Source organism: Gigantopelta aegis, chromosome 6 (assembly GCF_016097555.1).
Source record: "Gigantopelta aegis isolate Gae_Host chromosome 6, Gae_host_genome, whole genome shotgun sequence".
Taxonomy (NCBI): domain Eukaryota; kingdom Metazoa; phylum Mollusca; class Gastropoda; order Neomphalida; family Peltospiridae; genus Gigantopelta; species Gigantopelta aegis.
The window spans coordinates 55,458,270-55,530,358 of record NC_054704.1 but is presented as its reverse complement, the minus strand read 5'-3'; the positions used below and the strand labels follow the sequence as shown (position 1 = coordinate 55,530,358).

The 72,089-nt window shown below is 38.4% G+C and overlaps 1 protein-coding gene across 1 annotated transcript; it reads left to right on the top strand.

Moving 5' to 3' along the window:
- Positions 1-17,420: 17,420 nt before the first annotated feature.
- On the top strand, positions 17,421-47,334 carry LOC121374632 (glycine receptor subunit alphaZ1-like). Its single transcript, XM_041501739.1, has 7 exons — positions 17,421-17,568; positions 18,863-18,930; positions 23,953-24,179; positions 33,546-33,628; positions 34,066-34,200; positions 41,350-41,729; positions 47,188-47,334. The coding sequence occupies exons 1-7, from the start codon at positions 17,421-17,423 to the stop codon at positions 47,332-47,334; spliced, it is 1,188 nt and encodes a 395-aa protein (XP_041357673.1).
- Positions 47,335-72,089: the final 24,755 nt, after the last annotated feature.

Sequence of the window (72,089 nt, the reverse complement as noted above, 5' to 3'; positions counted from 1 at the left end):
CGGAATACGGACAAAAGGACTTTGTGCCTAACTCTGTAGTGGATGACGCTAAAAATAACATAAAAACATATTGAGTTTTAAACCAACATCAACTCGTATCCCATTTAAAACAAATATATTTCAATGTACATGTTTAAAACTTTTTCTTAGCATATTATACCATCAAGTTCTATAGATTAAAATCTGAGTTTAATACAGGGATGAACTCAACTGCTGGAACAGAAGTGTTCCTAGTAATCGATATGAAGAACACGGAGGTTAAACGCGAAATGATACATGAATTTGTTTTTGTTTTTTGGGAGGAGTGTTTGTTGTTTGGTGTGGGGTTTTTTTTTTTTTTGTGTTTTTTTTTGGGGGGGTGGGGGGGTTTGCTCTTTCAGCAGATGCTTTCATGCCTGCATTAAAAAGACTATTTAACCTATGAAACTTGATGGTAATTTGTGCTTTAAAAAATAAATAACTGACATTGTTTTGGGGTTTTTTTTATTGATTTTGTTATACGAGTTAGTGTAGATTTAAAAGAATAATATAAATTTAAATGTCTTTTAGCATTATTCATTATGTCAGTTCATAAGTTCCATTTCGTTTTTATAAATGTTGACTACACGGCTGAGAATACGTACTCGTCTCAGTCTGTGCCACACGAATCCCATCTGGCTGCATTTTTGGCAAACCGGCATCTACTGATAGCGGCCACCTGTTCCGCTGTGTACCCATGTGCCAAAAACCTAATGCACAATATGATAAAATGACCCCAAAAAATCGAGTCAGAGGACTTGGTATTTGACAATTAAATATTTTAATTTGTCCCCAATTACTATAAGTGAGCATGTGCATAGCAACACGTCTCACAGTTAGGAACTATTAAATAATGGAAATCAATAAATTCTGCAGCGAGACCTTAATTATAACTGACGCACATTGATTGCACGTTCTTTAAAGCCGTGCACATATCTCTGCTATTCCAGCTTACGATGTAATCGGATTAAAACAGCCGATATCGCAATTATGTGATTTACCTTACAATCTGATTCTTCAATTAAGTTATCGTAATTCGGGTGGTGGGGGGAGAGAGAGTTAAAGTTTGTTTTGTTTAACGACACCACTGGAGCGGATTGATTAATTAAATCATCTGGGGAAAGTCTGGCATGTTAGACTTTTTTTCTGAGAACTGTCACCCGTCGCACGATGAAATCGGCGTTGTGAAAATATGATACCAGGAACAACGTTTGTCTGGCCGACTTAATTTTTCTTTAATACAATTGTGCCGAGAACACCAGCATGTTAGGCGTCGGCGGGAAAACAGATTTTCGCGCAAATGTCGCAACGGTATGAGCGCTCTCGTCGAAAACGTGAAATGGCCTTGACCATGACGGCGTCTGACTTGGGGGGGGGGGGGGGGGGGGGGTCAGGTTGCGGCGAGACGTGGCCCAGTGGTAAAGCGCTCGCTTGATGCGCAGTCGGTTTGGGGTCGATCGCCGTCAATGGACGCATTGGGCTATTCTCGCTCCAGCCAGTGCACCACGACTGGTACATCAAATTCCATGGTATGTGCTATCCTGTCTTTGGGATGGTGCATATAAAAAATCCCTTGCTACTAGTGAAAAACAGTGTAGCGGGTTTCCTCTCTAAGACTATATGTCATAATTACAAAATGTTTGACACCAATAGCCAATAATTAATAAATTAATGTGCTCTAGTGGTGTCAGTTAAACAAAACAAACTTTTATATCAGCACACGGTATCCTTGTCGAATCGAATCATACAGTATCGTGTCGTATGCAACAAATACGCACCGTGTGGGGCCAGATTTAATGTTAGTTAAATAAAAGTCAGGATCCCAGTGAGTGGTGTTGGTAGAATAAATCGCATGTGATAATGATGTGAAGTTTACAGTCAGTTATATAGGCACTGGGTCTTCTTACAACAGACCGGCATCGGTGGCGTCGTGGTCAGGTCATCGGTCTACAGGCTGGTAGGTACTGGGTTCGGATCCCAGTCGAGGCATGGGATTTTTAATCCAGATACCGACTCCAAACCCTGAGTGAGTGCTCCGCAAGGCTCAATGGGTAGGTGTAAACCACTTGCACCGACCAGTGATCCATTACTGGTTCAATAAATGTCATGGTTTGTGCTATCCTGCCTGTGGGAAGCGCAAATCAAAGATCCCTTGCTGCTAATCGGAAAGAGTAGCCCATGTAGTGGCGACAGCGGGTTTCCTCTCAAAATCTGTGTGGTCCTTAACCATATGTCTGACGCCATATAACCGTAAATAAAATGTGTTGAGTGCGTCGTTAAATAAAATATTTCTTTCTTTCTTACAACAGTGTTCGGTACTTCTAATTTATCTAAGACTTTGTTCCTTGATTGCATAATAAACACAAATTTACATCCAGTCCTGTAGTACTTACTTCTGACAGTATAATCATTTGTAAAAAAAAACCAAAAGTTTTTTTTGTTTAACGACACCACTAGAGCACATTGGCTATTGGATGTCAAACATTTGGTAATTCTAACAGGTAGTCATCAGAGGAAATCCGCTATATGTTTCCTAATGTGGGTGTGTGGGTGTGAGTAATTTTTGGCATGCTTCCATCAGAGAACTGTTCAAGTACGCCTGTCGTGGGCACAACCTATGACTTCGCTAGAGAGTTCTGTGCATGACAGGTTTTTCCAAATACAAGGGATCTTTTATATGCACCATCACACAGATAGGATAGCACATACCACGGACTTTGACGACTCGATGGGTAGGTGTAAGAGCATGTATGGCATCAATATGGTACTACTATCTTAAAGGACTTAACATAATCTAACCTAAAGTGAAGTTAATCACTCCCTTCAGTCTGTGTTTGTTTTTGTTGGGGTTTCTTTAGGGAGGTCTGAAATGCCCTGGATTATCACACACAAGTTATTCAATGAGACGGGTTTTTACAAGGTACTTACAAAAATGCAGAATCATCAAAATTCTTCATTTCATTCATTTCAACTTATTTGTGTAAAGGTCTGAAGTGTTCTGGATTATCACACACCACAGTCATTCGATCAGACGGTTTTTTTTACAAGGTACTTACAAAAATGCCGAATCATTAACATTCTGGCGGACCCTAACCAGTTACAGTGCACTGAGTGTCTTTAGACAGTAGGACAATTAATAGCACACAGCTGGGCTCTAATTCACTAAACTCTCGCAACTGTGTGATCTCGCAGTGCAATACTAAAAGACTTTCAAAGAGGATGCTTTGCTGTCTAGCAAAGCCTAAGAGACCTTTGTGAATTAGGTTCCTGGACAGCAAGAAAGTGTAATCTTCAATCACAAGTAGCAGACGTTATGGTGTTAGTCCATTGTGTATTTATTTTTTACTAAAGACCAACAAGAGACCAGTCGTCCGATTGGTTACCTGACGTGATATACCACGCCAGTCTGGCTCTTATGCAGATTCATGTTATAATATGCGCTTCTTTGGACTGTCTCAAATAATCAGTTGTCTGTAAGACAGTAAACCAACTAAAGTTAGTTTGTTTTGTTTAACGACACCACTAGAGCACATTGATTTATTAATCATCGACCATAGGATGTCAAACATTTGGTAATTCTGACATAGTCTTAGAGAGGAAACTCGCTACATTTTCCCATTAGTTCCAAGGGATCTTTTATATGCGTCATCTTACAGATAGGATAGCACATACCACTGCCTTTGATATACCAGTCGTGGTGCACAGGTTGGAGCCACAAATAGCCAAATGGGCCCACTGACGGGAATCGATTGAACCAAATAAACTATACGGTGTGTTTGTTTGTTGTTGGTTTTTTGTTTGAATTTTTTTTTTTTTTTTTTTTTTTTTGAGGGGGGGTCAAACATTTGGTAATTATGACTCGTCATTAGAGGAAACCCGCTACATGTTTCCTAATACAGCAAGGGATCTTTTATATGCACTTTCAGACAGACAGAAAACCACATACCACGGCCTTTGACCAGTTGCAGTGCATTGGTTGGAATGAGAAAAAAGAATCAGCTGAATGGATCCGCCGAGGTGGTTTTGATCCTGCGACGCAAGCACCTCAATGGAACATTCAACCACTGAGCTAAATCCCGTCCCATAAAAGTCTAACTTTTAATAACAGTTAACACCAACCGTCCTGCTAATTGGTGATAAATGTGACAAGAGTTTATTGCATAAAATACAGGCTGGTAGGTACTGGGTTCGGATCTCAGTCGAGGCATGGGATTTTTAATCCAGATACCGACTCCAAACCCTGAGTGAGTGCTCCGCAAGGCTCAGTGGGTAGGTGTAAACCACTTGCACCGACCAGTGATCCATAACTGGTTCCACAAAGGCCATGGTTTGTGCTATCCTGCCTGTGGGAAGCGCAAATAAAAGATCCCTTGCTGCCTGTCGTAAAAGAGTAGCCTATGTGGCGACAGCGGGTTTCCTCTAAAAAAAAAACAGTGTCCGAATGACCATATGTTTGACGTCCAATAGCCGATGATAAGATAAAAAAATTAAGGAGCTCTAGTGGCGTCGTTAAATAAAACAAACTTTACTTTTTTATTGCATAAAAATGTTGTTTTATTTGGCCAATATATTCCCGTTAAATATACGTTGAACCAGTATCAACCATGTGTACTAGGCACCAATCTCATTAAAATTAGCTCCACTGATTAATAACTATTACCTGTGGATCTAACAGGATCCCGTTGAAGCTCATATCTAACTGACCTTTCATTCGACCAAATGAAAACCTTATTTGCAGAATCATGCCAGTGATTTGAAAAGAATTTGAAAACATTCGGAATTCAATCTGATTAAAATTAGACCAGTAAAACTAATTTGAATCAGATTGACTATGCACTATTATGGTTGAATTGTGGGGACTTACTCTAAGCATAGGATGATAATTCTGTGTTTAATTATGGTAATCAAAGACGCTTCCTGCTAAGTCTGAAACTACTACTGTCTGATTTACTATTACAGATGAGGTCTGCTACTATTTATATCTATGGGGTATAATTATATTGATTAAAACGCTGCCTGTTGTAGAATTGGCCACATATCTTACGATTATCGCCAATAGAATTTGATTTGGTGATATACACCATGTAGGCCATTACTCAATGAATGAAGGAATGAACGAAGGAATGAATGTTTAGCGACACCAAGCACAAACATTCACATCGGCTATTGGGTGTCAAACAAAGGTATATATATATATACTGAACAAAATAAGAATCTTCCGCTAACTTTGCTTGGACATAACTTGATAAAAACAAACCGGGCGAATAATTGTTATATATGCGTTTAAAGAGTGTTCCATGATGCATCGTCTGGTGTAAAAATCATGGCCATAGGTTAACAGAAACTGGGAGAAATTTTGACCAAATGTGGTAGGGGTTAAAAAAAAAAAAAATTAATAACGGGTGTGACCACCTCTTGAATTGACCACTGCAGTGCATCGCAGGCGCATAGAATTGACCAAAGTGTTGATTTCTGCCTGTGGAATATTGTTCCATTCCTGAATGAGCGCTTGACGAAGTTCGTTGACGTTAGCGGGTGGGTTGGGACGACGCCTCAATCGTCTGTCCAGACTATCCCAGACATGTTCGATGGGGTTGAGATCAGGACTTTTAGCGGGCCAGTCGTCAATGAAATCAATGTTATTTGTCCTAAGAAAACTTACAATGTCTCTAGCTGTATGAGAGGTGGCATTATCATGCTGAAAAATCGAGATGTTGGCGTTGTTATGGAACAGAGGAATGACGTGATGAGCGAGAATGTCATCGCGGTAACGTTGAGCATTTAAATTGCCATCAATGACGACTAATGGTGACGATAACCATGGGCAGTGGCTGCCTAGACCATGACACAACCCCCACCCCCGAAATGATCTCGTTCAAGAACACAACAGTCAGCATAGCGTTCATTTCTCCTATGGTAGACGCGCACCCTGCCATCACCACGTTGTAAAGAAAATCTGGATTCATCCGAAAAAAGAACGGTATTCCAGCGTCGCCGTATCCAACGAGTGTGTACACGTGCCCAATTAAGACGATTTAGACGATGACGTTGCGTTAAAACGAATCCGACGTAAGGACGTCGTGCATGTAAACCGTTCTCCCGCAGACGATTACAAACAGTTTGCCCACTGATTCGGTTATTATGAAGCCCAGGTGTGTTAGCAGCAGTAGCAGTGGCAGTTTGGAATCGATTGCGCAAATGCGTGTTCATGATATAGCGGTCTTGACCACGTGTTGTAACACGCGGACGTCCACGACGTGGAAAGTTGTTGGTGCTTCCTGTTGTTCGAAATCTTACGCGAAGATTTCGTATCGCTCGACTAGAACTTCCAACATGCCTTGCAACATCTTCTGTCGACATGCCAGCATGAAGCATGCCAATCGCCCGTTGGCGTAAATTATTGGGTATTCTTGGCATACTAAAAATGCTACAATGTAAAAAACGTTACTTTTTTTTACAATTTTTGAAGTAAAACAAATTGACCGAATACTACACGGGACATATCGAATCATGCATGCACATGCAAATTGAATTTCACGTTGTCGACGATTAACAGTGCAAAAATAATCGATAAAATTCATGAATCCTGATAATACAGCTCAAGGCTAATACTACCTATATAATTTCATTACACAATGAATTCTTTAACACAACAAATACTATATGTACAAATCGGAAGTTTCTTTTTTTGTTCAGTATATATATAATTATGGATAGGATTAAATTAAAAATCAAACTTACATATTAATTCTTTTAATTTCCTTTAAAGAGTCTTGGGTAAAAACACAATACAATACGAATATCAAGATAAGTATATTTTAAAACTTTCTATAAAAATCAAAATGAGTTAAAAAAACCCACTTAAGAATTAATTTTGGATGGAATGTAAAATATTATAATATATTTCTGTTACCAAATGTGTCTTTTCTCGTAATCTTTAGATGGTTACATTCCACCACAATGTGGCGCATTGTCGGAGTACACTGGCAATGTTCACATTATCGAGGGGCATCCTTCTTTAAAATCCCATTTGGCAATTTTTCGTTCCAGCCAGTGCACCACGACTGGTATATCAAAGGCCGTGGTATGTACTACCCTGTCTGTGGGATGGTGCACATCAAAGATCCCTTGCTGCTAATAGAAAAGAGTAGCCCATTAAGTGGCGACACCGGGTTTCCTCTCATTATCTGTTTGACGCCATATATCCGTAAATAAAATGTTTTGAGTGCGTGGTTAAATAAAACATTTCTTTCTTTCTTTCCATCTTTAAAATAAACGAATGTATTAAATGTGTATGGTGGATGCGAGCACCGCACAAGAGGACTTCATCCTTCCTGCACCGCCTGTACGAGGACTGCCACTGTCTCAGGGCTGGTTTGACAGAATGAAGCGTGTTCGGTTCACAAAGCTGATATGTATGCCCCGAATATAACCACGGGAATACAGTAAACAAGGAAGTAATGTGTTTTTTATTTAACGACGCACTCGACACACTTTCATTACGGTTATATGGCGTCGGACGTGTCGTTAATACGAACTACACCTAAAATGAGAGAGGAAACTCGCTTCCGCCACGCAATGAGCTACTATTTTTGATTAGCAACAAGGGGTCTTTTATATGCAACATCCCACATACAGAACAGTGCATACCACGGTCTTTGTTACACCATTTGTGGAGCGCTGGCTAGAACGAGAATTTGTTTTGTTTTGGGGTTTTTTAAAGATTTATTGCCCCCAGAACATAGACAGTGAACAGGTTGGGGAGCCGTGGTCACTGCCTTACAAAGTACATATTTAAACAATAGTATCTAAACAAAATATGCTATTTAAATATGTTAATGCTTCCTGTGGTATTTAAAAGACGGAAAGGGGGACAGAGAGAGAGAGAGAGAGAGAGAGAGAGAGAGAGAGAGAGAGAGAGAGAGAGAGAGAGAGAGAGAGAGAGAGAGAGGGGGGGTGCAACAGCAGTAGATAAATATAAAGAAGTTGTGGGGATATTGAGAGAGTATTAGAGAATGACATTTTAATTAGTACTCTATTTGCAAGTTAACTTTCAAAGCATTATTTTTAATTAAAACATTCTTTCAAAGACACCGTCGGGGGTCGATCACAGGCGAATGCTTTACTACAGAGATAAGTAAGCTCCTTTACAAAAAAAATGAAAAATTCTATTTAGATTAATCATCATAGTAACTTCTTTTTTCTAAGTTTAAGTCCATACTCCTTCCATTAACATTAGTGGTGTTACTTTTTTAAGTGAAAATGATACATTACTTGTTAAGCGAGATAAATGTAGAGATTAGATGACAAATCTAGAAAAACCAAGGACAATTTATGGAAGTAAACACAATCCAGCGATTGCCAGCATCGCCAATGGTAGACAAAGAAAGAAAGAAATGTTTTATTTAACGACGCACCCAATGGTAGACAGTGTTGCAGAGCAGTGTAGAGAAAGATGGTGAAAATAATCCCAATCGGCCTTCAGTAACCTCAATAGATGGCGGCCCATAATTCAGAAATGGAAAGAGGTCCCTACCACATGGGTCTGAACAAACGTTTCACAACAAATCTACAGGATGCTAGTCCACACACACACACACACACGCACGCACGCACGCATGCGCACGCACACACACACGAACAAAACAATTAAGGAGCTAATGAAGGAGCTAATGAAGGAGCTAATGAAGGAGACCTTGAAGATCCTTGGGATTAGAATGACAATTATATTGCGAACAGTCAAATAAACTCAACATTGTTTTATAAACTTTTATAACTTGCACAGAGATCGCATGCAAGTTAGTGCTTAATATATGACGCCATACTCTAGGGGCAAGTTTTCATTACCGACAATGGGGACATCTCCAACTGCTCTATTTTCTGTTTCCCAAAATCTGTTTTAGAGGTTAATGTTTCCGATATTAATAGTATAATAATGCTAGAGTTCCCCTCGAACGTTTCCCGAAAACACATTGCATTATGAGGATTATGTTTGTGAATTGGAAAACGTAATTAATCAAAACTGGGCCTAATCCCGCGGTAGCTCGTCTCTATAAATTCATTTGCCATCCAGGGAAGTACGGGGTACTATTATTAGCTTTGTTGGTGGTTTGCATGATTGTGACGACTCGTGGGATGAAAATCTCCATATCATAACGAACACTGGCCAAATCCCAATACACATTGCTTGTTGGAATTGAGCGTTGTTACATTTCTTTATTTGACCAGAAGAACAATTTACTGTCATTCCTTTTTTGTGGCGGCTAGGAATTGTGCCATTAGTGTTTGACCTATTTTCAATGGTTTTGTAAATACATACAATGACTCCTGGGTCACATCTGGACCTTAATTCTGTTTGTGAATATCATTTCATTTCTCGGTGGTCTTTTTTTAAATTATTATTTCTGTGCTTCTTGTGTGTTCTAATAATAATTTCTCCGCTTTTTTAATGGAGGACCGTTTTCTATTCCCACGGTCATCAAAGTGCAAAATGGGTTCTGTGTTTAATGCAGTACTTTGGTGGAGACTTTGACAGCATTAGGCTCAAATTCCATTTATCCGTTATCCGTATGCGCACACGCGTACGGAGACGCATGAATGAAATCTACTCTACCTATTGGTATTGAAAGTGATTGTTACGGATTATGTATTACGGGTAACGTAAACGTATACGCATATGCATAACTAATAATTCCTAGATACGCACACGTGTACGGAGACGCATGAATGGAATCTATTCAACCTATTGGTATAGACAGTGATTGTTACGGATTACGTATTGCGGATTACGTATACGCATACGGATTACAGAAGAGAACTTTATTTCTCTCAGATCACCAAACTGTGATACATTGAGGTGGTTTACAAACATAGATACTGACAGCTGCAGTGTACTATTAACAAATTATGTGATATGATAATTAATTATTGTATATACCAGTAGCAATAATACATAAATAGACGATTCGTCTCGAGTATGTTTTAATATGGAAAATATCAACCGAGACTATGTTAATCCGTATAATTTTGTTGAGGCTCGGCCTCGATAATTACCGATTAACTAGACGAGGTTGATATTTTACATATTAAAAAACACTTCTAAAATAACATTTTAATTCAGTTTTTAGTAAATCACAGTACAAAAGTCGCCGCCATCGATAATATAACGTCATCACGATTAGTACAAATTAGTTTGACATCACGCATTTTAACTCAATCTTTGAAAACGTTACGCTCATGTATACAGGTCTTTTTTGGCTTGTAAACAAATGACCCATCCACAACAACACATTACCCTGAGACCTTGCAAATTTACATACCATTATTAACCGGATTAATACACTAAATTATCACATGGGTTTAGGACATGGATATCATGGATAGGTTATAAGATTAATGGATATACTTATTATGTAAGAATAATTTAAAGACAGCAGTGTATTCTAAACGTAATACATATGATATAAAGTACACTGGATATAATTATAACATATACACGATTTCAAAAACGGTGCTTATAACATTGAGGAACATATATAGTTTTTGAGGAACATATACATTTTTGTAGTTGATAACTTCGTAGAATTAAATAGCTGATATAATTTGAAAGTGTTAGGTCTGTTGTAGTAGTATCTGTTTAGGTATGTTGATCTTTCATTTGTAAAATAAGGACACTGAAATAACTAATGATATTCGTCACCTAAAGCAGTGTTACAAAGAGGACATATTCTGTCTTGTTTTGCCATTGGCCAGTTTCAATTGGTAAAGAATGATTACTAGTCTGGAATCGATTGTAGACTGTTCATGGTTTCTTCGGTAAAGGAAAAAGAAAATTTTCGCATGAATTATGGACAAATGGGCTGTTTGCCATAGTATAATTTATGTTGTAGAAGGACCACAAGAGGATTCTTCTTTGTGCTCCTTTACCCGGGGTCGAAGGCGAAGGATAAACAAGCACACAGATGGTACATAAACATCCATTTCTTGCCGAAATATTAACGATATATTTACAGGCCTCGGTGGTCTCGCGGTTAAGCCATTGAACATAAGGCTCGTAGATACAGGGTTCGCAGTCCGGTATCGGCTCCTACCCATAACGACTCAATGGGTATGTGTAAGACCACTATACCCTCTTCTCTCTCACTAACAACAAATCCACTGTCCTGGATGTGTGCCAATGACAGCGTGCTTGAATCTTAATTGGACATAAGCATGAAAATAAGTTGTAATGAAAATGAAATGAACTATATAACTAATTAAATAAGAAAAAAATAACGCCAGATGGTAACCATTACTACTGACAGTGTGAAAAAAATGGTTCCATCACAAAAACAGTTATTAACTTCAAACAGCTTCAGAATGTCATTGAAATATATATATATATATATATATATATATGTATGTGTGTGTGTGTGTGTGTGTGTGTGTGTGTGTGTGTGTGTGTGTGTGTATCAATTAAAGCAAACAAAAGAGAAACTATCAGGAAGGAATGTAGAAAATAAAAGACACAATAAACAATTGTAACGACACGTAATCAACTGATCACTGGACTAGACGATTCATAATATTCTTTGAAAATTATTTTTACATTTTGGATGGTACAGTTTTTAAATATAGATGGATTTAAAGTTAAAATAGGATATTTAGCCGTATTTTATAGTTACAATAATTATGATATGTATACCTGATTGATTATGATTGTTGTTGTTATTAATCTATTTATTTCTCGACCATACTTGGGGTTACAGCAAACTTGAAACTTACATGTGGGGCATAAGAGAAAATTACAGGTGGATATAAGACATTCAATAATTCATTCAACTTATTTTCGTGCTTATATCCAGTTAAAGTTCAAGTACGCTTTCCTGGGCTGTCTGTCCAGGACAGTGTGTCAGTGGTTAGTGAAAGAGCAGAGGTGTTGTTGTTTTTCACCTGCCCATTTAGTCGTTAAAACTCGCTCTGGGTGGGAGCCGGTAGCGGGCTGCGAACCCTGTACCTACCGATGGCACGTTGAAACCTATGACCTGACATGACCTGACCTGACCTGACCTGGTATAAGAGAATTACAGGAGGGGTATAACTTGACAGCCTTCGAATGGGATTAAAGTACTTTACATGACGGCTAAATACTATTAGTCTACTACTGAATGTGTTGGTGTCTCCACAAACACCCTGTTTTCCAGAAATGTTGCTCTGAACATTTACTTGATGAACCCGCTTCGACATCTCATGAGTATACGAAATGATTGATTTCCCTTGCAGTCCACACAAACATGATCATTTTGCATATATATTGCTGTCGTGGTCAAACTGACCACAACAAGCACTCATTAGTTTGATGCGACCCGTATTTTGTCCATATCCAAACTTCTGACATTTTGAAACACCAAAAGTGGTTTGGAACAAAGGATTCAACTTTTGTTCATTTCAATTTATTTTCGTGCTTATAATAATCCAATTAAGGTTCAAGCACGCTGACCTTAGCACACACTTCAACTATCTGGGCTATCTATCTAGGGCAGTGGATTAGTGGTTAGTGAGAGAGAAGTCGGCGTAATGGTCTGGCCTCAGACTACAATTAATTACACTATGTTTTCTCATATAGCCCCAGTGGCTGTAGCACTTTTATTAATTTCACAAGAAACCTTACCTTCCTGGGGCCAATGAACACTCAAAAGGACGACCCCTGTTGTCCACCTCATTTTTACGTTATATCAATGTAAACAAACACACGTGGGCTAAGGGACCGAATCACACCCATTTCTGTTCATTTTATACAAATGTTGCATGACTTCAAGGTGCTGTGGGGGACTGTATGCAGTATCCAGTGTAAACCAAGTGGACATATTCACTAACTGCTTCCTCTTCCCTGTCAAACCTAGTGTAACAATTCAGCATACAAATCAGCTCCCCAGCCATTAATCACATAACAAGAAAACTATATTTTCTCGCATTCGTTTCCGTATTACACCGTCCCATTGAGCCGTTAAAACTGGTTCTGGGTGGGAGCCGGTAGGTACCGGGATGCGTGCCTAGAACTTGCCAGCCTCAAATCCGGTGGCATAACTACTACGCCACCGAGACCGGTAAGAGTGCAACATGATACCCGACAAGAAGTGACCAAGGGACGCCTGGGTTACTAAATATAAAGATTCAAATATCCATCCCTGCCAAATCATTGACCGGACGAAATGTTCTGGTTTACTGCAATGACGTCTTAAGAGGATACATTTTAGCAATACTTCTTTCTTTCTTGTTACTTATTTTTGTGCTTATATCCAATTAAGGTTCAGGCACGCTGTCCTGGGCTGTTTGTCCAGGTCAGTCGGTTACTTGTGAGTTGATTAGTGGTTAGTAAGAGAGAAGAGGATGTAGTGGTCTTACACCTACCCACTGAGTCTTTAAAACTTACTCTGGGTTGGAGCCGGTACCGGGCTGCGAACCCGGTATCCATAGCCGTACGTGTTCCCTTTTTTTCGGGGGGGGGGGAGGTGGGGTGCAGGCTGGCTTTTGTCAGAATTAAACGGAAATGCTCGAATTTTCATAACAATATTTATTCATATTAGCATGAATACCAAACAACTATATAGGTTGCAAATGAATCACTACGCATTTTTACATGGATTTTAAATAATTTTGAGGATAGAATGATGGAAATATATGGTAAAAAGGTCTCGGGTTAGCACATTTTGCCGGAATATCTGTATTATTTTTGCCCGAATTTGAGGTTTTGCTTCAGCACTAGGGGATAATGTATATGGATTAGGGTCAAATGGATTTTGCTCCTTTCAGCATATTGTTTGAATATTTTGGATATATAACTTTAACCAGATGTGAACTGTTTAACAAATTCAAATTCGCCATATGAGTTACATGGCGAATCTAAATCACCATACGAAAGAAAGAAAGAAAGAACATTTTATTTAACGACGCACTCAACACATTTTATTTACGGTTATATGGCGTCAAACATATGGTTAAGGACCACACAGATAATGAGAGAGGAAACTCACTGTCGCCACTTCATGGGCTACTCTTTTCGATTAGCAGCAAGGGATCTTTTATATGCACCATCCCACAGACAGGGTAATACATACCACGGCCTTTTATATACCAGTCGTGGTGCACTGACTGGAACGAGAAATAGCCCAATGGGCCCACCGATGGGGATCGATCCCAGACCGACCATACGAGTGCGGTTGTTGGGGGGTTGTGTTGTTGTTGGAGGGGTGGGGGGTGGGGGGTTACTCGCAATGGTTACGGCTTCTTTAAGGTACTATCATCGGTGGAACTGATGGATGGAAAACCCCAGGTAATTACTTTTAAAAATCACTTTTGATGCCTTCGCGTTTGTTATACATGTATTGTCTGCATGTTATAAAGGGTACTGCCGCTAGGGCATGGTGTGCTAATTGTTAACTGTTTGCCTGGTGTCTTCACTGTGTTGTTAGCTATTCGTGAGAGTCTGTGAGAGAGAAGTCGGTGAAATGGCCTTTCGCGTCCCCACGGAGTCGTTAACATCCATTCTAAGCGGGAGCTTAGTCCGAAGGCTTAACCACTATGCACCGATGTTGGTTAGACAGAGCAACTGAGTATTCAAAGCTGAAGTTTGTTTTCTTTAACAACAATCATCGGCTATTGGATGTCAAACATTTGGTAATTCTGAGACTGTCTTAGAGAGGAAACATGCTACATGTTTCCTCTTTTTTTAAGTAGCAAGGGAATTTTGTTATATGCACATCCCATAGACAGGATAGTACATACCACGACTTTGATATACCAGTCGTGGTGCTCTGGCCAGAACGAGAAATAGCCCAAAGAGGTCACTGACAGGGATCGATCACTTTACCACTGAGCTACGTCCCATGCCTGAATATTCAATGTCCCATGCCTGAATATTCAATGTCCCATTTAAAGTTTGGGCCACTTCGAACTGTAACCCATTGAGATGCAGTTTGGTACGGGGCTACCCGCAAAATAAAACCGTATATGTGATTATATCTTTAGAAATAAACAGAAACAATTCGGACAGAGAAAAAAAACTAGATGTTAACTGTAACTGATGCTAGGATTAGTAGGCCCATGAGAACTGTATGGGTTCGGGGGACACAGCCCCAACCCCTCAACGTTGAGGACTAAAAGGTATGTGTTTATTCTACTCTATAGAGACAGATTTAAGAAAAAAACAAAAACATTCTGGCTTGTGATTCCTCACTAGAGATTGCCACCCCTACCACGCCACCGCCACCCCACCCCCACTCCCCACCCCCACCACCACCCCATTCGTGCCTGATTAGACCACAAAGTCAAAATAAGGTCCCGAATTAGCACCTGTACACAGACATCATCCCATCTAAATAGGTTTACAATGTCTGGCTTTATCCTGATGATATTATCAATTCTGAGATGGCCATCGATCTAACAAATGCGATTATGGATGTCTCACAGCTATAACCCCACACACAATACGATTATCCGACAGCTTTATTAAGAAACTTGGAGCACGACTGTCAGCAGCTTGCTCTGAACGTGCACGTTAAACACCGACTTGACCTGACCTGACCTGACCTGACGACTGTCAAGTAGTTCTAGATCAAAAGGAAACTATTGTGACATCCCCATTCATCGCCTGAATATCATCTGTAGGCATTATTGACATTTTAACTGTAAACAAAATGTATGAACTATTGCGTGTGTTATGTTTGGGTTTTCAAAACAGATACTAGTATTCAGGTATCTATAATACAATACGCAATGCCGTTTTAACAGTTCCCCATCGTTCTGACCGCTTCTTCTCTTTTGATTTGTACTGCCGACTGCCCTTTTTTACACTTCACCGATGCCGCATGTCATAAGGATTGTTCTGCGTTCAGGGGTTCGGTAGATTGCCGTGCATGTATCGTTCTAAATATGGTGTACAAAGATGAATTCCATTAATACAGTTGCATTGAGGTCGCAATATTTATTACTTGACACAGAACTGGCTATATACACAGAGATCATAGTTTTGGGTGAACGCCCACTGTAATCCCACAACTCCCCATCTACATTGTCCCGTGAGTAACAAGAATTACTTCTTGTCAAAATATAATTCATATTAGGTCAACACATATAAAAACAAATTTATTTTAGGACGGGTTTTTTTAAAAGAGAAACGATATTAATCATTTTTGTAATTCCAAAGATGAACAGATTTTCTCGAGATTCTTTGGATTCAAACAGCTTCTTATCCGTTCTTATGGAAAGCTTAAGAAGCTTAAGAAGATGAAATTCCCTGGAGCTGTTCCACGAAGCATCACAATTTACGACGTACGAGTCTTCCAGAATTGTTATTACTGCACTGGCGTAGGAAGCGGGGTGTAGGGGTAGATGAAACTAAATTTGTTTACAACCAACACACTCACATTTATCACCAATCAAAGGACTTGTGGTGTTAACTTATCTATCAAAAGTTCGGTGCACCTCGAACTTTGACCCAGCCGGAAGTTATTTGGTTTATTAAGAGAAATGTAATCCAAAGCAAATTGAATGAAGTGTTTTTAACGGTGTGAGTAAAATTTGGCAAATAAAGCTGACACTATACACATCCTCTTGTGTCTGCTTAACAAGTTCGTACTTACCTTTATAATTGAACATCAAAACAGTAAATCCAGAAAGCGTTACCTTCTATTCATATCCGTATGAAAATGTTCATGATGTCATAATGCTGTCATTGTAAAAAGAAGAATGATAGAACAATAATTCAGATAATAATTCATGAAAAGAGAAAGTGCATAAACGACCCCTTGCAGCTAATGGAAAGTTATAGCGGCTTTCCTCTGTAGACTAGGTGTCACAATTACCGAACATTTGACAACCGTTAGCAGATGATTAATTAATTAATGTGCTCTAGTGGTGTAATTAAACACAAATTTAACCTTTTTCTTATGTTGTTGCTTTTGCTGCCGCTGCTATGCATGATAATTGCAATAAACGTTACTGAAGTTACTGCTGATGTTATTGCTTCAACAAAACAACTGTGACTAGGGAATAGGGCTTAATTTAAAAACAATATAGCAATTGCTGTTTTACAAAGTATACTAGATGTGAATATTTATTAATAACTACCTTATTTGCGTTACTAACCTTTATAAACCAAAAATAATTAAATACGAATCAAGGTCACGGTCATGGACACTAATATCGAGTATGAGCCCCATGAGCAGCAATGACGGCTTGGCACCTCCTACGCATGGAATCAAATAATGCTTGAATCACAGGTTGGGAAATTGTAGCCCATGTTTGTTGCAAAGCCTGGAGCAGCTGGGGTAGCGTTTGTGGCGCAGGGTTACGTTGCCGTAAACGTCGATCTAGTTCATCCCACAGGTGCTCGATGGGGTTAAGATCAGGTGATCTTGAAGGCCATGGCATCACTCCGACATTGTGTTGATTCAGGAAGTATGTTGTTATACGTGCGCTATGTGGTCGTGCATTGTCGTGCTGGAAGATGTGACGCTGGAGAATTTCGTTGCAGTAACGTTGGGCTGTTAGATGACCTGGGACATGTACAAGGTCTGTTCTGCCAGTGTAAGTGATGGCCGCTCATACCATAACACTCCCCCCTCCATATCTGTCCACCTGCCGCACACAATTATTGGCATAACGCTCGTTACGTTGTCGGTAAACTCTAGCTCTGCCGGTGGCGCGTTGAAGCAAAAAACGCGACTCGTCGCTGAAAGCCACTCTTCGCCACTGCTGTCGACGCCATATCAGACAACGTCTGCACCATGTAAGCCGTAGACGGCTATGTTGCGCGGTTAAAATTATTCGTCTAGCTGGTCTTCTAGCTCGGATATTGGCTTCACGTAAATGGTTTCTTACGGTCTGGTCCGAAATTCTTCGCATCCCAGGTATGGCAGAAGTTGATGATGAAGCAGTTAGGAATATGTCACGTAAATGTCGTAGACATATGTATGTCTTGCGCCGGTGTGGTAACTCTGGGACGACCGGATCTGGAGCGGTCACGTGACACTCCAGTTTGCTGATAATGGTGCCAAAGCCTAGATATTGTACTCTGAGATGTGTTGAAAAGACGTGCAACTGTTGATTGCGATTCCCCGGCTTCCATGCGGCCAATTGCGTTGTTACGTTGTGGTTCTGTCAGCCTGGGCATAATTTCAACGTTACGTAGTGACACTATCGATAATGCGTGTGTGAATGTAACTCAATTTTCTGTCAAGGGGTAGTGCACGTGCTGTACGTGCATGATTTGTACGTGATAAATGTGAGCTCTGCAACCATTATTATGGATATTGTTAAAAACATATTTGCACGTGCTGACGTCAAATCATGCGTTTTGTCAGCTTCAGAATTGCATGATATCATATCCACTAGCTATAGAATAAGATAATACTAAAACATTCGCTATTGTGTTATTTCAAAATTAATGTTATGAAAAACAGCGGATCCTGGAATATTTAACATTACTGGATTGGTAACAGCTAACAGAGTGGGGTGAAGACGGGGGGTGGGGGGGGGGGCATGCAGGCATGCGGGTCTTAGAAAGGGACTTCAGCATATACCTAAAGTAATGACATGGATAGTATTGTACTAAAAACGTATGGCCAGTGCCACACACACACAGACACACACACACACACACACACACACACACACACACACACGTGGGCTTTGCACTATCACTGTGTAAAAGAGTAGAGACTATAGTGTAAAATTGAAGTGGAATAACATGTTTATGTATCACCAATCATCTTAACGGGTCGTGTCTAATGTTAAATATTGTTTTTGTTTATATATGTCATGAGTAATCTTGCAAGCTCGTGTCTAACATTAAATCTTGTTTCAGGAACATCCACTGAAGTGGAGGTCTCGCTCTTCATCAACAACATCGACTCCGTCAGTGAACAGACGATGGTAGGTACTGTAGTTAGGTTACTATAGAGTGCAGATAGCTAAATCAAACAACATCGACTTCGTCAGTGAAAAGACGATGGTAGGTACTGTAGTTAGGTTACTATAGGGTGCAGATAGCTAAATCAAACACCATGGACGACAATCTAACATACATGGCCAAAGCTCTGTAGCACTCCTGCAGTGAGCATATCAACGTAGATATTAACACTGACTACCATACCTCAAAGAAATCGATTAAAAATGGGACCCTTTGAATTTTGAACTGAGGAAGGGGACATACACAATTAATATTATTATACTTGTATTATTTTTCATTACAATGATTAATATTAATAGAAAGAAGCAAACTGCTCTTAATTGCTGTCCGAGAGAGCTTTAATCTGATTAAAATCAGCTCAACTGGTTAAGGAGAATGCTTAAGTGGACCGTTCTATTATTTTAACCGAGAAGGGCGAAGAGGGTGGGCATGCTCCACCCAACCCCTAGACCAGAATCCGACGGATGGGGAGAAAACGTAGTCGTAATATGAATGTTTGACAACCAAGCTTGGCACATGCACACAAAGCTATAATGCCATGTTGATTAACGAGTTCTGCATTCAGAAGGCTAAGGCTTAAAAAATCTGTTTCGAAAGAATTAGGTGGGGTAGGTCGGTGGAATGCCCCCCATCCCCTCCCTTCCTGGAATGAGTGTTTTGTTTTTACTACATTCACGCTTATGAGTCAAGATAAATAGGCATGTATATATCACTCTTTCCATCTACATAATTATTTTTAAAACTCGAAAATAACAATACATCGAAACAAAAATGGCTTAATCATTCAGTCAGTGATCGGCACCTGGATATGGAAAACACCAAACCTGACTGTGTCAAAAACCTGACACGTACTTTCTAGTAGTAATCCACAGTCATTGAGCACTCGATTAAAACAGATTTAAGAGTATCCCCGAAACACTGCCTAAAAACTAACACATAATTTTGTTTTGGCATGATTTCCAAAGAACAGGACTCGGACTGTATATGACGTAGTGGTTGGTAGGTCTAAATACTTGTGAAGAATTTTCAGAAATTGAATTTTAACAAGGAATGGTAGTTAAAGGCTTCATGATCTGTATGGCCAGACCAGTTACCGTCCGGGGTTAACATGCTTCAGATAAGATGTACTCCTATTCCTACTGCATTCTCGTCTGTAACGTCGCTCCTTTCATTCCTCTCTGGCTGAACCAGCTACTTTAATTTCGTGTGGTATCCACATCGACATCTCAGTCCTTGACTCACCAATTACAGAGGCTTCTCTTTTTGCTGTATGCAAAAAATAACAGTTGTCTAACCACTTCGGAGAATGTTCAACACGTTGTTTTGTTGGGGGGTTTTTCTCTCTATTATTACGATGCACTTGCAACCATCCATCATGCGCCATCAGCGATAATTAGTGGTATGGTACACCGGATATTGATGGAAAAACTGTTGCTTGACACAGAAATATCCATAGCATCCACAAACAAGAATTGTTACTTTTTATTGAGCTCGTTATTTGGAACTGGAATTATTTTGTCTTATTTGTTTCTCATGTTCGTAATAATTGTTGGTGTGAAACATGACTGGAGATGACTGCTTCATCGCTTCTAACCATTTGCCGATTTCTTTTATAGAATTTGGTATTTTATTGTTCTCACGAACATGCTTAGCGTTATCTCCACAGCCGGTAATTCATCATGGCACATGCTTCGCATGTTGGTGTACATGACAGTGGTGTATGTTACAGTGCATGCATTCCATCCAGCTGTGAAGTCAGTTTGACGTCGTTTATTACACGTTTTGGCGTATGAATATCACATTAACTCTGTTTCAAGCACGTTAAAAACTGGTATAGGATTAAGGCGATGCTGCGTCCCTTTGGATTGATAATAAGAACAAACATCACCCTTTACAGCACATTAATAATTTGATTACTGTATTGCAGTCATCTTGGAAACTGACACAATTAAGACGTAAACATATTTGTAATACAGTCTCTGATCCTAGTTTACAGTATAAGTATATTTTTTGTTTTACATAAAATGCATATGACCGGCATCGGTGGCGTCGTGGTCAGGCCATCGGTCTACAGGCTGGTAGGTACTGGGTTCGGATCCCAGTCGAGGCATGGGATTTTTAATCCAGATACCGACTCCAAACCCTGAGTGAGTGCTCCGCAAGGCTCTGTGGGTAGGTGTAAACCACTTGTACCGACCAGTGATCCATAACTGGTTCAACAAAGGCCATGGTTTGTGCTATCCTGCCTGTGGGCAGCGCAAATAAAAGATCCCTTGCTGCCTATCGTAAAAGAGTAGCCTATGTGGCGACAGCGGGTTTCCTCTAAAAAAAACCAGTGTCAAAATGACCATATGTTTGACGTCCAATAGCCGATGATAAGATAAAACAAATCAATGTGCTCTAGTGGCGTCGTTAAATAAAACAAACTTTACTTTACTTTTTAAAATGCATATGGATAAACTACACACAACGGGAGACCAGAAAAATTGGATTTGCCAAATGATAATTTTAGCAAGAAGTTGAAACTAATGTTGTAATTTGTCAGTTAATTTTGTTATATATATATAATACTATTAATGGCCAAAACTAATTTATACTACAGTGCCATGCAATACATTTTTCATGAAATAAATGTGCTTAAAGGCACTGACATTAGCTATTACTAAGAGCAGTATCTTTAAGTACTTTTTTAAAGTACAGTATTGCAATCTACTACCCTTGCACATTGGTTTATTATCATCGGTTGTTGGATGTCAAACATTTTGCAATTCTGAGTCATAGTCATTAGAGAAAACCCGTTACATTTTCCCGTTAGCAGCAAGGAAAATATGCATTTTCCGTAAACAGGATAGCACATAATATGTCAGTCGTGGGGCAATGGTTGGAACGGGACAAAAACTGTTATTGATACTACGCAGTTTGAAAGGAGGGGAGAGGGATGCGATCACCTTCCACCGACTCGGGTTTTTTTTTTTCTCATTCGAACCAATGCCTAACGACTGGTACATCAAAGACCTTTCTAAAAGAAATTATCTTTCTGCGTTATCGGTAGAAATATCCTTTTTTTTTAAAATAACTCCTTAGCCAACACTAAGCTTGAGAATGTATTTGATAAAAACAAATTAGCCTTCAAACATGGATCTATGCAGGAAAACGATATGCGAACTCTGTTCGCCTCAGGAACCAGACCATGTAATGCTATATAAGGCCAGTATGGACCCACTAACTGTCACCGAGGCGTGTACAATATTTTATTGATGAGTCTTGATAATTTTGCTGCTAGGTTAGAAAAATAATAAATTGAAAAGAATAATCTCTCTCTCTCTCTCTCTCTCTCTCTCTCTCTCTCTCTCTCTCTCTCTCTCTCTCTCTCTCTCTCTCTCTCTCTCTCTCTCTCTCTCTCTCTCTCTCTCTCTCTCTCTCTCTCTCTCTCTCTCTCTCTCTCTCTCTCTCTCTCTCTCTCTTATTGTGGACAACGTGTCCAAATAACCATTTGTCAGACCGCTCTAGGCGTCTTTAAACAAATATCCATTTCCCTTCCTTTTTCCGAGACAAAATACTCAGTTCGGATTACAGAGGTGTTCGGTTTGGAACGATGACAACATGACAAATTATACGTGTACGTCAAAGGAAAATAATGAACAAAGAAACAAAAAACTTCACATTTTAGCCGTTTTGTTGCTCCAGTACCAGATGTTTTTTCCTTAGAAATATTGATCGTGTATTACTATTAAAAGCTAAATCGCCAAGGGAGCCGTTCTTTTGATATAACGTGAACTGACATTTATTTTCTACTCGAAATGTTTTCCGCCTTGCCATTCGCAGTCAATAAAAGTGTCATTATATTTATTTCTTATGTTATTATAGCTCGTTAGAGACTTCAGCTGAAGGCCTCCCCACTGAAATTTACAGGCTTCTAAGAACAGCTGCTTTGTAATTGTCCAGAATGCATCTAAGATCATTCCTAATTATGAACAAAATGTGGTACTTTTATCCAAGTCATCATAGAAAAATGTCGCGGGTTTCCTTTCTAAGACTATATGTCAAAATTACCAAATGTTAGACATTCAATAGCCGATGATTAATAAATCAATGTGTTCTAGTAATGTCGTTAAACAAAACAAACTTCATTCATTCACACACGCGCGGGTTTATTTTGAGTTGGTTTTGGGGAGGTTGTGTTGGGGTTGGGGGGGTTTGTTGTTGTTGTTATTGCTTTTTGTAAGGGGTTGGGGGTTGTTTTGTTGGTGGGGAGGTTGGGGGGGTTTTGTGACTTTTTTGTGGGGAGTTGGGTTTTTGGAGGTCGGGTTTGTTTGTTGTTGATTGGGGTTTTTGGGGAGGGGTTGGGGGAGGTTGGGGTTATAAAACCTTTGCCTCTTGCCAGAACATAAATAACGAATGGGCGTTTATGTTAGAATTTCATAATACCGTACATGTGGACAACTTTGTATTGTTCCAGTGATTACTTGGACCAATGGTGATGATCATGAGGAGGAGGAGATGGAACTAATACAAACTCCTTGGCCCTGTTACCCAGGCTCGTGTAATTCCGGGAATATCCTGTCATAAAATGAGCGGACGTAGCTCAGTGGCACAGCGCTCGCCTGATGCCCGATCGATATATGATTGAATCCCGTCGGTGGACCCATTGGGCTATTTCTCGTTCCAGCCAGTGCTCCACAACTGGTGAAGATGTCTCATTTGGGACATTTTGGGCTTCAACAACTATCCAACAAATATCAAAACTCGTGGTGTATGCTATCCTGTCTGTGGGATGGTGCATATAAAAGATCCCTTGCTGCTAATCGAAAAGAGTAGCTCATGAAGTGGCGACAGCGGGTTTCCTCTCTCAGTATCTGTGTGGTCCTTAACCATATGTCTGACGCCATATAACCGTCATTAAAATGCGTGGAGTGCGTCGTGAAATAAAACATTTCCTTCCTTCCTTTCATAAATGTATTTATCATTAAAACGTCTATTTTTAGGATTTTTCGGTAAACGCATTTGTGACGCAGAAATGGATGGATCGCCGTCTGCGATTTCTGGGCCTGATCGACGCCGAGTACCTGGAACTGGACACAAAGCTCATGGAGAACATATGGGTTCCGGATCTCTACTTCCTCAACGAGAAGAGCGCTTCCTTCCACACTGTGACCGTACCCAACAAAATGCTCCATATATACAACGACGGGGAAATCATTTATCGGCTCAGGTATTCAAGCACGTTGTTTTGTTGCATTGGAAAGCTAAAATGATAGATCCTCTGACAATTTTGTCTGAAATCGGATGTCGCTAATGGGACAAGTCAGAGTGGACATTAACCAACGATATTTTGTTTTGCAAGTGATCTTTCGTCATTTAGAATTCATGAGGCTGTTGGTAAATTTATATCAGCGGTGCTTTGATTTGTTGAATGAAAGGTCACCTGAACACAGATTAATGTAGGATTGGATTGGACTGGATAACATATTAACGTGCCTATACCCAATTAAGGTTCAAGCACGTCTCACACAATCTCTGATTTCGCCAGTGACTAGGTCCAGGACAGAAGAGGAGGTGGGAGGGGGATAGAGTTGGAAGAGGGCAGAATTTTGAAAATAGTAATTAGTGAAAAGGTCAATAGAATTTTTAAAATTAAATAAAAAGTCAAAACTGCTCGGCCGAATATTTATATAATTTTGAGCATTTTAGAAGGACAGTCCAAACATAAATAAGAGAAACAAGAGCGGATCTGACTATTTAATAATATTAAGTAATTTCGATGTAAATTTTGAACGAAGGTCTAAAAGTTTAAAGTCCGATCTAGTTGTCCACGTGTGTGGCCTTGTTAAGGCCGTTAAGGTGCACAGCTTGTAGGAACGAGATGGGTTGCACAGTCATTAGATGACAGTCATTAGATGTCGAAGGTGCAGTGCTGTGCTGAAATGCAGATCTTGAGAAGTCAGATCCGTCTGAACGAGAGTATCAGACTAGGGTATAGTCCAGTCGTCATGGCTGGCATAGTGGTGTGGACGGGCCCGGCTCCGGAGGATACGAGATGGTATCAATATAAAACAAAATAAAGTCTAGGAAAGAGTAGTAGGGGCCGACCCCGCTTTCTATTCCTTCTTAGAGTGGGGCGGTCAATCTTTCAGTGCTGGTAGGATAAGCTCCGACATGTAGAGACTAAACGCGAACAACCTTGGCGTTCTGTATAATGGTCGTTATACGAGTCACTGACAAATGTCGACAAAAGTCAGCCAGAAAAATTACGCTAAAAAGAATCCAACCTGGTGGTGCAGGCTGTCGAAACGAGAAGCGTCCCAGTGTTCAATCAGTCCCGATGGCCGCATACATCCCAGTAGAAAACTCCATTTCGTTGGCAAAAACAAAACAAAATGGTGGATTCCCAAAGTCGGGCACACGAAACACGTGCAGTTTGCACAGGTGAAACAAACACGTCTTACCGCGTCGAGAATCAGACTGGGAATGTGAATGTAGGTGCTTTCTGCAGGGTGTGCACGTTTCGGTCGCCCGATCGCCCATGGCGAGTCAAAATAGCGTCGGGCAAGTCAAAATCTTATCACGTGTCGCCCGCTTGGCGACCGAAAATTTCCGCATATTGTATTATGTATCAAAATGCAAATAACTAATGTTTGTAAGAAAGAAAATGTTATATTTAACGACGCACTCAACACATTTTATTTACGGTTATATGGCGTCGGACATAGAGTTAAGGACCACACAGATATTGAGGGAGTATCTCCGCTGTCGCCACTTCATGGGCTACTCTTTTCGATTAGCAGCAAGGGATCTTTTTTATGCACCATCCCATAGACAGGACAGCACATACTACAGCCTTTGATGTACCAGTCGTGGTGCACTGGCTGGAGCGAGAAATAGCCCAATGGGCCCACCGACGGGGATCGATCCCAAACCGACCGCGCATCAAGCGAGCGCTTTACTACTGGGCTACGTCTCGCCCCTGTTTGTAAGAGATCGGTAAGTTATTTTTCATTTATTGTTTTCAGCTGGTTTCCTGTTAATATCTGCGCAACCAAACCCATATAGGACATAATAGCGACCACTTCCCCATTATATCGAACAGTCTAAAATCATTTGGAATGCCTCGGCCGGTTTTGATTTTGTATTCAGAAAACCTCGGCCACGTAACACCTCGGCCATGTCCATCTTTACTTTTAGGCCGTCCGCTAAGCTCAGAATTGTGGCTAGAAATGAAGTTTCGTTCCACATATCGGGGGTCTAAAAAATCTTTGTGTTTTTGGCTAGATAAATGCATTATCTATCACAGAAAAAAAGTTTACCAAGATATTTCCTGCAGTTTTTTTTAAAATGATGTCAAAAGGAGACCCCCCTCTGACCAAATTTAGGATTTGTTTTTAGAGGGGTGGGTAACTAAAACGGATCTAACTCTGTAACTATAACACATAGAACAACATGTGACCACTCAAAACATTTGTATTAGAGTCCTCTATACAATGCAATAATATGCAAATATGTTATTTAATTGGATAACCAGAGGTCAAAATGTCATAAAAAAAAGTTTAAAATTTGACATTTTGGGTATGCCCTAATAAAATTAAATTTCAGAAAAGTTATTGCTCCTTATACAATTTAACTGCCTTAATTCTATAGAAACACAGTATTGAAATACATTTAAGTGTTAAAAATCAACTCAAATCAATGTGTTTCAACCCATAATATATCAAGTGAAAAGTTGTACTATTTTAAAATACACCAAAACTAAAACTATTTGTAATAATAAATTTAAAACATGAGCTATGGTAAATGCATTTTTAATGGAAGTAACCAGGTGTATTTCTAAAGAGTTAATAGTCTGTACTATTCAAAAAGTCAATCCAGGAGGGTAGTCAGTGGTCGACAAGGTCAAACATAGAGGTCAAAGGTCAATTAAGCGCAAAAAAGTTTTTTTTTCACTGAAATGCTTTTTTTGTGCAAACTTTCTTGATAGAAGTGGTCTGGATACTTCTCTTGTCCCTGCAATATATAATTTGACAATATATATTTGAAGTTATTGGAAATTATGAAGAATCTCGTAGATGAAAAGGCAAATAACTCGGGTTGACTTTTAAGAAATTGCAGTCCATCTTATATATCAGATTGTGATATTACTGATATGAAGATTTGAGATGTTTAATTATTTTAAATGGTCTAATCACTTTGAATAGGTACTAGTACCTATTAGTACCATAGTTCTAACTCCTTATAGGCCTGCATTTTTACTTTATTTTTAAAAAATTAGCTGTGAAATGCACTGTGCAGGCGTTTTTGGCTTATGTTTCTGCTTTCTCACAACTGTTCTGCACATATTTAAATTTGTATTACCTGTTAAAGGAAATACAGTCAAACAATGTATATTTATGTATTTGTATAGATTTTAGTCCATCTCATCACCACTATCATCATCATGTAATGGACCATCTTCTTGAAGGTGTATGTTGAAGCCACGCCAGCCTGGAATTTTTGGTTCATCGCTCTGTGTGTATTTCAGTATGACATAGAATAAATCCGTTTTTCTGGCATGGACAACCATTTCCTTGACGATGGCCATCTGCAGGTCATGGTCACTAACTGTAACATCTTCTGGGCCATGTCTCTTTTTTTGATGATAGACTTTTATCTGGCATGGTGGTGGATTCAGAGTACGTTGTCCTTTTTTGATGACTGCTGTCCTGTTCCCTTCATCTGATGTGGTTGGCTTACTCTGTATCATGATGCCATTCGTATGGTGGGTTGTACCAGCACCAGATTTGGTTTCCTGTCCAAAGTCTATATTGTCCCAAACCATTACAGTGGGTGTTTGCTTTTCAAAACCTTTGGGAATGTCTCCACCTGTCTCAAGTTGGAGTTGGGCCAGGCTTGTCTCATAACCAACAATTGCATCAGATGAAGCACAGTTGCCAACTCTATTCAGAATATCTAACAGCTGACAAGAACCAGTCAAATGTCGGACTGTGAGACCCAAGGCTAAAGATTTTGGAGTTTGTCTTCTTCCATTTGATGCCAAATAAACAACATCCTGACAAATAGACAACAGTTTTAAATGAATACTCTCGGGAACACTAACCCTCTCTGAAATAAAAAGCTCTTCTGAGACTCCAATGCTCCAAACAAGTAAGTTGTACAGTTCCACAGGAACAACTGATTCACATGATTCAATGTTCATAGTATCTGATGTTGGTGGCCATGGGGTTTCCATTCGAGGTTGTTCTTTAATAGCTCTTTGAAGAATGACACTTGTTTCATATAAGGTTTGCATGGAACTAAAAGCACTGCTTCTGGCTTGTAGACCTGATACAATAGACTTCATAGGACTGTTTGCCTCAGTGTCAGTGTCGCTTGGTGTTAAGTCTGATCCAAGCTCACTCTCTGATTGGAATCCTTCCAGGAGATCATCAGGTGACAAGGTCTCTGTGAAGACTAGCTCGCTAACATTCTTCCGGCATGGAGAATGAAAAGTAAGTTGTGGATAGTCATTCTGAATACGTCTTTTCAGTTGATCAGTTCTGAAATTGAAATAAAATAAGGTTCATAATCATGTAGTAAAATGGTAATACAATATGATCAAAATTAAATAATATTTATAGTCAAACATCAAAGCCAACCTGATGAAAACATGATTTCTTGCTGATACAATGTAAAAACAACAATTATAATATTTACTGCATTTCATTTCATATCTTTTGAAAATGGTCATATATGGAATGCTGCATATATGCATCACCTCAAAATTTCACCATCCATGGAATGTCTCTGTGACACAGGAAGACAAGATCCAGAGCACATACTACAAAAGTGCCCTACATACACCACCGTGAGAACACGATCTTGGCCAATACCGATGCATTTTAGAGACAAGCTATAGGGAAGCAAATGTGAACTGATCAACACCACACCATTCATCAGGAACATACAAATCCTCATCTAAACTGAGAGCCGTAACCAACAGTGTATGAACACAGATGAAGAAGGAATGCTGCATCAAATCAATTTTTATTAAACATAAAACTTTGGACATGCTATATATAATAAGGATGACTATATGCCCAAATAACACGTGTCCGCCTATGAAGCGGTCAGTCATCGGATTGATCCTTCTCAGTGGACCCATATGAAGTTTGGGCAATTTTCCTTTCCAACCAGTGGTCCACAACTGGTTCATCAAAGGACGTGGTATGTGCTGTTCTGTCTGTGGGAAAGTGCATATAAAAGACCCCTTGCTGCTTATCAGAAAGAGTAGCCTATGTGGTGGCAGCGGGTTTTCTCTGAAGAAATGTGTCAGAATGACCATGTGTTTGACATCTAATAGCCAATGATAAGATAAACATCAATGTGCTCTAGTGTCGTCATTAAATAAAAACAAACTTTAAAAAAAAATGTATGCCCAAATAACAATAACATTTAATATATTATTATTTGCTAGTGCATTAATATACATGGCATCTTCAACAAAAGTGTTTTCCAACTACACGTGTGCTGTTACGTGTAACTTGTGGCATCATTAATTTCATGTTTGGATACAAAGCGTCTAAACAGATGTAGCAGCAATGACATTCTCAAAATCTCGTGATTTTTCAGCAGGCGAGTTACCACCACAGTCTCACAAAACAAGGCATATGCAGTTGAATACTGTTGTATTGGAACAGGTTCACTGAAATAAACAAAGTCAATTGGGTTATTCATAGTAGTTAAGTCATGTAACAATATACAAGTTAGTTTCTATATTTTTATGTTTAATGCTGATGGTGCAGTACATGTACAATGGTATTTAGCATGATTATTAACCACATTTGTTGAAATACTCCTTGTAATTTCACTGTCTTCTACAGAAGTTAGATTACAATTGTAGTAATGGTTCAGTTCATCTGATTCTGTCTTGTGGGTTTCCTCATAAATATTTATATTTAAAATTTGATTAGTCCTTATTAAAACCTAAGTACTTACATATACAAGCACTGTGTGTGTGTGAATGTATGTATGTGCATGCATGTTGTGGATGTGTGTGCATGGCATATACACGTTTGTAAGTATACATGTGAATTTAAATTCACATCATAATATTATTAATTAAGATACCATGTTTACCACTGTAGCAATCAACCTTCACTTTGCTTATGTTATGGGGATAATAATAATTTTAAAAAGGGGGGGGTGAAAAAAACTTTTCTTCTTTCTCAGGAATCTTGTGTAATTTTTGTAGCATGAACGATGATATTTTACTTCAATAGCTACACAATCCTTGTCTCGGATGTGAAGTAGAATTGTTTCATCACACTTCTGAGTGGCTGCTTCTTTGCAACTGACCTGCAATGCAAGATTATTACATGAGTGAACTGAAAACATTTCTTCCAGCCTAAACCAGTTAAAGCTGTAATATACTAATAATGGTCAGTTACAATATAATAACATCAATTTGTTTGTTGCTTTTTTTATGTAGACCAGCAGGCTTAGCCAAATCCAGTCCCCGGATGCACAGGGCTACCCGATTTGTTAACTGGGTAACCATATTGTTAACTGCATAAACCACATTTTAGATACCTGGTAGTCCATGGTCTGCCATTAAAATGTAAAACTGTTCCAACCCTGCACACCACAATGTGACTGTCAAAATAAAAGTTATAAAAGGTATGCCTAATTAAAATAATTAAATATTTAAATCATATATTTCCCAATATAAATATTTGAAAATAAGAAGAAAATGTTTCTGGTAATAACAATTTGAACAAGGGTGGTGACCAGAAGCATATTTATTTGTGTGGCCTAAAATAAAATAAAAATGTTATAAACAATTACTTACCAGCTGACTCAGTTTCTGCTTGTATTAGCTTGTCTTTAACTCGTTTGTGTCCAACAGTGACACATAAGTCTTTCTTCTTGCATATGATGCATAATGCTGGTAAAACACTACAGCTGGTTTCACCGACTTTTGACACAACAGAACTGGACCGGAGTTTTTTTGGAGAGCTGACATCATTATCATCGTCATTTGAATTATTTTCTTCTGGCACTACCAATGCTGTTTTCTCACTAGCCTTTTGTGATTTCTCAATGTATATCTTGTTTGTAAACTTTTGATAACATGGTTTATGATAGCCAAAGTGTACACAAGCGTCTTTTGAAAACGGAATGTCAAGTACGCCACTTCTAAAAAGATTGTTCGAAATATCATTAAGTTCGCCCGTTAATTTTGACCATTTCGTAGCACACTCGACGCATTTATCCCATGTGGTAGCTGAAAAGGTTGTCAATTTACCTTCCACACCTTGACACGCATGTATAATGCAGCGAAGCTTGCCTAGATCTTTAGATGTAGAAACTTCGGAAAAATATCCGCCCGGTCCCCCCTTCCCCTAACCCTAACCCTAACCTTAACTCCAACCCTAACCCTAACCCTAACCCTAACCCTAACCCTCAACCCTAACTAAAAATAATAATGGAGGGGACCGGGCGGATATTATACCGAAACTTCTTTAATGTTCCATCTGCGCGCAGCCATGTTGTATTCCTGCCCGCACAGGTGATTCCCCACTTTTTGTTGACATTTATAGCCGTTATGAGTGCGATTTTTGCAATGCACGTTTGTATATAGTTCCCATTTTCAGTTTGAATTAAAAAAAAACTGCAGGAAAACAATTGGTAAACTTTTTTTCTGTTATAAATAAGATGTTTGTCTAGCCAAAAACATAAAAATTAGTTAGACCCCTGATAGGTGGAACGAAACTTCACGTTTTTCTGTTCAGCGGACGGCCTATTTCCATTTGGTTACAATTGGAACAACTCGTCACATTCCGCTACGGTATGTTTCGCAAACAGATTTGGTTTACGAGCCTGAGGTTTTCCGAAGTTACATTGTGTTGGAACGTTTTCGTTTCTTACGGAATATACCAAGTATACTATACCAAACACCCAATCGTCACTGCCAACAATTTCAATAACAGCTATCATTGCCTGTTCACGTACGAGTGTTAAATAGGAATGCTGGTCAACTCGCCCCAAAGCCAACTCGCCCCAAAGCCAACTCGCCCCAAAATTTACTGTCCATAAATTGTGACAAATTTTAAAAATCGACGTCTACAACTTATAATAATCTATTACAATGAACTGTCAAGCCTAATTTTACGACATTTGTGAGTTTGTCCCTTATGTCCATCAAGGTATGATCAGGTACGGCTTTTGGACTCCGACTGGTGTGCATATTCAACAATATTTAATGCTCATTAGCTTAAAATGTTGGTATATTAATTTTCAAAATGGTAACGATATGAGTTGACTAAACAGTGTGGGGCGAGTTGGTTTTGGGGCGAGTTGACCTGCTCCCGTTAAATAGTGATAATTATGCCTTTAACTTGTGTTGTATGTTTATTTCTGTAGTGGATGTGATTATTGTTTGTATAGATTGCTGTCAGCTTAGTAAAACAAATTCTAATTCCTCGTCATAAAAGCACCTTATTCATTCCAAGACCGGACTTTGGTAAAACATTCCAGATGTTTGACTGTGTGGGTCCCGTTACAAAATAATCATTAGAATTTAATTACAACAGTTTGTAATAAAACTAAAACAAGTTCTGTTTCCTTCTTTTGTGTTGTTATTATTGTTTGTATGATATGATAACATGTTTTTAAAGTGCAATTTAAGTAAGTTCTTTTTTAAAACGAAATTCGGTCGCGGGCCATTCAAAAGTTGTACGGGCGAGTCAAAGTATTGCTGTAAATGGCCCGACTGGCCAGGCAAAAAGTATCCCAAGTGCGTACCCTGTTTCTGGTGGTGTGATTTACATTTATAATGCCGGATCCAGAGGGATATGAGTCAGTACACCTGTTGTATAATATTCGTAAAGATATCTTACTAAAAATGGGCCATTCTACTAGCATCAATGTGGGGTAAGACTGAAATGTTTGAAAAAGTAAGGGTCGGTGATATTCAAATAATAACAATACAAAACAAACCCTGACATTTCTGCAGATGATTAATGTAGACGTCTGACATTCATATGTCTGAATACATTTGAGATGAATCTCATAGAGGTATGTCCATGCATAACATCTATAAATTACACTGGACGATGCAGGAGAGATGCATGTCTAGTAAAGGATCTCATCGGGAGTGGCTACCCTCTTATAGATGAGGTACTAGACAGAGATTCGTGGAATCAACCACTATTTTGCAAATGCCCATTAGACTCTGCAATGTGCAGAGATACGGTCTTCGTTGTGGATTTGTCGTTGATATTTAGTTATCATTTTCCGTGTTATGTAGGAAATTTTTAAAATAATTTTTTGTGATTAGAAATAAATATGAACAAATCTATGAAAACATTTATTTTTAACCAAACAGATTTTGTACATTTCCGGAGTGATCCTATCGAGATATGTTACTGAAACTGACATTTAGATAACAAGAGGCTGATAGTTAGGATATGTAGAGCAATGGATTTGGAGGAGGCATTAACACATTTACACTTACTTGTAGCTGAAATGATCTCAGAATTGTTTCAATTGGGGTTTTTTTACATATTATAAGGTGAAAATAATATGATATTATCATGTGTTTTCATAGGATTTCTCTGACCGCCTCGTGTCCCATGCTGCTCCACAAGTACCCAATGGATAGCCAAGTGTGCCATCTTTTCATTCAGAGTTGTAAGTTAAACTTCTCCGATCATGTGTGTTTGTTGGTGGTGTTGGATTCATAGATCATACATTACAAACTAACATAGTGCTTTAATATTCCGGGTAAACTATAAATAAACTTAGGTTATAATGCGAAATTTGTCATTGCATGTTTTATATAATACTTGTCAAAACAAATAAATAATATTGGACATAAAGGTTCATATTGCTTAACTCCATTTGAATAATTTCATGATCACTGATTATAAATTATTTATAAAAATTTGGCATTGTAGTAACTTCTGACCAATCAAACTACTAGAAGAGCTTTTCGAAATTATGATACAACACTTTTATATTAATTTTTACCAATATTTCATTTATTAAAGTATACACTTTTACAAATTCAACTGTGTTTAAAACTGGTAGCTAAGTTCCATTGTTCACTTTAATTTATTTTGCTGTAGTTGCTTTCACGAAGAAAAGCATCGTGTTCAAGTGGCGGTCAGAGGACGCCATCCAGACTTCCAGGAATCTACAGCTGCCGCAGTTTACATTGACTCGTACTGAATTCAGAAACTGCTCGGATTTCGAAGGGAGTGGTAAGTAGACTGGTGTTTAAAATTTAAGTTATATGACGAACGGACGGTTTCAGAAAACCTACCTTTGTAATATACTCTGTCAAAAAAGAAATTCATAGGCGAAATATTCATGGAATTATCTCTTTAATACAAAGTGGCATAATTTCGTTATTTATGATCGTATCACAGTCAAATGTGACATGAGTATGTGACAATGTTCGTGCTATCGACTGACGGCAGTGGTGGCGTTTTCGTCACCAAACAGCGTCGCATGAGGGCGCTTAAATCAGTACCTTGTGTGGCCACCAGCAGCAGCAATCACTGCGCGACATCTGCTTGGCATAGACTGAATGAGTCTCTGAATCCGGGCACGTGGAATGCTAGCCCATTCTTCCTGCAGTGCATGTGATAGTTGCGGAAGCGTCTGAGGCTCCGGATCACGCTGGCGTACACGTCTGTCCAGTTCGTCCCATAGATGTTCAGTGGGGTTGAGATCTGGCGATTTTGATGGCCATGGCAGCATATTAATCCAATGTCGCTGAACCATACTCGCCGCCAGTTTCCCAAGTTCCACCCCTGTACATTCGTGCACCAGTGAACACGTAAATGTCGATGTTGACGTCGCAGGACGGGGCCAACATACGGTCTCCTAGTCCGTAAACCAGCTTCTCGAAGTCGGTTCCGAATGGTTTGTGCAGACGCCCTTCTCAAACTAGGTATGCGTCCAGCAGTGTTCGTTGCTGTGGCAGTTCGGTGACGCAAGTGCAGAACCCGGATGTAGCGATCTTGTGCTGCAGTTGTTATGCGAGATCTTCCACTTCTAGGCCGGTCTTCAGCTGATTGAAACTGCTGGTACCTGGCCTCAGATTACAGTTATCTTCCCATTTGGTTGTCCAAAATCCGGAAGTTTCACCGCGCAAGTAGTCTGCTGTTTGACTGTGATTATTTCATGGCAGACAGCTATGAAGTGGCAACTGTTTGACTGAAGTGACAGGGGATAGCATGTAGTTTGTAAACATGTGTAACTTGCTGACATTGAAGACTTGTTTGTGGTAATTCCGGCCCATGCAAAAGTAGTGCTTTTTGTGTAAAATGGGTGTACTCCGGCCTGGTTTAGAGGGTGTGTCTGTTTAAACCAATATGCTGGGAGAAAGAGCTGGACAACAGGGGTTGTCCTTTTCAGGGTATGTGTCCCCCATGCAGGCAAAGGTACATACAAAACTTCACGGGCCTGCTAATGTTAATAAAAATGTTATAGCCACTAAGGCTATATAGAAACATATAGCGAAATTAATTGTGGTCTGAGGCCACCTGTCCCAGAGACGTGAAATGGTGCTCTGATGGACGTTCATGTGGCGTGCGACTGCTAACTGCGATTCACCTAACTGGAGGCAGCCTATTGCAATGTTTCGATTCGGCAGGTTTAGTCTTGGCATCTTGTAACTCGTCTACGTCGAAATGGAAATGAGGCATCATTGCGAGCATTGCAGCTTTAAATACCCATCACTACCCCAATCTTTTCCCCGAGTTTCACGTGCATTGGCCAAAATCTTACCATTTCACGCAGATTTCCTGCAATTGTCGCACAACGTGCCACAACGTGCAACAACGTTCGTTAAATTTATTTTAGGGTGCATTTGGGCATGCTATCCCATTCCAGGAACATTAACAAACATGGTAATTCAGCAACATTGTATATATATATATACAAAAAAACTATATTTTGTAAAATCAAACACTTTTCTTCTTTCAAACACTTTTCTTTTTTCCTTCGGACGCCATATAACCGTAAATAAAATGTGTTGAGTGCGTCGTTAAATAAACCATTTCCTTCCTTCCTTTTCTTCTTTCCCTATCACCTATGCGTTTCTTTTTTCATATAGTATATTTATAGGAAAGAGTTTACTCATGCCAAACAATAAAGTACATGTGACAACTGCAAGTTTTACTAAATTTGTATGTTTTTGCAATAAACTGTCTTCGCTATTTTTCGTAAATCTTACAACTTATAATCAGCTCTGCATGTTCTGAGATCTTCATAATGTCTAACAGTGTGTGACGTAAATTGGAGATAGATGTCAACAAAAATCATAGAATGATGTTTCAGGGGAAGAATTGTAAAGAAGGATCCTTCTCATTAGTGTAAGCACTGTCAGTTTATTCTGACGGTGTACCACATGTTGGTGGAGTTCAATCAACTTAAGCAGACGAAGAAATATATATTTGGTAGGAGAAATGTGATGGGATCATTTCGATTCCATCCTGAACTTGAGTTGAAATGTTTAAGAGATACTGAATTTTATCCCAAATTTTAAATTTACTTGCCTGCACAACTCTTTACACTTAACTCTTGAATTTGTATACTGATGTTGTTCATCACTTCATTTAAACATTCGTCATAGGTCTCACTATACAGATGTCATCTGCCACTGAAATCCATGTTAAATTGCCCAACTTTAAATGAAGATTGTCAATAGAACGGCTTCTCGTTGGCACTAACAACATACACCACTGTGAACATACATTATATAAGCATTTATTTTCACTCCAAAATTGAGAACATTTTCGTCTCAATTTGCTATATGACCGCATCTGGCTGTAGTACCGGTCCGAACAGGTGGTTCATTAACCGATTCACTCCGGCTGTCTCTTACGCTATACACCCATGTCCCAAAAGGTCAATGTACAATATTACAAAATAACATGGTCAAAATACAGCCAGAAGGCTTACCATTAAACATACATATTGGTTTAATTCTTCCCCAATTCCTATAAGTGAATATGTCAACCATAATGTGTCATAATTAGGAACTATAGTGGATGAATGAACTCTCACCCGGAAGTGAACTGTGTAGTGAGACCTTAGTTGATACCCAATAGCAGATGTGTCGTTATATATTCATTCATTCATTCACGGGAAGATATTTAAACTGGATGAGTTTTTCCTTTTGTTTAAATGTTTAAAACAAAGTTGGATATTGTAGCTATGTCTATCTAATATGTGTATGTTTACGGGATATATCTTCTAGGTTAATATGTTTATTATAAATGGTGGATTTAGTGTGGCCAGCCTGACACCAGCACCTGCCCTTCATACTTACAGTGTCGATCAGCACCCTACCAATGTCTCTTTAACGCTCATAGTTAACACTCTTGTCCCCTCCCCATTCACAAAATCATATTAACCCCTGATTTGTTTTTAAAGAAAACAATTCCAAGTGAAAATTCATATTTTGTTGTTGTTGTTGTGTTGAGGTTTTTGGTTTTGTTGTTGATGCGTTGTTGTTGTTTTTGTGGGTGTTTCTTACTTCTTCTTTTTTATTATTGGGGGTTGGGGTGTTCATATATGTTGTTGTTGGGGTCTTTTGTGGGCAGGTGTTCACATCAACAATGCCATCTAATTGCCGTCTGCGTCTCACATTTAACAACAGTGGTGTAATTATAACAGCAACACTGCCGCTGCAAATTGTCGTATAATTATAACAGCTACCACAATTTAGATTCACGTCCATAAAAATCAATTTGTCTATCACCTATTGGTACTGCATCTACTCCTTACTGGACTCTTCGAACCATACGCTGTGGTACGACAAGACCCAGGTCAGGACGGCTGTACGTTTCCTCGGTATACAGGCACGGCGGAAACAAGTAAACATTGGGGGTGACTTAGCCCGAGAGCGCAAAGTTAAGTTTCTAGAGGGTTCGTGGGTATGCTCCCCCATAACATTTTGAAAACTAGATGTCCTGAAATGCAGTTTTCTGCATTCTACAAGTAAAATTCATCTCTGCCTTAAGATTTAAAACCAATAATATTTTTATTCATAATTATTAGGTGGCTGGAATTCCCCCCCCCCCCCCCGCTGGATATATCAACCTAAAATGGAAAAGGGTTTTGAAAATATGATGTGTGATGTCACAGTTCTGATTCGATTGAAAGAGAGATAGATATTAAATATTTAACTTAATTAGAAGTTAAATTTAGTGAGATTTGTGTTCAGGTTTTGCTCAACAAATAATATTATTTAATGTTAAAAGATTTTTATTTTTTTAAATAAATAAAAACGTGGATGATAGAAATATCTATGGTATTGTAATTCACAGAAACATCAACTTGAAAACACTTGGGAGTGTATTAAATTTAGCGATTAAATCGACCAACATACACAATACAACATTTGCCAATCCATAACTAACAGCATGATATTGTGCCAAATGTCTGATTTCAATCAAACAAACCCACTTGGTAATAATTGCTCGTATCGTCCATTTTAGCAAGTAACTGTGCGCTATACCAAAGGTTACGGTTTCGAATCCCAGGCCAGACACCACCATCTTGGTTTTAAAAAAGAATTTGTATTCATGTAACACAAAATCAATTCTGATTGGAACCATTCCTTTGAACGTGAATGCTCTAATTGGGTGTTTGAAAACTGTCTAACTGTGTGTAATTTCCCCTGGGTAGTAGTAAAATATACAGCATTAACCAGACACGATAATTAGGAACGGTGTAGACGATTAGATGGGTGGGGAGAGCCGTGAGGTAACTGCTTGTCAACATCCACAAATCCAAAATTAAAATAATACGGAAATTAGTTGCATTTAAATAAAAAAATTCTGCTGATTTATCAGATAATTTTCTCTTTTTAATGTATTTTCCGGGGAGCACGGCCTGATATGATACGACCCCCTCCCTCCATGATTCGACCCCTTCCCTCTACTAAAAACTTCGTTCACCAGTTGAGATCCCCCAGCACAATTGTCCTGCAAAGAATGTTTACACTGGAACAGAAAGAAAGAAAGAAATGTTTTATTTAACGACGCACTCAACACATTTTATTTACGGTTATATGGCGTCAGACATATGGTTAATGACCACACAGATTTTTAAGAGGAAATCCGCTGTCGCCACTACATGGGCTACTCTTTCCGATTAGCAGCAAAGGATCTTTTATTTGCGTTTCCCACAGGCAGGATAGCACAAACCATGGCCTTTGTTGAACCAGTTATGGATCACTGGTCGGTGCAAGTCGTTTACACCTACCCATTGAGTCTTGCGGAGCACTCACTCAAGGTTTGGAGTCGGTATCTGGATTAACAATCCCATGCTTCGACAAGGCAACCCTTACTATTTACTGGAAAGAACAACCAGTTTGTCAGTAACAGTGTATCTAAGTTTAAAGCAAAAAAAACAAAAACAAAAACAAAACCAACAAAAAAACACATAAAAAACCAACAAACAAACAAACAAAAATGTTTTTGTACTAACGTTTTTCTTTACTTTTTGGTTTCATTTTTCTTTACAGTCAGTTTTTGTAGGTATCTTACCAGCCCCAAGTTCAGCCAGCAAATGTTTTTGGCTAACGTTCGCGAACTAATTGATTGGTTTACAACGTGGCCATTTGATTTACTGTCAAGCAATAAACCAGTCTAGCGGACGTTTTTCCGCTTGGTCTGGCTGAACGCAGCCCAGGTTACTTTTCGAAGATTACTTATTCGTAAACAGAGCATGGGATACTTTTGCCGATGTATTTTGCGCATTGGTTCAATGTTTGCATGGATATTACTGAAGTACATTTCCGCTACCGTCAAAAATATGTATTGATTAAAAAGAGCAAGTAATTCAAGGTTAGGAACATTAAATCAGCGAACTAAAATAGAAATGTTTGATGTATTACTATATTTGGCATACTACTGTCTAATGTTATTATGTACTTCAGTAATATCCATGCAAACATTGAACCAATGCGCAAAATACATCGGCAAAAGTATCCCATGCACTAGACCATATACAGTTAGCAGCATATGACACATAATTCTAAATACTAACACTGTTGATAAAGTTGTCTGAAAATGTTTAGAATCGGAGGATTCCCGTGGACTGCTTCTGTGGATTCTCGTGAAAAAAGCCGAATTTTTAGCCCTGAAATATCATCAATAACAAAATTACAGAGGAAAAGTACTTTGTTTTGAACATTGTATGTTTCTCACCTCTGGACATTGCCGTGTATTTTAGCAATGACGCTACGTAATGAAATCAATAATTAAGATCTTGAAATGGTTTCATGGATGTTATGTTTCGTCCACGCCTACCCCAAACTCGATATGCAGTAAACATATAACGTATTACATCATAAGTAATATTTATATACTATTGATGAAATATATTTACTCATTTTCGCAATGGTATTACATCTGTACTACTACCGATATTATGATTAGACTATTTTGGCTCCTGTAAACCATGTCATATGCTGTAGAATACGGCTTGAGTGTAATAAATTCGTGTCTTGTCTTGTCTTGTCTTGTCTTGTCTGATGGGTTTTTGACGGTGGCGTTTTTCGTGTTGTTGGATTTGTACATCCTCTGTTTAGTGGAAATTGATACCTCATTTATTATTCTATCCCAATCAGGTCAAGGGCTTCAGCATTCTTTTTGTTGGGTTTCTTGTTTTGTTGGGGGGGGGGGGGGGGGGAGTTTAGGTGTTATTTTTTATTTGTTCTTTGTTGTTGTGTTTTTAATATGACGAACAATGGCCATCTTGAATGTGAATATCAAGATGACCTCAAATTGCAAAACCAACCACATCAAAAGATTGTGCATCCTCCTTTTAGTACAAATAGAGTCAGACACAACCTATTTATGATTTAGTTCAAACATTTTAAGATCTACAACGGTTTTTAATTATCAGTATGGTGGGAAAACAACCATCTTGTATTTAAATGTCACGACGAACTGAAACTGAACCTATAAACCCCCAGAAGATTAAGCACCCTGTGTATAATGGAAACATATATCTTATTCATGATTCTAACTCATATTAAGTGATATATAGCGATTTTCTGATTTTCGGAATGACTGTCGGCGGCCATAATGGATTTGGCCCTCTGGTGGAGTTAGCCGGATTTCTTGCGATGTTCAAGTGGGGCCTAATGTTTGTTTTTCTATTAGTCCTAGTACTTTGACCGTAAGAGAGCAAGACAGACATTTGGTAATGAGGGCGTATAACTGTCCACATGTCCCTCTTGCTCTCTTACGGTCAGAGTACTCGGACTAGTGTTCTGTATGTCCGAAGACTTGAAATATGGTCAGGGGTCAGCCGAATATGACCCTACTATGTAAGGCCGACATCAACAAACATTTTACAATGTATTTTTCTTGCTTTTCTTGCAGAAAATTTCACCTGTATCGCTTCAGACTTCTACCTACAGAGAAGCATCGGTTTCTACATGATACAGATTTACATTCCCAGTGTCCTCATCGTCCTGCTGTCCTGGGTTTCGTTCTGGCTCAACGTGGACGCTGTTCCGGCCCGGATTTCACTTGGTATCCTCACTGTCCTTACCATGACAACACAGAAATCCATGGCGGTTTCGTCACTTCCGAGAGTATCCTACGTCAAGGCCATAGACGTTTGGATGGCCGCCTGTTTGTGTTTTGTATTTTCCTCCCTTTTGGAATTTGCTCTAGTGAATGTTATCGACCGCAGGCAGATAAAAAGGAAACATCTTCCAGCAGACCACACTATTGACGGAGCAAAAACTCTATTAAGGGTAATGTTTTGTCTCTATAATTAAAAAAATCGATAATAATAAATTAGAAAGTATCGTATTGTAATTAGGTAAATAATATACTCTTCAAAAAAAGAAACTGGTATATGATAGGATTGGATTGCAAATTTATAGCATCATATCTTTGCTCAATACCAGAGCAGTAAAATTGAAACTTGTTAAACATGATCAGATCATCACTTGGAATGAAATCGTCTATCAAATCAACAGGATTAGGCCACCGTATCAAGGTCACGGTCATGGACACTAATATCGAGTATGAGCCCCATGAGCAGCAATGACGGCTTGGCACCTCCTACGCATGGAATCAAATAATGCTTGAATCACAGGTTGGGAAATTGTAGCCCATGTTTGTTGCAAAGCCTGGAGCAGCTGGGGTAGCGTTTGTGGCGCAGGGTTACGTTGCCGTAAACGTCGATCTAGTTCATCCCACAGGTGCTCGATGGGGTTAAGATCAGGTGATCTTGACGGCCATGGCATCACTCCGACATTATGTTGATTCAGGAAGTCTGTTGTTATACGTGCGCTATGTGGTCGTGCATTGTCGTGCTGGAAGATGACATTTTCTGCGTCGATGAAAGGTATGGCGTGACGCTGGAGAATTTCGTTGCAGTAACGTTGGGCTGTTAGATGACCTGAGACATGTACAAGGTCTGTTCTGCCAGTGTAAGTGATGGCCGCCCATACCATAACACTCCCCCCTCCATATCTGTCCACCTGCCGCACACAATTATTGACATAACGCTCGTTACGTTGTCGGTAAACTCTAGCGCTTCCGTCGGCGCGTTGAAGCAAAAAACGCGACTCGTCGCTGAAAGCCACTCTTCGCCACTGCTGTCGACGCCATATCAGACAACGTCTGCACCATGTAAGCCGTAGACGCTTATGTTGCGCGGTTAAAATTATCCGTCTAGCTGGTCTTCTAGCTCGGATATTGGCTTCACGTAAACGGTTTCTTACGGTCTGGTCCGAAATTCTTCGCATCCCAGGTATGGCAGAAGTTGATGATGAAGCAGTTAGGAATCTGTCACGTAAATGTCGTAGACGTATGTATCTGTCTTGCGCCGGTGTGGTAATTCTGGGACGACCGGATCTGGGGCGGTCACGTGACACTCCAGTTTGCTGATAACGGTGCCAAAGCCTAGATATTGTACTCTGAGATGTGTTGAAAAGACGTGCAAGTGTTGATTGCGATTCCCCGGCTTCCATCCGGCCAATTGCGTTGTTACGTTGTGGTTCTGTCAGCCTGGGCATAATTTCAACGTTACGTAGCGACACTATCGATAATGCGTGTGTGAATGTAACTAAATTTTCTGTCACGGGGTAGTGCACGTGCTGTACGTGCATGATTTGTACGTGATAAATGTGAGCTCTGCAACCATTATTATGGATATTGTGAAAAACATATTTGCACGTGCTGACGTCAAATCATGCGTTTTGTCAGCTTCAGAATTGCATGATATCATATCCACTAGCTATAGAATAAGATAATACTAAAACATTCACTATTGTGTTATTTCAAAATTAATGTTATGAAAAATATGCTTTATGCGTTTCTTTTTTTGAAGAGTATATTTATCGACATTATCGATGTTATCCTTTTAAATTTGATTTTGTTTTATGATGGCGTATACCAGTAAATAATTTGTCATTCAAATAGATGTTATTTCATTCTATGGGTAATGGGTGTGTAACACATTTATCTTGTACAGTTATTTATAAGTTTTTTTGTTTGTTTTGGGGGGTTTTTTGGTGGACGGGGGTTGTGGGGGTGGTGTTGTTTGTCGGGGTTTTGTGGGTTCATTTATTGTTGTTGGGGGGTACTTGTTTTTACGGGTTGGGGTTAAGTTTTCTTTGGTGTTGGGGTGTCATAGAGAAAAGTGACATAAATATTTTTTTAGCTTGAGACGTCATTTTCACTGGTGTAAAATTTACATTACTTCAGTATCAATAATTTTAGTAAAAATACGTTTGAATCGTTTTAATTGTTAGTTTATTAGTTTACCAGTCCCCTACCGGAGGGGACTATAGGTTTCACATCCGTCCTTCTGTCTGACTATCCGTCCGTCTGTCTGTCTGTATATATGTCTGTCCGTCCGTCTGTCCCACATATAGTTTTCCGGATGTTTTTTTTTTAGAATGGCTTGAGATATTGATAGCTTTATTATGTACTATTACTGATTAAGTTTAACTTTCATGGTGATTTACCCACTTTTCACAAAGGTATGGCCCTCTATGGAAGATAATCAAAATTGTTGGGTTACGGTATGGAATATGTATTGCTTTAGCAGTACTCTCAGAATGCTTGTTTAAGTAACTGAAGGTAAATCTCCAGGCTGAATAATGCTTCCTTTAACACTTTCTGGTTGACATTATATTAATGTTACCTGTGTGACTGATGGGTCCATTGATTACCAAGGAAATCATCCGCTATTCGCGTCGGTAAGGCTCGAGATCGAAAAATAATTGACGTCTGATTGGCTAATAATGACCGATATAGTGACAGTTGATCGTTTATTTGTCGATCATAAGGCGCTAACCTCTCAAGAACAAAAAATCAACAATCTCGGTATTTTAACATATAATAATAAATAAAAATAAAAATAAAGAAAGAAACAAGTATTCTGAGAGTACTGCTAAAGCAGTACATGTCCCCTACCAGGTCCAACACATTTTCATATCTCCTAAATTCAAGAGCTATAACTCTGTGAATAATGGGTAAATTAGCATCAAAGTTAAACTTGATCTGTAGCAGAACATGATAAAGTTATACACAAAATTTCAGCTCAGTATCTTGAAAACAAATTTTCGTATCTCCTACGTTCATGGGCCATAACTCTGTCAAAAAGGCGTAAATCGTCATGAAAGTCAAACTTATATCTAACAGTACATGATAAAGCCATATACAAAATTTAATCTCAGTATATTCAGGCATTGCAAAAAACAAGAACCACTCCCGAAAACTATATGTGGGACAAACGGACGAACATATCTCCCACGTTCAATGGCCATAATTGTGACAAATGGGTAAATTGCTATGAAAGTCAAACTTGACCTGTAACAGAACATGATAAAGCATTACACAAAATTTCATCTCAATATTTTGAGGTATTGCAAAACAAAGTATAAAAACAAATGTTCGTATCTCCTAAGTTCAAGGGCCATAACTGTCAAAAATAGGTAAATCACCATGAAAGTCACATTCTATCTGTAAACGTACATAATATAGATATACACAAAATTTTAGCTCAATATCTCAAGGCATTGTGAAAAAAAATATCCGGAAAACTATGTGGGACATAAGGACGGACGGACAGACAGACAGACAGAATGACGGAGATGAAATCTATAGTTCCCTTCGGTTGGACCGGTAGGGGACTAATAATAATTAATTAATAAATAAATAAATAAATAAAACAAAACAAGAAACAGTAGGGAAAAGACAACATGTTTATTAATTTTGTTGATTTTTTTTTCTGATGTTGGCGTTTGGTTTGAAAAAAAAAACCGCCAGTCGTTTAATGGTCTTAATTGAAAATATTCTTTACAATGCTAGAAATTAATTTTGTGGAGTGAAAAACAGTATGTGTTTTTGACATTTTAACTTGGAAGCAAATGCTACAAAGTAAGCACCCGTTCTAGAAGTTAGTCTCACGGTTAGACTCCTAGTTAGACTTGTAGCGTACATTTTTAACGGCAATGTGAAAGACTCGAGACAACTGCTGATAAAGCATAACAATTTTATAGTATTACCCATATGATTAAAAATATTTTGGTACATATCAAAGTGATACGTCCCCACTAGAATGCCATAGTGGGACGTAACACTTCGACGACACACGTGACGTCATCGATCGGCGCACTCTACCCTTACAGGAACGTCAACCAAACGAGTCGAGTGATATAAATTGTGATCGATTATGGGGGTAAAAGGGGGGGGGGGGGAGTTTTAAAAAATATCGCTTATGGGTAATAAATAGGATATTAAACTTGCTACCATTTCGTATCATGTTTATGTCCCTCGTGAAATAATTTTCTAAACTAAAAATTATTTCACTCGGGGCAGAAACATGATACGAAATGGAAGCTAGTCCTATAATTATCACTCTTGAAAATTAAGAATTCTCGATGCATATGTAAAAAAACAAATGTGATGGAAAGCAAAAGCTGCTTGTGAGATCTATTATCAGAAAGCTTATTGTGCGTTTTAAGCAGTATCTGTCAGCTGTCTGTTTTAATGCTTGATTTGACATCAATGCACCAGACAGAATCAATATCTAGTGGATTCAATTATGCTGTGCAGCGTTTCATTATTGGTATTGATGGTAAAGTTGTCGAAGCTGCTAAATGTTCAGCTGGGGTTTTATCTCAGCGCCGGTTTCTACCAAGAGTAAGTGCATAACTCGGTCTTAGTTTTGGCCCAGTTTATTTTCATTTCAATCTATTTTCGTGCTGATATCCAAATACGGTCTGAAAACGCTTTCTACGGCTTCGTATAATCATCATAATCGCTTAATACAGGTATATGAAAACAATGATTTATGATTTAAGCTAAACATTATTGTCAGAACAGTTTAACAGAAAGAAGTGTTTTATTTAACGACGCACTCAACACATTTTATTTACGGTTATATGGCGTCAGACATATGGTTAAGGACCACACAGATTTTTTTAGAGGAAACCCGCTGTCGCCACATAGGCTACTCTTTTACTACAGGCAGCAAGGGATCTTTTATTTGCGCTTCCCACAGGCAGGATAGCACAAACCATGGCCTTTGTTGAACCAGTTATGGATCACTGGTCGGTGCAAGTGGTTTACACCTACCCACTGAGCCTTGCGGAGCACTCACTCAGGGTTTGGAGTCGGTATCTGGAATTAAAAATGCCATGCCTCGACTGGGATCCGAACCCAGTACCTACCAGCCTGTAGACCGATGGCCTGCCACGACGCCACCGAGGCCGGTGAACAGTTTAATAGAGTCAGGTTTGGGGCCTGATATCATTGCTTACAAAATTACAATACTTAGCAATATACATTTATCATTTATATTGACGAGGCGTAGCCCAGTGGTAAAGCGCTCGCTTGATGCGTGGTCGGTCTGTAATCGATCCCTGTCGGTGGGCTATTTCTCGTTCCAGCCAGTGCACCACGACTGATATATCAAAAGGCCGTGTTATGTGCTATCATGTCTGTGGGATGGTGCATATAAAAGATCCTTTGCTACTAATGGAAAAAAATGTCAGAATTACCAACTGTTTGACATTCAGTAGCCGATGATTAATAAATCAATGTGCTCTAGTTGTGTCGTTAAACAAAAACGTTTTATTATTTATTCTTTCATTTACCTTGTTTGTTTGTTATTGATGTTTGTTTGTTTGTTGTTGTTGTTGTTGTTGTTGTTGTTGTATTTTATTTATTTATTTGTGTTATATATTTCAGGTCCCGAACTGTGAAATACAGTCTAAATGGGTCGACGATCCAGCCGGCAAAGTGCGGGCCAGACAAGTTGATAATTTCTCTCGCGTCTTCTTTCCATCGGCTTTCGTCATTTTCTGCCTTGCTTATTGGCCCACCTACCTGGAATGAATTGCCAGTCACACGTTAACTTTGGTATTAACAAAACTGTGTTTGTCTCTTCTGAAATTCGTTTCACCGCTGGGTTAAAATATCCGGGTGTATGTGAAGATGTCTTTGTGAACGAAAGTCTGTGGAAATATTGAGGATCAATAGATCACGGGCGGATTATGCTTTAGATAAGGGGGGTTTCCGAAATGATATGTAAATGTTAATAATTTGAAATTATAAATTTAACGTGGACATCAATTTAGATCTACGTGGTGGGGTTGTTGGTTTTTTTAGCCGGGGGTGGAGGGGGTTCCGTGCAACTGGGACCCCCCCCCCCCCCCATAATCCGCCCCAGTAGATCCCAGTGATAAGAAAGGCATGTGGAAATATTGAGGAACTGGTATCCAGTTCTTTTACACATTAACCAGTTGCAGAAAACATTGTATGATATGTTGTTGTTTTTATTACATACCTATTCAATCTTACTGTAGTGATATTTTGTATCACACATATGTGCGATATGGACCGGAACTTTTAAATGGGGAATTCCCTTTTTCTTTTTACTGCAGTTAGCGCCTTTTAGTTACTTACGTCATATATGATTTACAAATAACGTCACATCGTATTTGAAACACTACACAAGGCTGCCGCAGAGTATGATTCTTAACGTTAAGTAAATCCATGAAAGGAGTTTTCATCATAGATTTAACAAAGTGTTGTTATGACGTTAATTTAAAAATATAAAAGAAGGTATGTAATAAATGCGAAAGAATATACGACTCGACCTCTACGTGGTCTCATAGTATATATTCTTACGCAAAATAAACTCGTACAATAAATAGAAAGCGAAAACAACGTATGTGAGGTTCTGTATGTTTAACACATAACGGCAACCCACGTTTCGGACATCTATTTAAAAGGCATCTGATTGGTTGCTCCAAGGCGATGACCCGAACACCGAACACCATTCAATGAAATAAACATTTCCGACATTGATTGTTCTTTGGCGTATACGTTATAATTGTGAAAGAGTAATGTGCTGTAAATACGTTGTTGTGAGAAAAGACATTTAAATTTCTTTTAAACTGGGGTATGTTTTGGGGTGGATGTTGGGGGTTTTCTCCATTTTGGGGGATGGGTATGTAAGAAATAGCTAAACTACTGCGCTCCTGTTCATAAATCCATTATCTTACGACTCGTTCCTTAAAAACATATCGTAAGATAAATGATATCTAACGACCGCTCGTGTAGTATTCTTTGTTAAAATCAGGCATGGTTTAGCTAACCATTTTTCAGATGTGGGAGAGCGGGTTGTATGTCGTCATTTTAAAAATCATGAATCACAATTAATATACAATTAAATCTTATCCCAAACCAGGCGCGGGACGTAAAACATTCGCCTGATGCGCTGTCAGTCTAGGATCAATTCCCGTCGGTGGGCCCATTGGGCTATTTCTCGTTCCAGCCAGTGCACCACGATTGGTATACAAAAACTCGTGTTATGTGCTATCTTGACTGTATGATGGTGCATATAAAAGATCCTTTGCTACTATTGGAAAAATATAGCAGGTTTCCTCTCTAAAACTTGTCGGAATTATTAAATGTTTGACATCCAATAGCCGATGATTAATAAATCTACTAGTGTCGTTAAACAAAAACATATATAAGTGTAAGAGTGTGTGTGTTTCTTTTGTATGCGTGGTTGTGCGTGCGTGTGTGTGTGCACTTTCCATTTCTTTTCTTTCCCATTAAACCCCGTTCTCACTTGAACGATTTTCTACGCGAATTCCGTGCGACTACCAAATCGTACAGGGCGTGCGGGAGTCGCACGGCAGTATGTTGATGATTCGCACACGTTGTCTGAGTGTCGTGTGTATTTCGGACATGTCGCATGCCGGTGCGACATTTTTCAAATGTTTAAAATTATCGTACGGCAGTCTCTAGGTTCGCACAGTTCGCATTGGTCGCATAGAGGTTGTAGATAAATCGTACGGCAGTCTGATAGGTCGCATAGGAGTCTGAAGGGAGCCGATCCGTGCGACTCCCAGCGGACCCCTTGCGACTCCGGTGCGACATCCATCAGACTGCCGTGCAACTGCCGTGCAACCTGTGCCAATCTCATGCGAGCCCGGTACAGAAAGGCAGTCGCACGGCAGTTTCACAAGTGAGACTGCGCGGGGGAAAAAACTAGGTAATTCGTACGGGAATCGCACGGCTGTACGATGTTTTAGTCGCACTGCAGTTGTACAAAAAATCGTTGAAGTGAGAAATGGGCTTTAGGTACTGCACCAATCTTAACTAACATGATGCCTTTTCAAAGCCGTCATTATATCGTATGTACTTTCCACGATTGGGGCTCTTCCAGAATTGATCATGTAAGAGACTAGGAGACAACTTAATTACTAATATTATTGTGTTTCTTATGGACTTGTCATATTTCTTCCTCTAAGCCAGTCCCTATGGCTTCACACGAGCGATTGCTCCCGCTCGCTTGGGTCAAAAACGACTTGTCTTGTCAGGCGCTGATATTGCTAATTTATTTACTAAAATTTTCTCTGAACTTGTTCACCGAAAGCAATTGCTTTACTATATACTTTTTCATCGTAAGCACTGTTAAGCATACGTGGTTTAAATAAAAATGTGCTTTGTGGATGGTGTGTATATAAAGAAACTTGACTCCCCACCTCCCCATATACGATAAATTCTTGGACAGCCCTTATTATTATTATTATTATGTACAAGCCGTTTTGCTAGTCGAAATATTGACTACATTGTGATCATACAAGTGATGAAGTATTCATGTTTAATCGTGGAAGAATACAAAACGATCCGTTTAATTCAGGCACGGCGGAAACAAGTAGACATTGGGGGTGGAGGGCCTGACTGAGATCGAGGCTGCAAAGCGCCTGGGTTACTAAAAGGGTTTACTACCAATAATAAGATTTACTACCAATAACATTTTGTATTCAGTACCTGCTCCGCCGTGCCTGTAATTAAGTCTGGGGCGTAGCCAGAGAGAGAAAAAACGTCGAGACAAATCAAGACTTGTAAAATAAATATCAGTCTTATGGGGAAAATAAAATAAATCTGGTGAAATTCCAGACGAGGCAAGCGTCTGCCTCATGCTGGCTACGCCATTGTAATTGTTTTGCAAATAGTGTTTCTGTCAGTATAGTGTATCTGTGAATCCAGTGTGTGTTTACTTCGAATCGTTTATTCCATAGTGTCATGGTACATAATCCAACAATACCAATCCGACACGGTTAAAGCCACAATGGCGCTTCTCCATTCAATACCTCAGTTTGCTGATCATGCAAAACACAATCATACGTCTTTTCGCTATCAACGAATATCGAAACTGCCTTGATGGAACATACGTTTCGTGGCCTTTTTAAATCCATTGTACAACTAAGAAGATCAGAGACGTCTCACTCTAAGAGCGTTGATATGGCCTCAGATTACAGTTGTCTTCAGAAATAGAAACATATAGCGAAATTAATTGTTGTCTGAGGTCATATGGCGAACACTGCATGTGTGCTAGAGAGACTAGAGAGAGGGCAGCCGACGGAATTCTAACATTTGTCTGTAATGGTTACAAAGTTAAACTGGATAATTTGTAAATAAATAAATAAATAATACGATGGAACTTGCTCTAGTGGCCACCTGAATTAAGTAGTCACCTGTGCTATGGGGCCACATCATCTGATATAGTATCAACGTACCTGTATAAGGAGTCACCCCTGCCTCGTACGCTTATGACCCCAGTAGTCGATATCAGGGATGTAGCATGGTCTGGATCTGGTTGTTTCGAATATGCACCTAGGTCTGGATCTGGTTGTTTCGAATATGAACCCATATATGAATCTGACTCTTTTGTCTACATTTCCCCTGGACATCTAGAAGAATGGGCTAATATTGCAATCGGGGTGCGCGGAGGGTATAAACAAATATTATATGACTCAGGTACTGAATAAACGATCCATACTTTAGTGTGTTCGTTTCGATCAGGGCATCAACAGAACTCCTAACAATATGTTTGAAGTAATACGAGTACATTCTGTAGCTAATTATTTTTTCTGTCAAACTAATTAATGTCGCTTGTATATCAATACATCAGTCGAAATACATTTATTTCTTACTTGGTTTAGTAATGTTAGTCATATATGTTTTGCATCTATCTGATAGTATACTACTACTACTAGTAGTAGTAGTAGTAGTAGTAGTAGTAGTAGTAGTAGTACACTACACTACACTACACTGCACTGTACTGTACTGTACTGTACTGTACTGTATTAACTATAATATTCAATACTATATTATTACTGCTACTACTACTACTATCATTATTATTATTATGCGAATGTTTTCTGAACTTTGTTCAACTACACGTGGTGGCAATAGGTAACCTTCAGTCTTGTTGCTATACTATGTATCTTCTCTCCTTTTTTTTTTTGTTAGTGTTTATCTTTTTGTGCAGTTGAAGGTAGGTAAGTAGATACGTAGGAAGGTTTTAACGTGCACATTCAGAACAAGCTGTTGTAGCACACGCCTGCCATGGGCGCAGGTGTCGACTTTCGCCGGCTTCTCCGTCCAGGGGCCCGTTCCACGAAGCGACCTTAGCCCTAAGATCAACTTAAGTAGTTATGCGCCTAAGGTAATCTTAAGCAAAAGATCGCTTCGTGGAACGGGGCCCAGGACAGGATGAGCAGTTGAGTGTTGAACAGCCTTAACATACATTTGGCCTTACCCAATATATGAGCTAGTCGTGGGTTTAATTCGCTAAACTGTCGCAACTTTGCGATCTCGCAGTGCAATGCTAAAAGACTTGCAAAGAGGACGCTTTGTTGTCTAGCAGAGCCTAAGAGACCTTTGTGAATTAGGCCCATGACTTGTATAATACGTCTACTGACTGAAGATAGTTGTGGCTTGCACATGAAGCTGAATCGATTATGCAGAAGACGTAAAAATTGTCATGATGGCTAAATTGACTATTCGCAAGATGTTATATTTTCATGAGATATAAATTTAATTTAAAGCTGGATTGGCCTTTCTTAAGATGTGATATCGTCATAATAATTATATGTATTTAAAGCTGAATTGACCTTTCTCAAGATGTGATATCGTCGTGATATTTGTATTTATGTCAAGATATATGTCAAGATGTGAGATAGTCTGATTGCATATAGTGCTTGGCTCAAAAGGTGAGATGGTTTCATGACGTGTACTTAATGCTGAATTGACCTTGCTCAAAATGTGGACCAGTCACTGCTCGCACGGTATTCCCAGTGTGCCTGGCTAGTAGACGTCCACTGAATACCGAGTTCGCCTTACTATGTTAGCTACCTGGCCTGGCTGAAGACGAGAAATAATCATTGTTTGCTCTGTGATCAAGACAACCTTTCGGTTGCACACTTGGCTATACTGTTGGGAATCGGGTGATATTTGTAGCCGAGTGGTAAAGCGCTCGCTTGATGCGCGGTCGGTCTCTGATTGATCCAAGTCGGTGGACCCATTGGGCTATCTCTCGTTCTAGCCAGTGCACTAAGATCTATAGGTTGTACGTTAGTGCATTGTAATGCGTCTATCGGTCTCTTTCTCACCTATCACAGACAGATAGACATTTACAAATGTGGGTTATTTTAAAAGTTAAAAGAAGGATCATGTAGGTTGTACTATACCAAATAAAATCCTATAGGCAACCATGTTAACGTATTTGTGTTTAAAAACACTATATGCAATATATCAACCAAACTATGACCCATAAATATTAGTACTACAACACCTACCTCAAAGTATTAACTGAAGAAAATGGTACCTTTGATGGCTCATTTTCGGTATAACCAGATGTTTTTACAACACCCCTAGTTTCGCACAAACTTTTAGTACTATTTTTTACAGGTACCCCATACATGTTTCAAGCAAAAGGCTACTTGATACAGTGGTACTAGATGAAATAAAATTGCATACATTTTTCGTCCAGATGAAACTAATTTTTTTTACAACCAACACACTGACATTTATTACCAATCACTTGTGGTGTTAACTTCTCAATCAAAAGTCACATCGAACTTTGACCCAACCGGAAGTTATTTGGTTTAGTACGACCTGGAACCAATTTCACTAAACGTGTGCCGAATTTACAAAGCCGATGTCAGATATAATTTGAAACCTTCGTGGTATAGAAGCATGTGGTATATATCAAAGGCCGTAGTATGTGCTATCATGTCTGTGGGATGGTGCATATAAAAGATCCCTTGCTACTAAGGGGGAAATGTAGTGGGTTTCCTCTCTAAGACTATATGTCAAAATTACCAAATGTTTGACATCCAATAGCCGATGATTAATAAACTAATGTACTCTAGTGGTGTCGTTAAACAAAAAAAATGTAACTTTACTTTGGTTCGCAACACACATGAACAGATTAATTATAAGCTAGAAGTATAAACACGATAGACGATCACCATTTTCAAAAAAACACTATTTTGTTTTATTTATTATAAGATACTTGTTGATTTTTTGTTGTTGTTATTGTACAATTCAATCAATTTTATTTATTTTCAAATCGTTCGTTCTCAGTCTTATTGTAATAAAAACATCGAAAACAAAAATGCGTTTTCGTATTTGAGTTTGTGTTAGTTTTGTGTATTCACCCTCATGGGTTTTAGGGTTTTAGTTATTTTGGGCAGTCTGAATCAAAACTATTATTGGTAGTAAATCACCGAACCTCCCTCGATCTCAGTCACCCCCCCCCCCCCCACCATCACCACCACCATCCTCCCCACCCCACCCCACCCTACCCACCCCCAATATCTACATGCTTCCGCCGTGCCTGTTGGGCGGGGGGGGGGGGGGGGGGGGTGTGGATTAGTGTGAAGATTCTTGTTGATGGTGAGGAGGCTGACTGTGTGCCAAAAAAATAACAATATTATACATTACTAACGTAGGTGTTTTTAATCGTCCTATCTCTGTATCAGTTTCCGACGCTATATAACCGTAAATAAAATGTGTTGAGTGCGTCGTTAAATAAAACATTTCCTGTATCACTTATCGGGGAGCTCAACAGATTCCTCTAACCTAGATCCAGTTGTGTGTGTGTGGGGGGGGGGGGGGGGGGTCTCAATCATTTCAAAATTAAATGGCCTGTTACAGTTTTATGATATGAACTTTACAATGTTTAAGCCACACGAAGGACGTACCTAGGACAGCGTGTCTTAAAGGGACATTCCTTAGTTCGCTGCAATTTCGACTAACAGAGACTTTTAACGCTTGTAATTACATATCAAATATATTTTTCTGCATAAAATATTAGTGGCTGTATATTAAACGTGTTTCTGATCGTTCTAGTATTTGTACTAGGTTAAATTTCATTTTATTTCCTAAAATGTTTTTTCGTACTTTCGGCTTCTTACAAATATTAAGATGACAATAAACACATTGAATATACATACACCGATATTCTAAACAATTCTAAACAGTTTAATTGTAAAATTATTTTATTATCAGTCGGAAACATCTTACAAAGCAGCAAACTCAGGAATGTCCCTTTAACAGTATGAACACTCAAACTAGCAGTAGCAGCATCACTGGATCTGCTTTCCTATCAAAATATCAACTCGACATGGTGAGGGATGTAGATCAGTGGTAAAGCGCTCACCTCAAGTACGCTGGATCGTGGGATCGTGCCCTCGCATAAAGTGCAAAAAAAAGTCCCTTGCTGCTTATTTGGCCAAGTGTCGAATTAATCACGTTAAACGTCAACTATAGCCTAGCTTAAAATATGTTAAGGTGTCAAATATTTATTTCGACAGTAAAATTCGACTTTTGTACAGCCAAATGATTTCTTTAATATGGTATCTATAAAGTGTATATTACTAAACCAAATCACATTGATAACAATAGTAACATATGTGGCTAAAACTCCTACCTGCAGTGTATCAATCGACGTATACACCACGGATATAAATACTACCACCCTCACCCTTAAAGTGAATCAGAAAAAATGGGGGTCAAGCTGCTCATTTCAGAGATAACTACACTAGTACCGCACAAAATTTGAGTACTTTTGTACAAGTACCCCATACACGTTTCAAGAACAAGGCTACTTGACACATTGGTACTAGATGAAATAAAATTGTCTACATGCTTATGTCCAGATGAAACTAATGTTTTTTACAACCAACACACTCACATTTATCACAAAATCAGAGGACTTATGGTATCAAAAGTTGGGTACACCTCGAACTTTGACCCAGCCGGAAATTATTTGATTTAGTACTAACTATAAGAATCAGGACCAGTGATCGAACTCTCTTCAAATTTGAAGAGAATGGAACAGACATTGCTTTGTTCGGTAGACGCTATAGGCTAAAATAGATTACACCTGCCAAACTAACATGCTTTTCTGGGAACTGGGAACTCTATTAACGTGCCTATATCCAATGAAGGTTCAGGCACGCCCACCCCGGACTTAGCCTCTGACTTCGCCAGTGACCAATTCCGGGACAGTAGGTTTGAGGTAGGCGGAATTTGGAAAAATTTAGCAACGTTGAGAATAACCATGTCCGGTTAAAAATTAAGGCCAAACAAACTGCTCATCCAAAGTTGAAGGTAATTGGAGCAATTTAGACGGACTGCCAAAAGTAAAGGGAGATAGACTATTTACAAAAAAATAAACAAAGTTTTTGAAATGGCGGCCAAAACGTTTCAAGTTTGACTAAGTCCAAAAACATGCTTTTCTGTGTATATCATGTCATGGGATCCGCGCAAATAGCTGTTTGGAGACTCGATAATCCGAAGCAGTTGTCAGGATATCTAATCCGTATCCCTTATTTCTTACCAAAGTACATCCGCGGAGTTAACACAACTATTCGAGTTAGTGGTGTATGGAGGTGACAAAAATATACTAGTTAGTAGATAGAGGTGTATGGGGTTAACATAGATCTATGTTAGTTTGTAAATAGTGGTGTATCGAGTTAACAAAAATATACCTGCTATCATTAGTAGATTGAGATGTATGGAGTTAACGAACATATATTAGCTAGTAGATAGAGTATATGGAGTTAACAAAAATGTACCAGTTAATGGATAGTCGTGTATGGAGTTAACAAAATTGTCAGTTCAGTTGTGTATGAAGTCGACAAACATATACCAGTTAGAAGATAGTGATGTATGGAGTTAGGAAATATATATCAGTTATAATTAGTAGATGGTGCTGTATGGAGATAACAAAGATATATCAGTTATAATTAGTAGATGGTGCTGTATGGAGTTGATAAAGATATATCAGTTATAATTAGTAGATGGTGCTGTATGGAGTTGATAAAGATATATCAGTTATAATTAGTAGATGGTGCTGTATGGAGATAACAAAGATATATCAGTTATAATTAGTAGATGATGCTGTATGGAGTTAACACAGATATATCAGTTATAATTAGTAGATGATGTTGTATGGAGTTAACAAATATATAACAGTTATAATTAGTAGATGGTGCTGTATGGAGTTAACAAAGATATATCAGTTATAATTAGTAGATGGTGCTGTATGGAGTTAACAAAGATATATCAGTTATAATTAGTAGATGGTGCTGTATGGAGTTAACAAAGATATATCAGTTATAATTAGTAGATGATGCTGTATGGAGATAAAAAATATATATCAGTTATAATTAGTAGATGGTGCTGTATGGAGTTAACACAGATATATCAGTTATAATTAGTAGATGGTGATGTATGGAGTTAACAAAGATATATCAGTTATAATTAGTAGATGGTGATGTATGAAGTTAACAAAGATATATCAGTTATAATTAGTAGATGATGTTGTATGGAGTTAACAAATATATAACAGTTATAATTAGTAGATGGTGCTGTATGGAGTTAACAAAGATATATCAGTTATAATTAGTAGATGGTGCTGTATGGAGTTAACAAAGATATATCAGTTATAATTAGTAGATGGTGCTGTATAGAGTTAACAAAGATATATCAGTTATAATTAGTAGATGGTGATGTATGGAGTTAACAAAGAGATATTAGTTAGTAGATAGTGGTGTTTGGAGTTAACATACATATATCAGTTATAATTAGTAGATGGTGCTGTATGGAGTTAACACAGATATATCAGTTATAATTAGTAGATGGTGATGTATGGAGTTAACAAAGATATATCAGTTATAATTAGTAGATGGTGATGTATAGAGTTAACAAAGATATATCAGTTATAATTAGTAGATGGTGATGTATGGAGTTAACAAAGATATATCAGTTATAATTAGTAGATGGTGATGTATGGAGTTAACAAAGAGATATTAGTTAGTAGATAGTGGTGTTTGGAGTTAACATACATATATCATTTATAGCTAGTAGATGGTGATGTATGGAGTTAACAAAGACATATTAGTTAGTAGATAGTGGTGTTTCGAGTTAACATACATATATCATTTATAGCTAGTAGATGGTGATGTATGGAGTTAATAAAGACATATTAGTTAGTAGATAGTGGTGTATGGAGTTACGTCCCTATCATCTAATTATTTCATTAAATACGCATGTTCTGCTTTTTTTCTCGTATAGTATTTGTCTAACGTAGTTTTAAAGGCACTTGAATTGTATTTACTGAAGCAGTTATTACTTGGAATATGTTCGTGATGTACGAACTCTTTCCTGAACACATACTTCAACTAGCGCTATCTACTTTAGCGATATATTATTCACAACAAGTTGTAATAACAACTACTAGTTTACTTTATTTAATTGAATCACCACAAATTAATTATCTTGATTCTGTGAGAGTCAGTGGCGAATCCAGAAAAATCATGGGTGTGGGGGGGGGGGGGCAATGGCATGAGGCGGAATGTCAAGGAAACTTTGGGAGAGGTTTGGAGGGGGATGAAAATTAATATATAATAAAATTATAACTGTCGCAAAATGTAGTTGATAATGTCGGGAACAAAAAAAAATAGTATTTGGTTAAACAAAGGTGTTGTACGTGCATTCTTTAATCAAACTGGGGTTTTTTCTCTTCTGTTGTATCTTTCTCTCGAGGCAAATCGAGTTAGACACTTCAAATTACGATAACAAGCGCCCACGACTTCGACTGAAAAGAAGGTCAAGATGTTCCTTGATAGCTGTAATGTTATTAATAATGTTTGTGCTTTATGTTTTTTCTATCATCGATTAAGAGTCGTTGAATTCGTCAAACTGACAGAAGTGACTAGTTTAGTAAATGATTAATTATCACACATGATTCACAATTCTTGTATAGCGATGAACTTTCCAATCAAGACAAAGCAACCAGAGGTTTCTAAATCGATAAACAATTTTTTAAAAGGTAGAAAAACGTTTTCATCCTAAATGGAAGTTATTTTTGAAAAAAACACCAAAAAAACCCAACATATTTAGTAATCAATAATTCTTTTAGATTTCGGAGAGTGTCGGCTGCATTTTAGTAAATTACGGACTTCTGTGTTTCGGTTGCGGGTGAACCGTTCAATATTTATGAAGCAAAAGCAACTGCAGTGTTGACCGATATAATAGTAGTGTAAGAAATATCAGACAGTGTTTATTGCACAAATACTATTTTCTATTCTCCGTAAATTATATCCGTACTCATATCAAGGTTCAAGCACACCTTCCTGGGCACAGACCTCACCTACCTGAACTGTCTATACAGGACAGTGGGTTTAGTGGTTAGTGAGAAAGAAGAATGTGCCTTACAGGTAGTACTAAACCAAAAAACGTCCGACTGGGTCAAAGTTCGAAGTGCACCGAACTTTTGATAGAGAAGGTAACACCACAAGTCCTGTGATAAATGTGAGTGTTGGTTGTGAAAAAAATAGTTTCATCTGGGCAAAAAATGTATGCAATTGTTTTTTCATCTAGTACCATTGTGTCAAGTAGTATTGTGTTTGAAACATGTATGCGGTACCTGTAAAAAAAAGTACTCCAATGTTGTGCGAAACTAGGGTGTTATAAAAACATCTGGATATACCGAAAATGAGCAATGAAAGGTACCATTTTCTTCAGTTAATACTTTGAAGTAGGGGTTATAGTACTGATATTTATGGGTCAGAGTTTGGTTGATATATTGCATATAGTGTTTTTAAACACAAACGTTAACATGGTCGCCTATGGGATTTTATTTGGTATAGTCCAACCTACACTCGCTCTGGATAGAGCCGAAAGTCCGATTGGCTTAACTACTACACCAGGCCTCAGACCACAATTAATTTCGCTATATGTTTCTATATAGCCTTAGTGGCTATAACATTTTAATTAATATCAGCAGGCCCGTGGAGTTTTGTATGTACCTTTGCATGCCTGGGGGACACATACCCTGAAAAGGACGACCCCTGTTGTCCAGCTCTTTCTCCCAGCATATTGGTTTAAACAAACACACCCTCTTAACCAGGCCGGATTACGCCCATTTTACACAAAACGCACTACTTTTGCATGGGCCGGAATTACCACAAAGAAGTCTTCAATGTCAACAAGTTACACATGTTTACAAACTACATGCTCTCCCCTGTCACTTCAGTCAAATAGTTGCCACTTCATATCTGTCTGCCATGAAATAATCACAGTCAAACAGCAGACTACTTGCGCGGACAAATTTCCTGATTTCCTGTAATCTGAGGCCACCATCGAGGCCGGTGATACGCAACTCAGCTGCCCGAGTTGTCTGCAGTATAATATTGTCTAGACCACTTATCAGATAATACTACGGAAGAAGGAAATGTTTGGCGTCGGACATATGGTTAAGGACCACATAGATAATGACAGAGGAACAATGGACTCGTAAATCCAGTATTAAAGTATTTGGGATAAGAGACATAGAAAAGAATGAAACACACATACAAAATGAAGAGAAGGTTGTTAAACTAATTGAGAGTAAACTGGGTTTGAATTTCAAAAACACCATCGACATCGCACACAGAGTCGGCAAGTTCAACGAGAATACAGACAGAAGTATTATTGTGAAATTTAAAGGGACATATCCTGAGTTTGCTGCAATTTTTAAGATGTTATCGACTAACAGAGACTTTTTAACGATTGTGATTACATATCAAATATATTTTTCTGCATAAAATATTAATGGCTATATATTAAACGTGTTTCTGATCGTTCTAATATTTGTACTAGGTTAAATTTCATTTTATTCACTAAAATATATTTTTTCGCAATTTATTTGAAGACAAAATCCGGTTTGGGCTTCTTACAAATATTAAGACGACCAGAAACACGTTGAATATACAGACACTGATATTCTAAACAAGAAAATATATTTGATATGTAAGTTTAATCGTAGAAGTATTTTATCAGTCGGAAACATCTTACAATGCAGCAAACTCAGGAATGTCCCTTTAAGTGCAGGAAAGAAAAAAAATGCTGTGATGTAGAACCGTAAAAAAACCTCAAAGGATCTGGCGTTTTTATAGTAGAGGACCTGACTGCTATCAACCACCATCTACTGAGGCAAACTAAGGAAAACACACGTGTTGAATCAGCGTGGTCGTCTGCGGGTAACATATTTGCCAAAGTCCATAGTGGGAGAATTACCAAAGTTAACCCGAACACAAACTTAGATCCGAAAACCTCCACCAGCTAGGTTCAACGAATTCCACTGAGCCCAGAAATAGTTGTGACGGCTAGCACACCGTGCTGAGCCACTTAATGTTTACACCGACACTGGTTATTTTATTATGACACGTTTCTACTTGTAAATGACTGTTTGTGCACTTTTCTATTTATTTTACTAGTTCAGATCGTGTTTAAATTCGCTATTCATCATCATCATCACCATCATCATCATCATCCCTATCATGTTATGGTCATCATCATAAATGATATTTGAGTCATATTTAATAATCTATATATCTGTTGCGATTATTCATATGAATATGTACATTATTTAAACATACATATCTATAAGTTTATAACAGGTATATACCGGTATGTCAGTTGTCGTTGGGGAGGGGGGCGGGTTGTCCCTTCTTCTTGGGCGTAGTGTGTGTGTGTGTGTGTGTGTGTGTGTGTGTGTCGTTCGTCATTAGTTAATTTCACTCAATGACATAAAACGAGGACCAGGATATTGGAAATTTAATGCAAGCTTACTATATGATGATAATTATACAAAACTTGTTAGATACATTATTTCAAAAACTATTGATGAATATTACATTTCTGGAGAAAACCGACAAACTATGATATTTTCTATTAATGATCAACTTCTTTTTGAAATTATTAAGATGAGAATAAGAAGCGAAAGTATTAATTGCTCAACAAGAAGAAAACAAGATATGTTAAAACAAGAAAAAAAATATTGTAAAAGAAATATTAAATTTAAAATCAAGATCACATACTTTCACTAATGATGAATCCAGAATACTACATGAAAAATAAATAAAACTTGAAACTTTGCGTAATCAAAAAATAAAGGGAATAATTTTTAGATGTAAAGTAAAGTGGTATGAAGAAGGCGAAAACCCCCAGAATATTTCCTTAACTTAGAAAACAGAAACTATATTATCAAAAACATATCGGAAATATTTGACGATGATAATGTGCTACAAACCGACAATTTAGAAATTTTGAAAATAACTTCAGCCTTCTTTAAAAAAATATATTCTAATAATTACAATAAAAAATCAAAACAAATTATAAACAATTTTCTAGATACTGAAATAAAATTATCACAAATTGAAAAAAAATATACTTGTGAAGATTATATCTCTTTACATGAATGAAAGAGTGTATTAAAAAAATATGAAAAATGGAAAAAGTCCAGGATCAGACGGTTTTACAGCTGAATTTTATAAATTCTTTTGGAAAGATATCGGCACTCTCGTCTGTCGTTCTATTAATTATGCATATAATTCCGGGAAACTTTCAGATTTTCAAAAACAGGGTATTATAGCATGTATCTCAAAGGAAGGTAGAAATAGACGCCAACTTAAAAATTGGAGACCAATCACACTTTTAAACGTAGATTACAAGATTGCGTCATGTGTGATCGCTAGTAGAATGAAGACAGTTTTATCAAACATTATAAGCGAATCACAAGCCGATTTAAAAAAAAAAAAAGAGGTTTATTGCAGAAACCCACTAGAACTATTTATGATATTATGGAATATTGTAAAACAAATATCATCCCAGGTTTATTTCCAACAATAGATTTTAAAAAAGCATTTGATACGGTTGATTGGGATTTTATAGACAAAACATTAGAAACATTTAACTTTGGACAATCATTCAGAAAATGGGTGAAATTGTTGTTTTAATGATAGCTGTAGTGCTAAGATAAACTCTGGGTACGTTTCAAATTTTTGTGAACGTTGATGTAGACAAGGAGACCTGATTTCACCATACTTATTTATTTTGTATGTGTCAAGCTACTTTCTCTTGCAGTAAAACGTAATGAATATATCAGAGGTATAAAAATTAATAACATCGAATATTGCATATTTCAATATGCAGATGATACGAATTTTACTTTAGACGGATCAGAAAGAACTTTATTAGAATTATTTAAAATAATTAAAAATGTTCAAATATGTTCTTTCCTTAAAATTAATTTAGAAAAATTGTTGCTTTGTGGATCGGCTCCAAAATAGGATCAAATGAAAAACTTTGCCCACACATACCACTACCTTGGTCAAAAGAGCCATACAAAATTATCGGTATAATTTTTCTACAGATCTCAATGAAATGCTTTCCCTTAATTTCGAAAAACAAATGACTAGAAGACGTAAAATATTAATCACATGGTCAAATAGATCGCTAACTATTAACGGTAAAATTACTATAATAAAATTTCAGATTCTGCCACTTTTCATTCACTTGTTCACAGTCCTACCTGATCCAGATAAAACATTTTTCAAAAGATTAAATACAATGTTTTATAAATATATCTGGTATGGTAAACGTGATAAAATTAAAAGGACAATGCTTATGAATGACTATACAAATGGTGGACTTAAAATGATTGATACCATGTCATTCTGCAGATAACTAAAAGTAAAATGGATAAAGTGACTACTCGCATCAGATGGTTTGTGGCAGTCTTACAAAAACTATATTAATTGACTTTGGTAGTGAAACTATTTTCAGCTTTCACAAAAAACTACTTAAAACCGCAAAATGTATTTCAAATGTATTTTGTAAAGTTGTAATTATTAATTATGCATTAATTAGACAAAACGAAATTGAAAGTGTAAAGCTCTTTATAAATGAATCGTTTCTCAATTTTATTCCGCCTAAATATATAAAACTCTTTTTAAATTGGCATACTCAAGGCTTAAAACAAATAAAATGCGTACTTACTGCAAATGATGAAGTTAAACGATTTACTTCGGTACAACAACAATTCAGCCTAAATGGCAATTATTTATTATATTTTAGACTAATTAACTATATTCCAAAATATTGGCTTTATAGAATAAAAGGTCATAGATTAAATATGGAAATAGCTGAAAGTGATCCACTAATAACAAAAATACAAAACACTAATGATAACAAATCTATATACAATATCTATATTAAATATATTCAATGTTCTTTAGAAAACATTTGTCACAATTGGTCCCAAAATCTCAACACAACAATCACCGAAAATATATATCACTTATACGAAAAACCACCATCGACACTAAGACGCAAAATGTTCAGTTCAAACTTATACACCGTATATTAACCACGAACACTGAATAAATGTGGCATACAAGCAGATAATCTATGTGTTTTTTGTTCTAATGAAGCGAAGTCGTTAGAACATTTATTCTTCACTTTTTACCACATAAGACAGTTGTGGGTAAACTTTAAAGATTGGTTTGAGATCAAAACAGGTACTACCTTGAATTTAGATATATGTTTTATACTACTTGGAGGTCCACACTTAAGTATTTTATTCAACCATCTATTTTTAATAGTGAAACGGTACACTTATAGTTGTAAATATACAAATCATTCTCTAAATTTTATTGAAGTTGTAAATGTTATAAAGTATCACAGAAATATTGAAAGATCCATATTGTCAGGAAAAGAAGACCAATTCACAAGTAAATGGGCTAATTTACAAGTTTAGTCATTTAAAGGCGTTATTTCTCTATTTCTCTTGTTTTTGTTTTCAAACCCATTGTACTTACAAATAACACAAGTACTAGTATACGTATCTTACACCTTTGAAACACCCATCATTTGGATAGAAACCAATCTTTCGTCATCTTTATCCTTCCTCTCCATTTTTCTGTCCCCCTGTCATAATTCTTAATTTTTTATGCTCTTCCTTTTCCTTTTCTTTAAAAAAAAAAAACGTGTTGTCCTTACTACATTAGACACCCACATAAAACAGTTAATTAAAAAAAAACATTTGGATGTTGATAAACAAACCTTTTCTTCATGTCCTTTTTCCCTTCCCCTCTTTTCTTTTTTCCCCCTTCAATGTAAGCTCGTTTCACCTATCCTTCTTGACCATCAGATCATTTAATATATATATTACTTTACTTTACTTTACCATTATACATGTATACATAATCATGTTATGATTTTGTTATTGTTGTATATTGTAAGACGATGATTCAAGGCACCCCAACCTTGACAACGCCAGTGATCTGGGATGTAATAAAGGTTTAGAAAAAATATATTGACAGAGGAAAGCCGCTATCGTTTTGTGAACAGAACACGCTTCATTCTGTCAAACCAGCCCTGAGACAGTGGCAGTCTTCGCATAGGCGGTGTAGGAAGGATGAAGTGGTCTTGTGCGGTGCTCGCATCCACCATACACATTTAATACATTCGTTTATTTTAAAGATGAAAAGAAAGAAAGAAATGTTTTATTTAACGATGCACTCAAAACATTTTATTTACGGATATATGGCGTCAAACAGATAATGAGAGGAAACCAGGTGAGACCACTTGATGGGCTACTCTTTTCGATTAGCAGCAAGGGATCGTTTATATACACCATCCCACAGACAGGATAGCACATACCACGGCCTTTGATATACCAGTCGTGGTGCACTGGATAATACTACGGATTAGGAGCAGGGTCAAAACATTACATGGCCTTTATTATATCCTCTGTAGTGCAATAACAAAATCTATGTAGCTATATCCTCGATATGTAATGGAACCAATATAGATGTATCTAACACAATGAGTAGATGTTTACTTATTCTTCATTATCTTTCTTCTTCTTTCCTACATAACATATTTTTAATTACATAATGGGGCCGATTTTATGACAAAATTTGTCACTTATTACACATTAGGTCGTTGTGTATCACATGTTTAGATAGCTGTTAAAACTGTGTCACTTATTACAAACTGTGTGTAATATGCCATCCTGTCTGTAGGACGCAATGTATAAATGGGAAAATGTTTTGAGTTTCTATTGAAGACAATAGTGTCCAAATGTTTGACATCAGTGCGTTCTAGTGATGTAGTTAAAGGGACTGTTCTGGGTTTGCAGGCATTGTAAGATGTCTGCGATAACAGAGCCTTGTTGGCGACTACTCTTTCATACTAAATACGTTTTCTTGTTTTGGAATACCAGTGTCTGTATATCGAATGTGTTTGCGATCGTATACTAATGTTTGTAGCACTCAGTTTTACTTTAATTCGTGATATATCTTTTTTCGTACGTACGAAATTATTGGGAGGTAAAATTCAGTTTCCGTCACTGATATTGTAAATACGAAACTGTATTTAATTTGTATGTTACGTCATCGAAAAGGTTCTATCGTTCGGAAACATTTTACAATGGCTGTAAACTCAGTACTGTAAAACAAAATGTAAATTAAAAAAAAGTTCCATAATACATGTCCGTCGGGGGTGGGGGTATCAGTGCTCCACTACTGGTATAACAAAGGCTGTGGTATGTACTATTCTGTCTGTGGGATGTTGCATATAAAAGATCCCTTGCTGCTAAACAGAAAGAGTAGTTCATTGCGTGGCGGTAGCGGTTTTCCTCTCTCATTATCTGTGTGGTCCGTTTTATAATGATTAATATATGAAAGCAACACATAAATAGGAATGATATTGTCTGACATGTGTCATTGCAGCTAGTATTTTATACCTTACACTTTTAAATGTGATACAGAGTGAGAAATAGTTAATTGGCGGCCATTTTGAATTGAGACGTCACCTAGCTAATAGTGGTCACAGCCAGGTTGGTCCTCAATCTGATTAAAATTAGCTCTACTGGGTCTACCAGTAGATCTAACAGCATTGCGTGGACTCCCATGTCCAGGTGACATTTCATCTATAAATAACAATTTAAATATCGACCAATTACACTTCGTCTATTATATCGTTATTCGGGAGCATACAAATTCTAAAAATATCGGGCGAGACTATTTATGCAATAGGCGAACTTGTTGGTCAATTTCAGCATTGAAAAAACAGGGGGGGGGGGGGGGGGAATGCAGTAATAAACTCTGGATTGTATACTAGTATAAACAGATTTTATGGCTATACCATCAAGGCTTTTTTTTCGTCTTGAAACTAATTTTATATAACATTTTATATTGCAATTAGTTTCCGGCATACTTCGTAATTCACTCGAATCATTTCGTATACCCTCGGCACAATCCCGAATGTTTTCAAATTCTTTTCAAATCACTTGCATGATTTTGCAAGTAAGATTTTGATTGGTCGAATGAAAGATCAACTGGACATGAGCTCCAACGGGCTGCTGTTAGATCCACATGTAATAGTGGAGCTAATTTTAATTAGATTGGGTTGTTCCTATATCAAGTTTTACTCGACACAGTGATGACCTAACTGCATACAAAGTGACATGTTAATATAATATTTTGCACTATCATACCATAACTCCCCATCACTAATAAGTCCGACGGGGAGTGCGTCTTTAAATAAAACATTCCTCCGTTCATAACACGATCGTGTTTGCTCATACATACCTACGTTTACCCATGCTGAACAGATGTGGCTGATTTGCCATATAATGTTCAAAACGAGTGCAGCTCTGGAACATGTAATGTCGTTACATACAAATCATCCAATGAAGCTTGCTATGGAGACATCCACTGGCCGTACCCGAATGAATTACGCTTAAAGAGAGAGAGTGTGTGAAAGATCCATATACAGACAAGAGATAAATGGAAATATTTGTGCAAACTTCCGCACTCTCTAACTGCTGTGATGTCAACATGTTTCGCATCAGTCATTCGACCCCTGCGTTAATCTCAAAATATCAAACTCGTGGACAACAGGTCTTCGTTAAAGGGCGATTAGAAGAGATGCGATCCATTCTTCATCTGAGTTTTTTTTTTTTCCTTGGTTTGTTTTGTTGTTGTCCTTTTGAAGAGAAAAAGAGAAAACAGAAACGTTGTGTGGAAATGATTATATGATAACCAAACGTTTACTGAATTGATATCGATGCAATGCGACCATAAACTTCCATTAAACAGTGCTGAAGAAAAAAAGTGTTTACGTCCTACTGTAATATTTTTCCTTTTTTTTTTTTCTCTTTTTTTTTTTTTTTTTTTTTTTTTTTTTTTTTTTTTTTGTTCGATCAAATAAACACAGTGTAATCGTATTTAGCAGAGATAATTCAACACAAACATTTACGACTCGATCAAAAGGATAATAAACAGCAACTATAAACTATTCTTTTGTCTACCATAAAACTGTCCACATGAAAAGAAGAGTTTTTGTTCAGTTATTACATCAATCAACATTACAAGCAGATTCAATTCCTCGATGTAGAATATGACGAATTTCATTTGACGTGTAATATGAACCAGATGATTGCTTTAACGTATTTTGGGAGATAAGAGGTCTCTTGTCGAAATTGTAGTATTTCCTTCTGTTCGTTATAGTGTTATGTCAATTATTTTGAGGCCCTTACATACTGTACATAATGATTGTTCTTACAAGACCGATTGATTTTCTATGTTCAAAAGAGGTTGATTATTAGATTTGGAGCAATCGACTTGTGGATATTCGCTTACTAAATGGCCTAACACGGCAACAGGATACTGCCTGAAAATATCATGTGTTCCGAAAGGTATTTTATTCAGCCAGCTAAATACGTACAAGTAGTAGTCATATCTTATGGATATTTTGGTGTATAATTATTTATAGCAACGTAACAGTAAATTAGAAAAACAAATAGCTTTTTAAAAAATATTATCTGACGCTAGTGGTTAAAAACGGTTTAAGGTAGGGCTACCGGACATTTACATGAAGAGGAATATACGTGTAGTATATATTTCAAGTCACGTTAGCCGTGCCTTTAGCAGGTCAAAAGTCGTGTGACCGTGCCTTTAAGGCAGGTAGGTTCTGGGTTTCAGTTTTAGTCTAGGGTTCCAACTTCCAACTCAGACTGAGTGTACATCTCACTGGACTTGATTGCATTGTACTGAAGCAAAGTTCGAAATGCTCCCCAGGCTATAGACATAACATGATAGAGCTGTTAAAAATCACTATGATATTTTGACCGCCAGGGTGATGCCAGTTTGTTAAATTTCAGGGTCTGGTCCATGGATTACTCACTTGGGAAAAGGAAATGGTTTATTTAACGGCGCACTCAACACATTTTATTTACGGTTATATGGTTAAGGACCACACAGATATTGAAGGAGGAAACCCGCTGTCGCAACTTTATGGACTACTTTTCGATTAGCAGCAAGGGATCTTTTATATGCACCATCCCATAGACAGGATAGCACATACCACGGCCTTTGATGTACCAGCCGTGGTGCACTGGCTGGAGCGAGAAATAGCGCAATGGGCCCACTGACGGGGATCGATCCCAAACCGACCGCGCATCAAATGAGCGCTTTACCACTGGGCTACGTCTCGCCCTACTCATTTGGGATAAACAGTTCAAATATGCAGGTCGAATGTCTTTTAAATAGTGATAAAATCAAAAATACATTTTGTCCGCAAATCTCCTCCCCACCTCCCTCCTGTTTACATTGCCTTGTTCAGTATTCTTGAGTTGAAAAGTTAATAGTTAAAATTTCTTTTGTTAAACGACTCCACTAGATAACGATGCTTTATTAATCATCGGCGAATGGATGTCAAACATTTCGTAATTTTTCCATTAGTAACAAGGGATCTTTTATATACATCATCCCAAAGACAGGATAGCACATACCACGGCCTTTGATATTCCAGTCGTGGTGCAATGGCGGGGTGGGATTTAGCTCAGTCGGTTGAGAGCTCGCTTGAGGTGCTTGCGTCGCAGGATCGAATCACCTCCGTGAATTCATTCAACTGATTGGCGTTTTTTCATCGTTCCAACCAGTGTACCATAACTGGTCAAAGGCCGTGGTGTGTGCTTTTCTGTTTGTGGGAAAGTGCATATAAAAGATCTCTTACTGCATTAAAAAAAAACTGTAGCGCGATTCCTCTGATGACTAGGTGTCAGAATTACCAAATGTTTGACATCCAATAGCCGATGATTAATTAATCAATGTGCCCCAGTGGTGTCGTTAAATAAAACAAACTTTTGTGCACTGGGTGGAACGAGAAATAGCCCAATGGGCCCACCGACGGCGATCGACCTTAGACCGACAGCGATTCAGGCGAGCGCTCTACCACTGGACTACGTTCCGCCCCTTTCGTGTTGAGAGATTCATGTAGTCAGTTTTCAGTGAATCATTTAACTCGTGCTTACGTCCACTGAAGGTTCAAGCACGACCGGTGGATTAGTCAGTTTTTACATCCTCTACTTGAGACACTGCATGTCTGCGCCTCCGGATCCACTTCATCACAAGACGAGTCTCTCACACTGGCCCTATAAAACTCGCTATTTGACCTACATGTAGCACACACACACACACACACACACACACACACACACACACACACACACACACACACACACACACACACAGACACACACAGACACACACACACACAAACACACACACACAGACACACACACACACATACAGACACACACACACACACAAACACACACACACACGCACACGCACATACACACACGCACACACACAGAGACACACACACGCACACACACACACACAGACACACAGACACACACCACATGCACACACACACACACACTCACACAGATACACACCACATACAGACACACACATATCACAGACACACACACACACACCACAGACAGACACACGCACCAAAGACACACACACACCACACACACACACACACCACAGACACGCACAACACAGACACACACACACCACACACACACACACACCACAGACACACACACCACAGACACACACACCACAGACACACACACAGACACACCTCCGCTTGTTACCGACCCCGGTCGGGCTGCTGGTGTTGTCTTGCACCTGACAATGCAGGCGATCCCTTCTCCCACCCACCCCAAACCTTTTCTGTCCTGGACGGGCGTGCGCTAAAACAGCTTGCTCTGAATGTGCAGCCCTATGACTTAACCTGGTCTGAGATGCATGGAGCATTCGTCAAGCCATCGTGTTTAAAGCTGTAAGCTACTATGTTCGTATCAAAGTACTGACTTAGCCACCAAAACACACTGAAGCTAGGTCTGGTGCTTTCAAAATATTCCCGTCGGTGTGCCCATTCGGCTAATTCTCGTTCCAATGAATGAATGAATGTTTAACGACACCCCAGCACGAAAAATACATCGGCTATTGGGTGTCAAACTATGGTAATGCAAATAAATAAAGTGATGATCAATATCAATATAAAAATTCAAGACTTAAACAAAAACAGTGTAAAGAACTGTGCAAAAACACTAATATCACAGAATTTTACGGATACTGAATTTTACTCAAAACTTCAATTTTGTGCTGTATTGGCCATTCTCAAAGAGAATGTTACACCCCTGCACCACGGTGAGGTTACAGCACACGCAGAGGAATTCTCGTTCCAGCCAGTGCACCACGACTGGCCGTGGTATGCGCTATCGTGTCTGTGGGATGGTGCATATAAAAGATCCCTTGCTACTAATAAAAAAAAAAACGTAGCGGGTTTTCTCTCTAAGACTATAAGTCAAAATTATTAAATGTTTGACATCCAATAGCCGATGATTCATATATCAATTTGCTCTAGTGGTGTCGTTAAACAAAAACAAACTTTCTAACTTTCAAAATATAGCGCATGTACCATGTTGTCTGCGACCAAATCTGTAGTTCGTGCCAAGCGCCAGCGCCAGGAGGCGCGTATTTATACTGGGGTGGGTCTAGGCTTTAGCGGACAAAGATTCTAGGGAGGGTTCATGAGCAGGGGGGTTTTGACCCCAAAACACGCGCCTGGCCAGATCCAGATCCAGCTCGTGGGTGGTTTTAAACTTAGGGGAGGTATCTAGCTCAGTCAGTAGGGGTGGGACGGAGCCCAGTGGGTTATTGGGTTATTTCTCGTTCATGCCAGTGCTCCAAAAAGTACGTAACAAACTCCATTGTATGTACTATCCTGTATTTGTTTTGTTTATCGTAAAGAGTAGTCCATTGCGTGGCGGCAGCGGGTATTCCTCTCTCATTATCTGTGTGGTCCTTAACCATATGCCCGACGCCATATAACAGGAATTATCGTTAAATAAAACGGTTTTTCCTTCCTTTTAGCTTAGTCTTTAGAACGCTTATCCTGCGTGCTTGTGTATGTCAGAAAAAACAAATGTTTGATGTCCAGTAGCCGATGATTAATAAATCAATGTGATCTAGTGGTGTCGTTAAGCAAAATAATTTTAGAGCACCGACTTAAACGGAAAGTGAATGCGAGCACGATTAAGAAGTGTAAAACTAATATTATACATTGATCTCCCTCCG

Excerpts from the sequence above, each read along its gene's own strand:
- LOC121374632 (XM_041501739.1), top strand. The coding sequence starts at position 17,421 with ATGGCATCACTCCGACATTGTGTTGATTCAGGAAGTATGTTGTTATAC. Across the intron at positions 17,569-18,862 it reads TGACCTGGGACATGTACAAG|GAACATCCACTGAAGTGGAG; the intron begins GTCTGTTCTGCC and ends ATCTTGTTTCAG. Across the intron at positions 41,730-47,187 it reads GAGCAAAAACTCTATTAAGG|GTCCCGAACTGTGAAATACA; the intron begins GTAATGTTTTGT and ends TATATATTTCAG.